Source organism: Pectinophora gossypiella, chromosome 1 (assembly GCF_024362695.1).
Source record: "Pectinophora gossypiella chromosome 1, ilPecGoss1.1, whole genome shotgun sequence".
Taxonomy (NCBI): Eukaryota; Metazoa; Arthropoda; class Insecta; order Lepidoptera; family Gelechiidae; genus Pectinophora; species Pectinophora gossypiella.
Genome location: NC_065404.1, coordinates 2,290,933 through 2,363,021, shown reverse-complemented (window position 1 = coordinate 2,363,021; position 72,089 = coordinate 2,290,933). Strand labels below are relative to the sequence as shown.

The 72,089-nt window shown below is 39.4% G+C and overlaps 2 protein-coding genes across 2 annotated transcripts; one reads left to right on the top strand and one right to left on the bottom strand.

The window, feature by feature from the left end:
* Positions 1–35,084: 35,084 nt before the first annotated feature.
* LOC126366632 (uncharacterized) lies at positions 35,085–39,386 on the top strand. Its single transcript, XM_050009825.1, has 2 exons — positions 35,085–36,008; positions 39,319–39,386. The coding sequence occupies exons 1-2, from the start codon at positions 35,159–35,161 to the stop codon at positions 39,384–39,386; spliced, it is 918 nt and encodes a 305-aa protein (XP_049865782.1). The 5' UTR covers positions 35,085–35,158.
* Positions 39,387–39,694: 308 nt separating this feature from the next.
* LOC126376005 (uncharacterized protein DDB_G0287625-like) lies at positions 39,695–50,947 on the bottom strand. The gene is made up of 5 exons (XM_050023192.1): positions 50,932–50,947; positions 42,261–42,390; positions 41,189–41,454; positions 40,692–40,882; positions 39,695–39,820 (listed from the first exon to the last, which is right to left on the bottom strand). The coding sequence occupies exons 2-5, from the start codon at positions 42,383–42,385 to the stop codon at positions 39,695–39,697; spliced, it is 708 nt and encodes a 235-aa protein (XP_049879149.1). The 5' UTR covers positions 42,386–42,390; positions 50,932–50,947.
* Between the last annotated feature and the right edge of the window lie 21,142 nt (positions 50,948–72,089).

Here is a 72,089-nt window from a genome sequence, read left to right as displayed (position 1 = left end):
AGAAAATATTCTATGTATTTTGAGCTAAAATGAGCTAAGATTATGAAGATTTGTTCTTTAAAGCTTTAAGCGCTAAATGGTATGTCTCATACACTGGCCGACGTCAGGGCCTTTGTATTCTTACCACCTTACAAATAAAACATAAACCAGTGATGAACGTGGGTTTAAGTATTTGACAGACAAGCAAAGTTGAATCTAGTTATCATACAATTCGACTCAACTTTGCTTGGCTGTCAAATAATTAAACCCACGTTCATCCCTGGTTTATTTTTTATTTGTAAGGTGGGTAATCTTGAAGCAAAAAATGTATTATCATAGGGCTACTATGATACAGGGGAAACCCTAGTGCAGCCAACTATTGACCTATGTTAATTTTACTTTCTCTAGTACTTAAGTAAATAAATAAAATGAACCGCAAGGCTTTTGAGGCCGCAAGGGTTTTTCGCTTGTCACCACAAGGTTCATCATAATATCTACCATTATGTTCTACCTCATTATATTCTATTTTAAATGATATTTATAAAAAGCCTGAGTATATAAATCACTTATTTTTGTTTTGTGTCTAATAATACTTTGTCTATAAAAAAATTGATTCAGCGTGAGCACTTCAATTTCTACAACGCGCAGAATTCATTGCAGCACACATGTTTTACTGTTACTGTCCGTGAATTTTATGTCTTGTATCTACATATCCTATGGCTGAAGTAGTAAAATGCAAATAAAATATTTTCAATTCGCAAATTCCAATTGCTTGTCGACTTTACCGAGTTTCAAGTTCGTAATAAGTGACAGAAACAGAGATAGAAGCCTATTCGGAACTTGCTCTGTTTTACATTCCACTCTTCAAGTTACAGTTAAGTTGTTCGATACAAACATTAGACATGTAAAAGCTTTTAATTTGCTCTGTCCCTGGAACGTGCCTTTGTCCCAGTAACTTACTTAGAACTTTATTTCGAGTTACATTGAGTAGGTGAGAATCTTAGCACATATACATGAGAGTACTTACGTGAAGTCACGTCCTTAAACCCTTTCGGTACGAAGCTCTTACAAACATTATTTAAGATGTGGATGGCTGTAGAGGTAGGGGACGACACAAGAAAGTGTAGATGAATTGTTTGAAGAAGGATATGTCAGTGAAAGGTGATAATGATTTTAAGATGTAAATAATTATTTCTGAAGGTTGGTCGCTTGATAACGCCCAATAAACTGTCATGCGCATTTATTTATTTAAATACACATACAGTAATACATATTAACCATTAACAGACAGCTTTATAAAAAGAATAATTTGGAATATATACTTGCCAATTATATGAGTACACAGCATTTACCGTAAATGAAAACAAACTATATTAAATACTCCCCTAAAAAGTAGCATGGAGAATGATACACCGACTAGAGTTCTTAAATAAGTGATGATATAAATTATAAACTAACGGTATTTTTTATAAGTAGATTTGAGTGCGTTTGATCACGATCTAGCTTGATCTTAAGGAACAATGTGGTCTAAGATGGAGCACGCAAACTCAAGTAGGTAGTGCCTATCCTCTTGCCTTGAATATTCCCAAATTGTAGGTATGTATCGGGGAACAATAACGTACGTAGAGAATTCCGTTACGCCGATTTCTTAGAGTTGTCTAAGATGATAAGCAGCATGCAATGTCTTCATTATAGAAAGAGTACATAATAGTTTTAGTTGGTTAACATTCTTATTCCACCAAAAAGCTAGAATGTATGCCTCGTGCGTCATGTTATGAATTTCCTCATTTCAAATTAAGATGAAGCTTTTTATACAGTCGTGTTTTTATATTTTTGCAATTTGCTCTTTTTTGTTATTACAAACGTACATAATTGTATTCTTGTATGTCTACAAAAGAAATAAATATAAAATGAAGCATTTAGGCAACCTTTCAGACTGAGTTGAACAAACAAACAAAGCGGAACAAAACATAATGTTTGGAACAAGAAGCAGTAAACCGATTTGAGTTTCTCGCTTGCAAAATCTTATCACATTCAGTGATAACGTTAGCGAAACCGGTACAAGTGCAACTTGATTTGCTGGCTCTAACGAACAGCTTGGGGGCTTCAACTGCTTCCGTGGGGACGGTGGAAAAGAAGCGGATAGCGGAAAGAAAATTAGTTTTCTTCTTCTGCCTAATAGTTTCCCGCTTTTTTACATAAGTAGATTTTTATCGAGATTTTTTTTTGTAATGCGCTTCTCTCACGCCGTGTCCGTGGCAGCAGTTGAAGCCCCCAATATGTTCGTTAGAGCCGGCAAATCAATTTGCATTTGTACCGGTTTCGCTTTTTTCCCACCGCGTTCGTGATGAGGAGATAGATAAATTGACGCCAAGAAGACGAAGAAGACGAAATATTTTTCTTTTACCTGCCTCATATTCTCAGGCAGAAGATGACTCAATTCTTTTTCATACATACGTAAACTCACGCCTATTTCCCACCATAAGCAGAGACTATGGAATTGCATTTGCTTCGATCCTGACACACTTCTCTTGCTTCCTCCACATTCATCAATCGTTTCTTACCCGCACGCCGCGCTGGTTCAGAGTAGATCGTACTAAACCTTTTCTAAGGACATCTCCAATTCGGTCAATGTATGTTGTTGTTTTCTTTTTAATAATATTGAATATCCATATTAGGACGAATAATAATTTGAAAAGTGGCTGAAGGTTATTCGATGCGGATACGACCGTAACTGTATATAATAATATATATGTGTCATAATATACGATTCCAATTATTTATTTTATTAAGCTACTGGTTGCATAGATGTAGTTATTCCATCTAAGAGTAAGTTAAGACCCATTTCTGGGTGTTATTATTATTGCGTATGGCAGACAAAAAAAAAAATATCCTGCGTGGATTTATATATCATATATATTATTATATTTATTTCTGGGTGTATTGAATTTATTTAAAAGTGGTTGACATACCTTTCAAACTAAATCTCAAACATAATAGTTCGAGAGGCGTCAAAATCATCATCATTAATTTAAGAGCCACGCTCTTGACGGTGTAGCATTCTCCATTCTCTATATTCGGTTGGTAACATTGTTACACTTTAAATCGTCAATATTTACATAAAAATATATTATTTATTGAACGTCTTATCCGCTAAAACTACTGCAGGTTCTCGCAACCTGTATAGCCGAGGAAAAGTAGAAGCAAGAGTCGCGGCACAGGACCGTTTCCTCTCTTTATAACATATCCGCTTTCTTAAACTCTATACCAGCAGGTCTATTTCGTATAATTAAATATTAGAAACGAAACAAGACGTCCTCTTTGTCGCAGTTTGCCTGCCATATTGTTGCTGCAGAACTTGCTTTTCATTTAGCGAGCATTTAACACTGTATGCAAAATTTCCTTTGTATTTGACAAGAAAGAAAGGAAAATTGAGATTAAAAAATCTACAGCTGTAGACATATTTAGAAAGTCAGCGTAGTAGCAAGGCTAGGTCACATTGTTACTTATCATCAGATGTGATTAAAAAAAAACACTTTAGTGGAATCAAAGCGGACGTAGAGATATCCTGTCCAGTAGGGCTAACATGCGCAAAATTGTCACGGTAATTTTATCGATTGTGACGGTATAATTATGCCCAAATAAGTCATGTCGTTCTGCCAAAATACGAATAAAATTACGTGACACGCATGTTAGGGAAAAAAACAAACGATTTCGGCAAAATTATTATTATTTTATTTATTATTATTGTGGCGTTAATGTAAAATTAAAAAAATGTATGTGCTTATTATGATAAATTGCATAGAAACGTGATCCGCGCCGCGCACCCGATCCATCCTGGCATGGTCGCCATGTGGAAAGGTGTGTTGTTGGAGTAATTGAAAACACGTGTGGTCTTATTAACGTCTCGTTTATTACTAGAGCCAAGTACATACTAAATCGGTATCTTACTCTATAACTATAACTAAGTTACACCACTACAATTGAATCGATCGATAATTTCATCACATTAGCTCTGCTGGTCGGGTTATCTGAACGGATTGGATCTAAGCTGCGAGTTTGATATTAACACATGTACGCAGGCGTCAAAATCATCATCACTAATTTAAGAGCCACGCTCTTGACGGTGTAGAATTCTCCATGCTACTTCTTAGGTAAAAATAGGGCAGTGGTTTCCCTCTTGCCTTCCGCCCCAAATAAAAAACCGCGCCAAAATACTGGGGTAGAAAATTCTGAATGTCATCAAAACGAGAAGAAGAAGAAAGTGGATGGAGCGTCAAATTTCTTGCTTCGTATTCCTTACGATTTCGTCAAATCTGCACACCTTGACCCAACATTCCATAGTGATTCAAAATTCCATCATTCCGCAACTGACCTTAGGTGAGGACAAAAGATGCTGATTAAGACAATTGGTAGAACATATTGATCTTTTCAAATCATTTGCTTACGAGTGCAGGTTTTCGCATGATAAAGCATAGATACCGATGTGTGATCATACCATATAACGCCAGGCCATTGGATAACAAAAACCTCAGGTCTGTTGGTATAAGTTACAGGAGAACCATTCCTCTTGCCACCATACTAACATAGCATCACGTTCTATCCCCAAAGGGGTAGGCAGACACGTATATTCATCATCATCATCATCAGCCCATTAACGTCCCCACTGCTGGGGCACTGGCCTTCCCTATGGATGGATAGGGAGATCGGGCCTTAAACCATCACGCGGGCCCAGTGCGGATTGATGGTTATTAACGACTGCTAATGCAGCCGGGACCAACGGCTTAACGTGCCTTCCGAAGCACGGAGGAGCTCGAGATGAAAACTTTTTTTTTGTGGTCACCCATCCTATGACCGGAGGAGCTCGGTGGCGCAGCGGTTAACGCGCTCGGTCTGCGATTGTTGAAGTAAAGCAACTTTCGCAAAAGCCGGTCATAGGATGGGTGACACGTATATTATGTACTCCTTATTAGATTTTGAACGAATGATTTTTTTTTATAATACGTCTCATTACCATTAATAAAAAAACTATACATAGTCACTTACCATGAGAACTAAATGATTATTTTAATTTGTCCCGTTGAACAGGCAGAGAGATGGTGGTATTATAAAAAAAAGAACTTAACTATAATTGCACAAAAAGAAAGAATAAGATTAGACACCAGTTAGTAACATTATTTACAAGTGTGGAGAAAGGCCGGAAGGTAGTAACAAAATTATTATTTGTACATCAATGCTGGTAGGTTTACATTTGCATCTCCAAGTGTCTAATATAGTGAGAAACGAAATAATGATACACCTATTAAAATATTCTCGCGATCACCACTTTATTGTACCATAAGTAGGGACGAGTTACACAGACGATAATTCAGTGTTCCGAACGATTAAACGGAGTCAAATGTAGTGAGAAAGGGTTAATGAAGTATCCTTGTGATATCCTGGGGTGTGATGATTGAGCAGTACATAGGTACTGATTCTATATGTAAAGATCTATTCGTAACTCTCGCTTCCACTACCACCAGACAACGGCAAATAATAAGATATTTAAGTAGTTATTCAAATAAGATTTCACATAATTATTACATATTTTGTAAAAGAAATGACACAATAATAAAATAATAATAACGAAAAATAATAATAGTAATTCATAGATATAAACTCATTTATTGCGTGATAACACCGGCCCACTGAGTTTCTTTCAGGCTGTCCAAGGTTACCTGGAAGAAATCCCAATTAGGGATAAGCTCGCCTATGCTTTATCTAACGATAAAATATGTAAATTTCCTTTGTATTTTAAAGCAATAAAGAGTATGCATACATACACCAATACAAAAAGTTAAAAGAAACAAGTGTTATCTGAAACAATTATAATTCGTTTAATTAGTTTTCATTTTGCAATAAATAATGTATAAATCTCAAATGAATTCCAATATATTCTCATTATCATCTCCAGATCCCTAGTTTTAATTGAATTTCGGATTTCGATGCTTTCATTCAATTTTCATTCCATTGTGCGTCGATCATTCAAAATGGCTGATTAATTATTAAAATTAATTTTAAACGCAACAAAAAGCTTAAACTGTCACATTCATAATCCGTAAGCGACGAGTTTACACGTATCACGCCAATTAAAACAAAACAATGGCAACACTGTTCGTGCAATCTAGGGTTGCTAGAGTTGAAGTGGAAAAGGTAAATATTTTTTCGGATTTGAACGAGGTGTTTTCTTTTAATATCTTCAGTGAAAAGATTTATAACATATTTCAAGAGTATTTATAAGCACTTAATTAAAATACATAATACCGGGTTCCTATCGCGTTAAAATCTGGGATATGAGACTGCCGATATTTCAACATTGTTGCAAGTGCCATGATGACGGGAAGACTCCGGATGGCTCATGCAACAGTGTTGAAATATCGGGAGTCTCATATCCTTGATTTTAACGCGGTAAGAACCCGGTAATATGTGTTTTAATTATGATAATAACCGTGTAACCTCAAACAATGTCATAAGTACTTATTCATAGCATAAAATGATAGTAAGTATCTCTTCCTATTTAACTATGTATTATGATCCCTAACACGTTTTGTATGATTAGGAATAAAAGAAAACCAGGAAAGAAGATATATACGTAATTAAAATAGAAAAGAAAAGAAGATAAGAAGAAAAATCCAATAAAAAATTACCTTCCCGGAAGATTTGGAAGTCAGTATTATTTAATCTTATTAATATGATAAATGCCAAGCGATATAGGTATCGGTCTAGTTACATGACGCCACATAGGTATGTGGCGTTAGCTTAATGTCATGTTAGCTTATCATATATATTCTAAGATAGATCTATCAGACTATATCAGCCTAAATTGATATCCAATTTTGGACGCAGGCCTCTTCCATATTTTTCCACTTCCGACGATCTTGGGCTATCGACATCCAGTCATATGCTGCGTGCCGTGCGATGTGTTCTAATTTCTAAGATAGATAGAATGGTCGTAATTGTACGTAGACAGATTAAGCTCACTTCCATCTCGAATCGGATAATCGAGTATTGACGAAGTATGTTCTCGATCTCATCTCTAGTTCGTTCATTCAGCAAAGCCGACGGCTGACGATCCATTCATCCGATTAGCGCGTCCAATAAACAACGAGCGAGCGCCGATATTAATTTGCGTTCGCCCAGACGTCACGAACGTTCCAAGTTTGAATTTTGAAATTATACTTAAAACGAATTTCTATTCTTGGGAACGTCAAATTAAGTAGGTACTTTTTTGTTTCTTGCCAGCTTTAGTTTTATTATTGGTACTAACGCGTTTTTAATCGACTACTGTTACCTACATTGTTGAAAATGACATTAATTTTCATTCATTTGAAATAAAAATATTTGTCATCTCAGTTAGCAACGCGCTGTCAGAACCAAATAGCTCCTGTCTCCGCCAATTTTTTGAACATTTCTCCACAAATTCTCAGACATTGTAGTAGCAATTAAACTGTATAGTAACAAAATAGAGAATGCTTAAGTTATGTTTTAGTCCACGTATTGGACAATATTCGCTAAAAAATATACCTAGTACGAAACTTTTCCAATCTTTCCAACCAAATGTTTCAACCCCTGCATTGCTAGTCGGTTCCCTTGCCCCTACCATTGGCAATTTCCTCTTTTCTGCACCACTGTTGGTAACTTCTGCGTTTTTTTTAAAGTTGGTCTATTCACGTGATTGTTGGATTTATCTTACTTTTGTTACAAATTTTATGAAAACATACGTATGTTTTTGGTCTGACGTCACACATTTACAAAATTGGAGATTTTCGTTCTTAAGTATTTTGTGACAATATTTATACATTACAGTGTCACTCTCAGCAATGTCAATGTCAACTCCGCCTACCTCTTCCGGGATACAGGCGTGATGCGATGTTATGGTAAAATTTCATCGCATTTTTTGGTTACGCGATGCGATGTTATTAAGCTGTCATCTATCTTGTGTATGTTTTAAAATGTTTTGTGTATGTGGGAGGAGCTTGATGGCGCAGCGGTTAACGCGCTCGGTCTGCGATTTTTGAAGTTAAGCAACTTTCGCAAAGGCCGGTCATAGGATGGGTGACCACAAAAAAAATTTTCATCTCGAACTCCTCCGTGCTTCGGAAGGCACGTTAAGCCGTTGGTCCCGGCTGCATTAGCAGTCGTTAATAACCACCAATCCGCACTGGGCCCGCGTGGTGGTTTAAGGCCCGATCTCCCTATCCATCCATAGGGAAGGCCCGTGCCCCTGCAGTGGGGACGCTAATGAGCTGGTGATGATGATGTATGTAACGGGTGAGCAAATAAAGGATATTTGATTTGATTTTTGATACGAGTTAAGTAAGTACAACTAATATCGTGGTCAACCAGAGAACCATCAAATTTTGTACAGTCATGAGCAATATCATGTATCACTTTAGAACCCTGTCGCACTATCATATTTGATATTTAATTAATCATATTTGACAAATTAACTTACGGTTTAATTTGTCAAAAAAGTTAATGTGACATGCTTTCAAAGTGTCATACATAGTTGTACTCGTGACCGTACAGGTGAAATAGCATCTAGTAGCTTTGCGATATAGTCTTTATTTATTTAGTTATATTGCTACCTAGACCAACCAATCTGAGACCAACCCCTTTATTTCTATGACCATACGACCTATAACTCAAGATCAGAAGACATAAAACCTAAAGCCAGCTTTTCTCTGTTAGAAAAAAAAACAATGACAAAGAAGTCGAGATGAAAGTCTAACATCATTAAAGTACCTCCCAACGATAAGAACAAGGTTTTCAAACGGAAATAACGTCGCCTCTGGATTGTAACGCAATGGAGATTCATTTGTCCTTGATTGTCCTGCCTTCGGAACATCGAAGAGATTTTACAACGAAGTGCATCTAAGCTGAACCTTCTTCTTCTATCGTGTGGGTTGCGAGGTGGATTACCAACCTCTTTTAAAAACCTATTTTAAAAACAGTTTTTCATTTTGTTTTTCATTGTGAGGTGGATTACCAACCTCACAACCCACACGAAATCGTAAGCTCAATGAAAATCTGTAATAATAATTTATAATCTTCTATCGTGTGGGATGTGAGCTGAATTACCAACCTCATCAATCCTGGTGTCAGGGTTATTATTGAGCCGCCAAAGGCCCCTGACATGGCTCATGTAACGACTACTTACTTACATCAGTAAGTAGTAACCGGGGCCAATGGCTTAACGTGCCTTCCGAAGCATGGATCATCTTACTTTTTGGGCAATCAAGTGATCCGCCTAATAATAATTTATTAAAATAAAGTATATAATTTAAAATAATTTAAAAGCACATAAAAAAACAAGAATTTTGCGACGGATCCCACTTGATATTAGATTAATTCAGAAGCAAGGTCTGAATCATTGGTATTCGTTACGATGATACTAACAGCCTGCATTTACTACTCATCTATCGAGATACCAGAAACAATAGATTTCGGGTCTGCATGACAACCGCGCCGCGCGCGGCACGAATTATAATTGAGCGCTTCGACCAATAAACGATACGAATGCTATCTACGTAGATGGACGTCAAACGGCTATTGGTCGGAGGCCTCGATATATTTCACGCCGCGCGCGGCTCGGTTACCGTGCAGAGCCTACCGGTTGATATTAAGTGGTTTTCAGGATATTTTGTGGCAATAGGCTTGTTCCCTATTACATGGGACTGAAAAATTGCTGGCTGTTGTTGTTAAGATCTAAGTTCCGACAAACGAGGGGTTAAAAACGGTACCTAATAAGAAAAAAGTAACAACTTTGCTTTTAACTTTTTTTCAATCTCGACACTGTCTAGAAGTAATTGCTTTTCCTTCTCCTGTTGATTGAAGGTAGGTCTATGCCCAGCAGTAGATATTATATACTGTTTTATGTTATCCTGTGATGGTATTTTATAAGGTTAATATTTATATAAGTAATATATTTATCGCGTGTAAAAGGCTTATCAGGAAAATTTACCCTACGAACAGGATTTAGGTACAAATTTCGTGGCTCGAGGCTATATCGTAATTTTTGTTATCTGGGGAGCACCTGCAAAGTACCCTTTATTTTAAGGTTCTACGGAATTTTATCCTTAAAAAGTAGGTATTTTCCTGGTTGCTGGACTCATGTCGCGGTTTAAGGACGTTGGCACGCCTAAATATTACTTCAGGTGCGTTAAGTAAAGTTGATAAAAGAATATTTATCGTTTCTTGAAAAAGATATCTATGAAACCAAACCATTTTATTTTAATTAAAAATCTACTTTGCCAACTTTTAAATAAAATTGCGTAACTAAAAAAATTTTATTGCATAAAATACATAACAATATAGAAATAGAATGAGTACAACAGGCCTTATTGCTAAGTAGCAACCTCTTCCTGGCAACCTTTATGTACTTATAGGAGATATTTAATAGGAGTTATTTAATCTAGCGTTATGTAACGTTAAAAACGAAAATGAAAGTAAAGTTTGAGTTTAGTTTTGAAGAATTTTTCACACTAAATATGTTTATAGTTAGTTTTGTTTATTATTGTATTATTATCAAAGTTAAGGCAACCAGCCGACAATATAAACATAATCCATCATAGAGCAATGAATAATCGCAGACGCGACAACAACAGTATACGGAAGCCCAGATAAAAAGTGACGGGCGTCATACAAATTTTGGGTCGCGCAACTCATTTATCACCGCGTTACAACCTGGAAAGGGTTAAAAATCGGACGACATAAATCTGGTGTTATCTGCCTAAATGACCCCAGGTATGGGTTAAACGATTTCGCTTTGTTATAGGTTATGTTGTTTTTCATTGTCAACGTTGTCAATCTGCTGGGAGGTTTTGACGTCGTATGTCAGCCCATCAATTATCCATTATAATATAGATAAGGAAAAGTAGTATAAGAAGAAACGACGTGTATCTATCGCTTTTAGTTGGCTTTTTTTATATGTCTTATTCGCTTCCGCATTTGGCACGACCGGATAAATGGATTCGAAAAGGTCCTTTTGTTTAACATGTGCCTGCATAAATTGTATTCTAATTTATTTTTATTTTTATCTCTTATCGTCAGAATATTTCAGATAAACTCAAATATTGCTTACTCGTGTGTTAAATTTATGAATTATTTGGTTACGAAATAATTATGGACTCGATTAAAACACGCTCTTTTTAAGTAATATGTAAAATAGCTGTTACCTAATTGTTATTATGTATTTTTGTATGGCGAAACCTATAAATAAATAACTAGTGACGTCCGTTAAATAAATTATGCATGCACAATGTTCCGGATGATCTTAACATCCCCGAAAGTAACTGACCAGTCACGAATTAATTTATTTTACGGCCACTTCTTGAATAGTGTAAGTAGACTTAAGTCCAAATGGAAACGGAAAATAAATATTGATGAATTTTCATCTTTTTTGCATTATTCATCTTAATAACAATGTCCCCTAATAAGTACACGATTATGGTAGCAAGTAACACGATTTGACGCTTTTCTGAAAACTATATATATATCGTGGGAATGTAGTTCAAAGGCACACAATTGAAGTACAGTAAGGAAGAAAACCAGTCAGGTACTTAAACAGTTTTGTATTATTTTTAAGTGACTGAAAAATTTGAGTCACCAAATGTAGTAAGTGAATGGTAGTGCTGGTCAGTAGTGCAGCGATATTGACCCTGTAGCTCAGGGGAGTTAAAATAGCCACATTGAAGTAATTCATCTAAGAAAGCAATATTGCTATTTGAGATTTGTTGCGTTGTACAGTGCGCACTTACTTTTATATGCGTAAATGTCAAATTGCAATATTGCTTTCTTAGATGAATTGTTTCAGATACAAATTAATGACATATTAAAACTTCCAGGTGTACATTCCAGGTGTACTTTCGTGTACATTACCTACAATAGTTACCACGCCGCAGTGGAGTAGCGTCTATACTACATACTCTCTCCGGCTGGGTGTTCGAAGGGAGGCTTGTACCCAGCAGTGGGACGTAAGCAAGGGAACATTATACTTAATCATTTACTATTTTAAATTTGATTTAAGTTGGTAATGGTCCCGATTCCTGCAGACACCTCTTAATTTTATTTTAAGTTATAGCCGTCATTTTCATATGTGGCGAAAAGGAAAGGGACGGATGATTGACAACTTTCAATTTTCAAAATGAATGAATAAATCGGGCGAATAAAATAGAATAAATATGACCAAACTTCTCAGAATGATTCGGATCACTTATAGTAAGATCAGTACCAATTTTTTACCTTGCAGACTTTTAGTTCTACACAAGGAAGATGACGACGATAGCAGAGGTACTGGCTAGTATAACTGCGGTGCAAACTGCACTGCAGGTCATCAACTCCCTCTCACCAACCGCATATATGTTCCAACCGCAAGCTACCATCTCAAGTGAGTACATAGGTAGCTAGACTATAGAGGCAGTTGATTATGAATAATGTCTGTATACGCTCCTGGCGACACGATTAGCCATAGAGGCGGTCAATCAGCTCGCGACAACAGACGTCCACGACGTCTTTCATTCAGCGCTTATCACTCTCGGCCCACTAAGGTCGATTAATTCTTGCAAATAAATCCACGCAGAGGACATCCTGAGTCTAGGTTCTAGCTCAGCCTTGTTGTTTTAAACTTTGAACCGAGTGGGAGTCTTCAGCGCTCTCCATTTGCCTGGCCAAATATTGAATGCCATATACGACAAAGTCACAATAAGTCACGTGAAAAAAACAGGTTATTTATAATATTCTCGCATTAACAGACTCTCTACAGAAAGTCTGCGACTTTCTTCTGTCCTAGGTCTTTGAAAAGATTCGTCAAAATTCGGTGTCATGCAAGTGGTGAACGTAATAATAAAACCTTGTGTTGTTTTCTTTTACAGATTTAACTTCTTTCGATTACGTAATTATTTATTTATTTATTTATTTATTTATTTCAAAAATTAAGTACAAACAGTGATTAAACTAACTAGCATCGTTAAACCATGGTTTGTGTCGATGCTAGGTATCTACGATGTCCGTCTTACATTATACATAGATAAGTAGGTAACAAAAACTTGTGGGTAAGCAAAAGGTAAACAAACATTTTGTGCAGTTCGTGTCTCGGCTACGCATCGCAGAGCGCAAGCAAGTGATATGATAACTACAGTTATAATTTTACCTATAAAACTTATGCCTACTGGCCGATGTGCATAGCAACACGGCAGTGGTGATGGTTGCGCTCACTGCTAAGCCGGACCCTCCCGCCTTCACCTCCGCCGCGTACTCAGAACCGATATACAGGGAGGCACAGATAATGTTAACTAGATATGTACCTACTTATTTTAAATTATGTGGATATTTTAATTTTATTATTATTTATTTATTATTATTTAACCTGAAAAAACTATATTTTTATTTATTCTAGTAATATTGTTTACATTTTGTAGCAATTATGTAATTTATTTATTTATCTTTTTGTATTTTGTTGGTATAATATGTATTATTTATATAAGTTATTGTTTTGATACTCTAGTTGTTTTAACAGTTCATTTTTTAATGTATTAGATAAGTTGTTTTTGTTTATTTTTAATTTAGCATGATTAGGTAGTTTATTTATTAGGTCTGGTAAGATATATTCGGATGTTCTTCTGCCATAATAATTGTTATAACGGGGCTTAGTTAGTATTTTATTTGTGACTTGTCTTGTTATCTTAGTATGTGTTGTTGGATGCTGTATTTCTGTTCTAAAGTACTGTTCGGTAAGCATATTCAATTTAAATTTGTCATGAACTGGTAAAATTTTATTGTACATAAAGATCTCATTATAGCTTTTTAATTGATTTTTGATGTTATGTGGTGTAATTAATTTTAGGATTCTTACCTGTAGCCTATATATTTGGTCAAGGTAAGATTTAAAAGTCCGTCCGTAGCTGCTGAGGCCATATGATATGATGCTTTCAGCCAAAGCTTTGTACATAGTCAGCATTAGTGTGTAGGGTATTCTATTTTTGATTATGTAGAATTTTGCCAGTATTGCCCGTAACTTACTACATACCTTATTAATGTGATTACTCCAATTAAATCTATTATCGATTACAAGGCCAAGATATGTCTGTTCAGGTACTTTTTGTAATGTTCTACATTGACATAATGTTTTATTAGAGGAACTGAGGTGTAGGCAATCATGGCTGTGAACTTTGATTTCCACTTTGCCTACGGTTTTATTGTAGCTTGAGTGTATGTGCATTAATTTAGTCTTCTCAGCATTAAGAACCAGACCGGCGTCATGAGACCATTGACAAACCCTATCAAAGTCTTCTTGTAATTTATGCATTGCAACATTGAGATTTGAATCAGCTGATACCATACATGTATCGTCTGCATATTGGTAAACTCCGCAGCTATGTACAATATTATTTATGTCATTGACATATGCCAGATAGTGCAACGGTCCTAGCACCGAGCCCTGGGCTGTACCCTCTGTAACATTGACGGCATCGCTGATCGAGTCACCTATCTTAACCTTATAAGATCTGTTTGCAAGATAACTTTTGCACCACTCCAATAGTTGGCCTCTAACTCCACTGTCCTCTAATTTATCTAGAAGTGTATCGTGTCTCAATGTATCGAACGCTTTACTGTAATCTATAAATATAAGTAATATGTGTCTTTTGTTATTAAGGTGGTTATTAATTTCATCAGAGAAGCGAGATAATAACAACGTGGTACTCTTTTTGGGTTGGAATCCATATTGCTTCGCTGACAGGATTTCGTGTGATCTGTAATATTGGTGTATTTGATTACAAAAATACTTTTCTACGATTTTATCTATGGCTGGAAGCATGGTTATTGGGCGATATTTAGAGTAATCTTTGTGATCACCTGCTTTAAAGATAGGTCTAACCATTCCCACTTTTAGATCATTTGGATATTGTCCAGTCATCAAGCTTGTATTTATCAAGTCCGTTATAGCGGTTGTTATTTTATCTGCTATCATTTTTATGTCTCTGGGTCGAATACCATCTATCCCTGGAGCTTTATTGCAATTCATTGACTGAATGATTTTTTGCACTTGATGATGCGTAGCCCTTTTACAAAGCATAGATTTGTCTGCTGGCTTTCTATACAACGATTCATCTAACAGTTTGCTGTCGCAGTTGGGAATAATATTTTTAACATTATTTTGAAATTCAGTCGCAAAGTTATCGGCTATATGTTTCTCATTGCCACAATTTTGAAAGGCCTTCAAAATAACGCTATCGATGGAATTCGCAATTTTACCCGAGATTTTATTTAAAAGTTTCCATAGTTTCTTTGGATCGGATTTACAATTATTAATTTCATTTTTATAATACTCATTTCTATTTTTATTTACTAATTTATAAGTTTTATTTCTTTATTGATGGAATTGTTGGGGCGGGAACAGCTGGAAGCGTTCTAGCTGCACGTCTGACAGAAAACGATACTTATAATGTTCTTCTAATAGAAGCTGGTAGCAATATACCACTTGAATCTACTGTAAGTTAATTTATTAAAAAAATATGTAAAAATAATCTGCTATGACCACAAGCTTTAGCTTTTTAGTAATAATTTGAAATATTATCATTAGCGTTATTTGAATAGATATTTGACAGGTCCGGTTTTTTTACAAAAGCCACTGCCTGTCTGACTTTCCAACCTGCGAAGGGAAAAACAACCCAGTACAGGTTGGGCATAATTTTTTTCGAATTTGTTTTCTTGTTCATATTTGGTTCATAAATGATTACTGAATAGAAATTAACGAGTTCAGCGGTAAAGGAAAATCTTTTTGTGCATTTATTACATGTAAAAAATCGAAATCATTGGTTTAGGCCTGTGCTGGGATTCGACAGTCACAGTGAAAGTTAAGCGTTTTTCCAAATGGGGTTTAATCATATTTTCAGATGCCAGGGATGGTGATATACGTCCCGCGATCAGACGCTGACTGGAAGTTTCAATCAGTGGTGGATAATGTAACTGCAAGTTACCACATTAACCAAACCCATACTTTACCTGCTGGCAAAATGATGAGTGGTAGCGGAGGAATTACCTTCATGTTTCACTCCCGAGGTAGCAAATATGATTTCGACTCCTGGGCCACACAGCTAAATGATAGCACTTGGAACTACGAATCGGTTTTGCCCTACTTCATTAAAAGTGAAACTGTTGACGATGAAGAAATCTTGGCTTCAGACACCGGGTCCATCCATGGAACAAACGGACCACAGGGTATAAGTAGGCAGCTGAATGAAGCAGTAGATAATTACTTGGCGGCATTTGAAGAAATGGGTAACAACATAGTAGATGACGTTGACGGCGACGTTAATGTTGGCTACCTACAGCCATTTTTTGAAATATATAATGGTACACGTTCCAGCACTGCTGTCTCGTATTTAGCTCCGGTTAAAGCCCGTAGCAACTTATACATTCTTAAAAGTACACTCGCCACTAAAATTTTATTTGACGATAATAATCAAGCGATTGGAGTCCAAGTACTTTCATCATCTGGTGACACCAATGTATACTATGCGTCGAGGGAAGTTATTATATCTGCAGGAACTTTTAAATCGCCTCAATTGCTGATGTTGTCTGGTATTGGACCGAAATCGCATCTCGAATCGTTGGACATAGATGTTATTGCTGACTTGCCGGTTGGACAGAACGTGCAAGACCTTTATGGCGTCATGTTAGCATATAAAATGCAGGAATCCGATGCAACTGCCGCAGCACAACCCCCCTCGGCGTTCCCGCTACCATTAGTAGTTGGGCTCGCATCTTTGAATGATACCCAAACATATCCAGACTACTTGACTGAAAATTTTGTTATCCCGCACGACAATGCCGCTGGTGCTGTCTTGTGTTCTCATATTCTAGGTTTTGTTGACGACATCTGTCAAAGCATACTGGACGCTGGAGTAGGTAGGGATGTATTGTTTAGTTTAGTTGTAAATCTAAATCCAGCGTCCCGTGGTGAAATTTTATTGCAAAGCACAGATCCTACCGATGATCCTTTAATCGACATGGGGTATTTGAACGATAATACTGACTTGGAGCTTTTGACGAACTACGTGATGGAATATCGTAAGGTTATCAATTCAACATATTTCCAGAGCGTTGGGGCTGAGTGGGTGAAGTTTAACATACCAGAATGTGATAGTTACGATGTAGAGAGCGAAGAGTACTGGACATGTTACTCGCAGCGCATGCTTGCATCTGTGTTGAAGTATACATCATCATGTTCAATGGGATCGGTGATAGATAGCAGATTCCGAGTAAAGAACGTGAGTGGTCTGCGAGTAATAGATGCCAGTGCAATGGTGAAGATTTTACGTGCTTACCCCAACAATAATGTTAAAATGATGGCCGAAAAGGGTGCTGAGTTTATAATTCAAGATGCAGTCTAATTTTTTTTATAAGGTATTTGTTTTCTGTTAATGAGGGACTTTCCAGGCTACGCTCTCCAAAAATATACAGATGGCGCTGTACAGATTTGCCTTCGTGTAACTTTCGAATTTCATGGATAACACACATAAGTATGCATCTTAAATTTTATCTTTGTTTTTTGGGTATAAATGATGACCCTTGTCGTAACACATCTTTCAAACAATCTCTCTCTTCTCTTTATTTAAGAGCTGCGCTCTTGTCGGTGGAGCAATCGCCTTCATTAATCCATAGATAGGGCGTGTAGAACGATGGTTGCCCCCAATCGCCTTCCGTTCCGCAGCACACCGACCAATTTCTCAATCGGTGATATTTCAAACATTATTATTCTGAAAAAGAAATAAAGAAGCAATATTGGTAGTAACATCACTGATCCAAATATCAAGCAACAATTATTTTTATACAAGCTTCTGCCATCACGTTAAATCTGTACAACGCCCTTGAGAAGGTAACTTGGAAAGTCCCATTTACTTTTAAAATGTTGTGTGCTTGTTGATATATTTTTCTGTTATTATTTTCGTTATTTTTTGTAACATATATTAGGTTAGTTATACATGATGTAGGAGAAGGTCTCGAAGGAGATTGCAATCAGTTGTTGACCACTGCCACGATAAAGCTGGGGACAGGGAAGAGAAGAAAAGAAGAGACGCAATTGCTCTGTAAGGACGCTTACAGGCGAATGACGATGGTGTCGACGACGACGTCGACCGTCGCCGCGGCGCGGCATGCCTACGACGCCGTCGGTCGTCGGCGCGGCAACTTGGCGACGTTGTCGGCCGTCACCGAGGCAACTGGGCGACGTCGTCGACCGTCGCCGCGGCATGTCGTCAGCCGTCAACACCATCGTCTCTGGTCTGTAAGCGCACTAAAGGGACATCGACCGCTATTAGTACTAATTATACTACTATGTTGACTAGTCTGTTAAGTATTAGATACTTCCTAACTTAGTTCTACTTATGAATTTCAGTAGTTATTACAATAAAAATACAATTTCATGAAAACTGTTTTTTGTTTTTATCTTTTTTCAAATTTAAATTTTGTTGGAGTTAAAATATTCAATGTTACCAAAATACCTAGTTTAAATAAAATTCATAATTTATTATGCGCGATCCTTTTAACTGTTAAAAAAAAAGGTTATAGGTAGTATAACCTGTAGGTATATCTATAGTTTTACGCTTGTTTCTGTTCCTAATTCAAAAATTCCCAAGTGACTCACCATTTTATGTCTGTTGTAAAATGTTGTAGGCATTGCGTGCAATGACGTCACTCAAAACTAGGGGTAGCAAAAATATGCGTTTGCCCCAGGGAACGATAAATAGGGCAACTTTATGTGCAACTAATCGATCGAACTATTAGAAGTATTTGAAAAAGTATTGTTAGGGGACATTGTTGAAGCAGTTTGCTTCAACTTGTAAGGATATGAAAGGAACTTTGTTTACGACAAAATGGGTTTTAAAATTAAGGGGGATACAATCAGATTGATATTGTTCTATCTAGCACAGTTTTGTTACTTTATTCTTGTCAAACTGTGTCATTGATAATTTTACTCAATTTTTAAGATACTTCATGAATATATTTATTTATTATATAAAAAAAATTATACTAACCGGCTCGATTATTGACGAAAAAGACGTGAGTTTTTCGGACGCTACCATTGTTTTCTTTCTACCATTTATTTTCTTATGAAGTTCCGATTCATTCGATCCTGACATACTTAGCTTCAGACGCGCGCATCGGCTCAAATTAGATCGTACTAAATCTTATAATAAGGACATCCCCAATTAGATCAACATACGTCCTTCTAGGTATTCCTCTGCCGGACTTACAACGTAAGCAAACTTTTAAAACAACAGAATAATCAAGAAATTAATCATTTCTGCTAGGGAATGGAATTCTTTGCCGTCTTCTGTATTTTCGAATGCATATAACCCGAACTCGCTCCATCTTAGGCCTCGTCAATGCCTTCGGGCAAGTCTGGGGCCAAGAGCAAACCCATCAAAGGTAAAAAGAAATATATTTTTATTACAGTTGCAACCTCTCTCTCTCTATTTAAGAGCTGCGCTCTTGTCGGTGGAGTAACCGCCATTCCTCTCTTCTTCCCGCCAAAACCTTCACCTCCCGATACGACACGACCTGCACCTTCTCTTTTATTTGTTTCATAAATGTGTGTGTGTTGTGTGTAATGTGTGTGTTGTTGTTGTGTAATGTTACAGTTGCAACCGTGTGGTATAATTCATCACATGCAACAACTTAATAATTAACAACTTATTGGCAATTTATATGCTCATTTCTAACAGATTAAATACTTTTATTTTGATACGAATTGCATAGGTAATCAAAATATTCAACGCTTTTCTATGTAGCATCCGCTACTAATTTTTAAGTGCAGTGAATTAATAATGCCTACCAACACAAAGAAATCCATCTTCCTTTTCAAATCGGATGCCCCCAGTTCTTGTAATAATATTAAGAGGTGCTTGCATACCAAGATGGTTTTATTCCAAAAAACATTTTCCGAATGCATTTTTAATTCGGAGACGCACCATCCATTTGCCTAAATCGAACACGTCATCAATTAAATTACTTGCTCCTGCTCCCCTATTGAGACGTGGGGTTGGTACAATTTACCCACGCGCCCTCTTTCGTCTGGAATTTCGCGCTTATTTCGTCAGGAAAAAGTTTCGCCTGTGGAAACTGTTAATTTTGTACGGACTAGGGCCGTTGGGTAGGGTCGTTTCCATTTCGTGCATTTTATAGGTATTATTAGGCGATATTATTGTTTCTTTTTCTGATAAGTAGTTTTTTATTTATTTAATACATTACATTAAAAACAAAAACACTGGGCACAGGATTTCTTCTTCTATCGCGTGGGTTGTGATGTGGATTACCAACCTCATCAACTCTGGTGTTAGGGTTATTATTGAGCCGCCAAAGGTCCCTGACCCTGACTACGTACTTTCACCAGTAAGTAGTAACCGGGACCAACGGCTTAGCGCGCTATCCAAAGCACGGATCATCTTACTTTCGGATAATCAGGTGATCAACCTGTAATGTCCTAAGCAAAGTAAGTAATTTTTGTGGTATGTCCCCAGGACCTCCGGATCGTGAGCCCAACGCTCAACCACTGGACCACGGAGGTCGTTTAGGCACAGGCAATCCGTTATCACTTGAAAAAGCAGATATTCGTACCAATTATGAATAAATCGTTTCGTAACATCAGTAGTCGTCGCGATAGCCTTGACATCACCGAGTTGATTTAATGGTACTTACGTAGAAAAGTAGAACAAATGACCACCTAAAAATATTGTCACGACAAATTCACGAAAAGAGATAGTCCTAGACACAAGCTCCCCCGAATTTCTTACCATAGCATCCCGGCTATAAATGTGGTCCCTCGAGACAGCTCGCTGCAACCGCCTGCAGCGCCGTCTGTGTTTGTTTCCACGGCTCCTCAATAATGAACATGCTCTCATTCTCCTATACACGCTTCCATTTATTGGATAAATATTCTTCATTACGCTGCACCGAAATTGGGTGTTCGAAATTGGGTGTTGGGATTCTTGAAGTTTTCCTGTTCTGAATTTTGAGTGCAAGGTATTGCAAGGTAATAAAATTTCTATTCAAAATTGTACATTAAGAAGATTAAAATCATCTTTTTTGGGGTCATGTATACATTTTTAAAATAAAAAAATACGAGATAATATTTTGAATTTATCAGAAAATAAGCCAAACTAGGGATCACAAAGTGATTTTTGTGATATGTCCCCACCGGGATTTGAACCCGGGACCTCCAGATCGTGAGCTAAACGCTCAAATCACTGGATCACGGAGGCAAAAAAATAACATTGCACGTGAGGGGTTAATTTTCAGTTACACAGTGAACGTGTTAACTAAGAACTGAATTAGCCAAAACAGATACCTTAACAGATCAAGTACTTAGGTCTTGGTGTGATCAAGGGTATTTTGCCCCAACATTGTATTCTGCATTCAGTCGTATAATAATCAGTCAAAAGTAAGCAACTTCTGCAAGCATCACTTTTAATGTGTTTTGTTGCGTCTTCCGTCGCAGTAATGACCACGCTCTTGTACCCAGCAGTGTTTTATTAGATTAGGATGGAACAGATTGGGGTGGTCATTTGACTGATAAAAATGTTCACTGATTGGGCAAATATTTAGTCGTCTGCCATGTTCTTTTCTGACGTTTTAAATGTATTTTCCTTTACCAATTTCTTCCATAATTATTCACTGAATTTGGAAATGCATGTCAATTTTATCTGAAAATACTCTATTTCCAGCCAGCACATAAGCAACGCAAATGTAGACGTTACATATGCCATGTCAGGAGCCGTTGGCGGCTCAATAGGCGGCTTGATACCAGTGGTAATGAGCTCGGTCTTTGACGTAATGTAATGGACAAATATATTTTAAAGAAACATCCGACATAAACAGCCTATATACGTGGGACGTATATACCCTGAGCCTGAGTCCAGCAGTATTGGAGCAGCGTGGTGGAGTATGCTCAGCAGCCCACTGCTGGGCACAGGCCTCCCCTCAATCAACCGGAGGGGGTATGGAGCATACTCCACCACGCTGCTCCAATGTGGGTCGGTGGAGGTGTTTTACGGCTAATTACCAGGACCAACGGCTTAACGTGCCCTCCGAAGCACGGAATCATCTTACTTTTTCGGACAATCAGGTGATTCAAGCCTGAAAAGTCCTTACCAAACAAAGGACAGTCTCACAAAGTGATTTCGACAATGTCCCCATTGGGAATCAAACCCGGACCTCCAGATCATGAGCCTAACGCTCTAACCACTAGACCACGGAGGATGTTATGCTCCGGTTCCTCTCCAGTTAATTGAGGGAAAGCCTGAGTCCAGCAGTATTCTATATACTGTTATATATATTATATTATATAAAAAAGGGTGTCGATATTCTATAGGTATTCATTATCATCTCCCTAGCATTGTCCCGTTTCTCACAAGGTCCGCTTATCTAACCTAAAAAGCGACTTCCTGCCTGACCTTCCAACCCGCGAAGGGAAAATCAGCCCAGTACAGGTTAGGTCACATACCTGCGAAAATGCATTTCTCGGTAATGTGGGTTTCCTCACAATGTTTTCTTTCACCGGTGAGCACGTGATAATGATTTATGATCCAATCATGAATTCGGAAACAAATTAGACAATCATTGAATCATAGAATCATTGGTTTAGATTCAAACCTGCGACCTCAAAGTGAGAGGCAAGCGTTCTGCCAACTGAGCTACCACGGGTCACGGCTCACTGCTCGGCTTGGCTATATTCTATAGGTATTGTCTATCTAAATAAAATACATTTTAAATGACAACCAACACCGACAGCTTTGTTTCTCCACTCCAATAAAGATAAAAGAAAAGGACTAATCCCTTAAACAAAGACAGCTGGACATAACTGTAAATCACTTTCGATATCCAATGACAAATTGGCGAGCAGCTGTCAATTCCCAGGCGATTTGGATCCGATGGGTGAATTATATCACCACCCAGCTAGGATTAACCCCCTCGGATGGCTACTTGGATATAAGTGGAGATCAATCTTTTATTGAGCTCCGTTGACTCTGATGGAGCTATTTTACGGTCAGTGAGCTTACCTTCTTTGCAAAGATTCTGGTTGAAATTTCCAGGTGGACAATAGTTTTTTTATGCTGCCACAGAACTCCGTTCATTACCATGTTGCTCCATTATGGATTGATGAAGGTGTTTGGGCTGCTCGTAACTACCTAACCCAGCCAGATATCTGCTGCCTTATAATTTGAAAACAATGCGACAGAATAAAGTATATACAGCATTTCATGAGGTCTATGACCCGAGAATATACATACTTATCTAAAGTCGGTCCCCTCGACAGTTCATTTGACTGACTCGAATCACCTGCTATCACTTGCACTGGACGCGTCGGCTCCCCTTATTGGAAAGCCTTGCAGATTTTTTATAAGTACCCCATTATATTATTGGACATCAATCTGCTATCCCTTCGAGTGATTGAGGGACGCTTGTGCTGTGTAGTGGAACGCATACAAGCTGATATATTTTTTTAAACTAGTGATGTACCTAGGCGAATTTCGGGTATATCATTTTTCAGGGGTGCTAATTAGTATTCAATATTTCAGATAGATGGCGCCAGCAGCGTCAGCATAATGACGATGTAGATCGAAATTTTCGCATGATCAAAGTTAAGACCTGGGGGGTTAAAATGGCCATATCAATGCAAATCATCTAAGAAAGCAATATTGCTATTTGACATTTGTTTGCATTGTGCACTTACTTTTATATGCGCAAATGTTAAATTGCAATATTGCTTTCTTAGATGAATTGCTTCGATGTGGCCATTTTAACCCCCCTGGTGGTGTAATGGGTTTCACGCCCGTCCCAGTTTGACAAGAGCTATGGCTTCAAGTCCCCGAAAAAGTCAGGTTTTTTCGATTTAAGTTTCTCTTCAGCAGTTACTTAATAATATGAACAGCAGAAGAGCATATAAAGTAGCTTCTCCAAGCAACGTGGCCATACACGCACATATATACTTATATTATTTGCATAGTAATTATATAAAAATTTAACGAAGTAATACCGGCGTGCGTGTATGAAGCGATTGATGAATGTAGAGGAAGCGAGAGAAGTGTATCAGGAACGAAGCAAGTGGAATTCTATAGTCTCTGCTTACCCCTGTGGGAAATAGGCGTCAGTTTATGTATGTATGTATTTATGTATGAACGAAGTAATACAGGTATACGAAGAGGAACAGGTACCGTATTGCCCGAGGGAAGACGAAGATAGGATAAATTGGGTAAAATTGTTCGCAACCCCAAATTATGAGGATTTTGACTGTTGATAAATGGATCAGAAGAGGTCGGTAATAATCTGTGCCCTTTGGAATTTGAAACCATTAATTTATATCAAAATATTTCGAGTTACTTTTTGATGCGCGGAGTATTCTAAGAATTGTTTTGGAGTTATGATCACAGATCTAATTATGTAAGTAGGTAGGTATATACATTTTGTTGTTATGTACCTTACCTATTTATCTAGTGTTGTGTCTTAAATAATACATTGCATTTAGGACAACTTACTGTTATTATTATTATTTTATATGATTTGGGTTTGTTTTTCTTTTCTTGTTAATTATTTTTGATATTGGTGTTAATTTTGTTTTTTTTTTCGTGAATTGACTTACGTATGGTTTATGTCTTTTGTCTGTGTCTGTGGTGTCCGGGAGTAATAAATACTTCTTTCTTTCTTTAATAAAATTCCTTCTTTAACTTGTAACCCTCCTGTTATCAATATTCAATCAATCCGCACGGAATGACTCGTTTCAGAATAAGTTAAGCATATAACTAATTTATGGAGTCCTTCGGCGTCTGTTTTACACGAGGCCTACAGTTTGGAACTTTTGACACCCTCGTTAGTGTTTAGGTATTGTCATAGTAGGTAGTTCTAATATTATAATTATTATGTACTTATACTTGGGTAATTGGAAAGGTATTTTCGGTAAGTATGTACCATTCTTTTCATACCTTGTATGCTGAACGTGTATTAAGATAAAATATAATATAAAGTAGCTTTCCTTCCAAATTCAAAATCAATTTAAAAATATCTTTTTTCAGTATGCTACATATTTACGCTTTCCGGACTTGTCAAATCTTTGGGTTAGGTAAGCGGACCCTGTGAAAAACGGCATAATGCCAGGGAGGTGATGAATATATCTACGCTTTGAATCGTCATTTTTTACATAACGAACGTCTCATCCGCTTAAACTTACTACAGCTTCTCACTCCTGTAGGTATAGCCGAGGAAAAGAAGCTGCAAGAAAAACTGTACAGAGCTCTAGATGTTCTTTAAAAAAAACATAAAATATTGTTATACAATTTGGTAATCGGTATAAATACAACATAACCTGCCTACTTCGTATAATTAGGACTCAAACAACTTACCTGTTAAGTGATGTTTGATTCCAATTATTTATGCGAGGGTGTCAACCGAAGACGATTACATATTTCCTTGCAGCAGTACATGAGCATGTACCACCTTCATCACTTTAGAGTATAAGCCTAGAGAGAAAACTATGATCTCCCGTCTCACTCCCACCTCGCCCATGCGTGTCGATCATTATTTAAGAGTTCGTATAATCAGTATACATGATTAAAGTACAGCTAAGTAACATTATAATTTCACCATTGCAGGCGTTTAATCTCAACAATCCCCCGTCTTATTCCAATTTTGTTGCATAAATCTTTAATTGTTTCCACTATATTACCAGAATATTCGTGCAGTAATAAATATAGAGTAGCAGTAGTGTAACTCCGTAGAATGGGGCTTAATTCATGTTTAGTTTTCTGTTCATTTATTTTGTATCGCAATTTGAATAAACGACAGAGTTTTCGGTTCATTTTGATGCCTTATCGCTTTTTTCACTGATCCTAAACTTGATCGCTTTAGTGGCATTGCCACGATGTCATGATAACATGAATAGGAAGAGCAGTTTAATTATACTTACTCGTAAATGCTCATCGGGAATATTTACACCTTAACACCTTGCGAAATGACGTAAATTCTAAAATGTTACATTGACCTTCAATAAGTTTATCCATGATGATTACGTTGAATAAATGATTCTGATTTCTGATTTTTACCGAACCAGAGTATACACATTTCAGGCCATAATCCGCAGACGCGTCACTTCCTTTTTTGGTGTAATAAAGTATTTCTTAGTAGTATTTTTTAGTGCGCAGCTTGCGTGGCAGTAGTAGCATACATACATACAAACATAAACTCACGCCTATTTCCCACCGGGGTAAGCAGAGCCTATAGAATTCCATTTGCTTCGATCCTGACACACTTCTCTTGCTTCCTCCACATTCATCAATCGCTTCATATACGCACGCCGGTTCAGAGTAGATCGTATTAAACCTTTTCTAAGGACATCCCCAGTTTGGTCAATGTAAGTCCTTCTAGGTCTTCCTCTGCCAACCCTACTTTCGCTTTATATACCGCTTTGGCAATTCTATTATCCCAAACAAGTAAACCCCAAAGAATATTGAAGATAGTAGCACAGAATTAGTATTAAGTATAAGGTAGTATTTTTCTTAGTAACATGATTTATCTTCTTCTTGACATGCTTCTCCAGTACTGCCAAAATATGTGCCTGCCCCTTTCCATACGGAATAGCTTTTCGAACACAACACATCATCTTCTTCTTCTATCGTATGGGTTGTGAGGTGGAGTACCAACCTCATCCATCCTTGTATCATGGTTACTGTTGAGCCGCCAAAGGCCCCTGACATGGCTCATGCAACGACTACTTAGTTACATTAGGAAGTAGTCACCAGGACCAACGGCTCGACGTGCCTTCCGGAGCACGGATCATCTTACTTTTGGACAATCAGGTGATCAGCCTGTAATGTCCAAACCAAACTAGGGACCATAAAGTAATTTTTGTGATATGTCCCCACCGGCAATCGAACTCAGGACCTCCGGATCGTGAGCCCAACGCGCAACGCTCAACAATAATTTTATATTAAACTTTAATCTGAAAGAAAGTTTTTGAATTTGAATTAAATGTGGATCACAATTCGTAGAGTTCAAAAGTAATTAGTACTTACTCCTAAACTACCACTGTGTCCGCACATATGACGTGTCAATTTCCATAAACATTACCTACAATGTAGGCGCACTGCAAGTATACGCCACATTCATAGCGTGCCCTCAAGGTGGCTATTAAGGAGAAGCGTACACAACATTTGAAATAGTTCCCCTTACAGTATGCACAAAACTTCTTCATCGCACTCTGCATTCGAATTACCTCGGGGAATATGTAGACACGGTTTGAAGACCAACGAATTACTGGAAGTGGATTTAGGAGTGTAATGTTTTAGTTACTATAATTGCTGTAGTAACTAGTAACTCCGTGGAGTAAACTTTTACTAAACCACGGATCATCATCTTTCTAGCATTATCCCGTTTTTCACAGGGTCCGCTTACCTAACATAAAGATTTGACAGGTTCGGTTTTTTACAGAAGCGACTGCCTGCCTGACCTTCCATCCCGCGAAGGAAAAATCATATACATCCGAATGCATTTCTCTGGAATGTGGGTTTCCTCACGATGTTTTCCTTCACCGCTGAGCACGTGGAAACAAAGTTGTGAGCACAAGACAAGCGTTATACCAACTGGGCTGCCATTGGTTTATTGGAAATGATCTGTGTGAATAATTAAGAAACAAAATTCTAATGGTAGACCTACACAGAAGGTGACGATGAATTTATAAATGTTGAAGTCCGTGTAATCAATGAAGTCACTAAGGAACTAGGGAGTGACAATTTCTTTTTGTAAAGATAACGTAAATAAATATTAATATTATATAAAAATGAATCGAACACTTCTATCTAATTTGCCTTATGTCTGGGCAATCCCACCAACCCTCACTCATTAAAACCAATAAAAACGCCTAATTAATTTTACTCCTTCAATTACAAAACAAACGGAACTTCCAGTCATTCATTATCTTTGGTAAACAATAGTAAAAGGAACACAAAGGCGCTCATGTAAGCCTGGTATTATCTAATTTCGTTTTGTTCCAAACTAAAGGAATTTTTGAAGCGTTTCGGAAGTATTGTAAACCTAGTTTGAAGTATTTGCGGTAAGTTTTACATTTCACCACGGGTTACCGTGGGGTTACCATATACAGTAAATATTCATAATATTAAGAGTGTAAATCGCTCATCAGGGGTTTTTGCTAGTTTTGAATTTTGAAGAGCAAAATATTTGAATAATGTAATTGCTATTATTTTTTGGCAGGCGCATTAATGCTGCCTTGCCTTAATTATTGTTGATAAGTAGGTAAGGTACCTATGGGATAAAATAAATATGCTGATTTTAATTATATATTTATTATTATGAAGCTAGTTAAGATTAACTAAGTAGTCGGGATATGAATAAGAAATTAATTTCATAATTATAATATTATACATCTATATTATATTACGAACGGCATATCTTTATTAAAATCTACCTACCTATCTACTTATAAAACAACATAACATAACATAACATCGCGCCCATAACCCCGAACCCCGGGTATATATAATATACCCACTCCTGGGTGTATTACTATTAATCGGGCACAAATCCTGGAAACCACGTGATAACAATTACCTATACATAATATATTACATATAAAAGGTATACAGGGTGTTAGTGACATCGTAACGAATACTTTGAGGGATGATTGAGACCATGATTCTGAGTTGATATCAAGTGGAATTTTCCGTCGCAGAAGTATGGAACTGAAAATAACTTAAAAAAACACAAAAAAATATGAATTTTCCGACTGAAAATTCCACTTGATATCAACTCAGAATCATGGTCTGAATCATCCCCCTCAGTATTCGTTACGGTGTCACTAACACCCATACTTACTTGTATGGCTACCGTATGTACTTGTGCGGGGTGTAAGTGGCATCGTAACGAATACTGAGAGGGATGATTCAGCTGATTATTCTGAGTTCATCAAGTGGAATTTTCCATCGCAAAAGTATACAATTGAAAATAATTTAAAAAAACTAAAAAAAAACATGAATTTTGCGACGGAAAATTCCACTTGATATTAACTCAGAATCATGGTCTGAATCATCTCCCTGAGTATTCGTTACGATGTCACTAACACCCTGTATATTACATTTTTACGGTGTTCTTTTATATACCTAGTTACCAATATACCAGATTTTTCAACCCTGTTTGTTTGAAAGCAGTGACATTAATTTCACTTGCCGCCCAAAAAGGTCCTTTTAACGATTTTTAGGGTCATTTAACTAAACACTTCGGAGTGAAAGGGTGCAGTCTGATCAAGTGTAAGAGTGTAATGTTTTTATTTGGCCCATTTGGACCCCAGGGGTCCCACAGTGTCGTATGCATTCAATTTAGTAACAACGGCTTTTTGTAGATTTTTTTGCAGTTGCCGAAATTGAGGGGTGTCAAAATAAATTAAGAAGAATTAATTTGAATAAAATATGACATTTATTAAAATACGCTTTGATTAGACCTTAATTACATCTTCTTCTCTCGTGTGGGTATTGATTATTAATACTAATAATTTAATTAAATTGATTATTTTCAAGATTTTTTATCGGTCTGTATATTACAAACTAATTATTTTTTATGGCACTGTAACCTGGAACCTAACAGGGCAGCAGTAACTGTCAGTACCATTCAGAGGCGGAGGATAGGAGTCCTAGTATAGCTTTGTAATAGACTACTCTGGGCGCCATCCCACTCGCATCAGACAGAGTACTGCGGGGCGGCAGGCAAGAGGGAAACCACTGCCTTATTTTTCCCTAAAAAGCGGTATGGAGAATGCTACACCGACAAGAGCGTGGCTCTTAAATTAGTAATGATATTACCAAGCAGTCTTGATCAATTTCCTAGCAATAACGTTATTATATTTATTTAGTTCTTTAGAAATTAAGTCTTGCCATTATAATTATACCTAATATTAGCCATTGGTGTGTAAAAATCTATTATTCCAGAAGGATCTTCTTTCGCACCCAAGAAACATAACTACAGAAACTAATAACTTAAAAAAAATCTTTTAGAGCAAGTAGACGAGTACTGCATTCGTAACATTTTTAATTTTATCCCCTATTTCTTTACCCCTGGGAGCAGAGAGCAAAGGGTCTGGATTCGCTTTATGTTTGCCCTCGACTTCATTGCCCGCCATTTTTAAGTAATTGCTCGACGGCGTTCTTTTTAGAATATTTTAAGATTTTAAATTTAGAAAACTTTCGCCCGTATTCTAAAATGTTAACTCGACTCTTTCTCACTCGACTCGGCATCAGCTGAGCATTTCGGTGTTTAAGTTGACATTTACACGTCCTCTTGAGGACGTTACTCACTGGAATCAAGCATATTATCATCTCTCTCTGTCGTAGCGTATTCTGCAGGAGTCGGGAAAGGTGCGACTGAACATCTTAGAATACGTCTGTAAATTCTAGGTTATGTAGGCCACGTACTTAGCGTTAATATATTGCTCTTCAATTTGATGGATGTGATTGAAAACGAAGCAATATACATTAAAGTAAAAATTTATAAGGGTCTATCATACTAGCCGGGGTTAGGTGGCAAATCGCCCACTTAATATCTGTCGGGCGAGTTAGCACTTTTTATATTTTTTTGTAGTCTACTCTCCTTTTTATGAGACTGGCCCGGTTTACTCTGAACAAAGAAAGAATGGGTAGATAATTATTCTTATATGTCGTAAAAAAAGGTGCTGTGCTGACTAAATAACCCGGAAATATCTGAAAACTTGTAGCTTGTAGTGTCATTTACAAGATCGTAAGTTTATGTATGTACGAATAAATGAAGGCTAAAAGTAAGGAAAATATGGAATCTAAACCACAGAGTCGACCATTACAGACCTAGACGTGGAACTCTACGATTATTCGCTAATAAAATTTTATGTAAATAGACAATGTGAGTGCAGTCGCGTGCGCAGTCTACACGACATAAAACTGTCTGACGTTGAAGGGTGAGTTCACACGAGGACGGTCGGCAAAATAATATTCACTTTTTCTGTAATTGATATTGATAATATTAATCACCAGCCGTGCTTTGAGAATACTACTTTTACAGGGTACATATTAGTTTCACTGTCAAGAACACGGATCAAAAAACTATTGGGAAACATTCTCGCAATGACTTCTACATACGTAGGTCCGAACTGAGACCTAAGTATAACCAGCCTTAGCATTTGAGTGACGATCAGCCCTCTACGTGGTAGGATGACAATAAAACAGACAGCCCGCGGGACCTGCCATTACTGGTGGGATCACTCAGCTGCCACCACAAGCATGAACCAGTGGTCTGGTGTAGACCTTAAACTACCCCAAATTAACTGAATAGATGTACTGAAATTAAGATGACGACGCGAACGCGACCTTCCAGTCGCCCGTGCATCAGGCGTTACCCGATTTGGCTAGCCAGTCTGGGTCTGTCTCCTATTATCGACAAGAGAATAACGACTTTTTTTGACGTAACTTTAGATAGTTTTGTCGCGGATGGCATTAATTACTTGGCCGGACAAATGGGGAGCGCTGAGGGGTCACACCCAGTACAAAATTTAAGACAACAGGCCTGAGGGTGCCCAGTCGCTACTACAGTACGGTTTGGTAGAAGCTATGGGATTACTACCTATCTTCCACACCACATAAAAACGTTTTAGACATTTGATTTGATAATTCTTATTCAATTCTCCTGCCAACCGTACGAGGCTTCAAAGCCAACACTGCAGGCAATTTATTTTTGCATTATACGAACACGATGGCGTATTACCATCGACAAGAGATTATTTATTGCCGCTGATATGTCGCCGGCAACTGCGCTTATGTGCTGTTCTGTGGTGAATGGCACTGGTTGTAGTGCACTTGGTGTTTGAGAATCTATTAAGGATATTGTGGATAGAAATCGTCATTCGAAATGGGGCTTTAGGCTGAAAGATTCCGGGTTTGAATACAGAATATAGTTTTTTTCCGAATTGATGAAAAGCTGATTTCCAAACAGTTTTTTCCATGACTGTACTTTATAAAAAAAACTTCATGACGTCAAGCTTCGTGAAGTAAAGAGAATCGCTGTAGCGGGAATCGTCGTTCGGGGAGTCGCTGTCAACGCCACAATTCGTATATTTATGCGACGTTATGCGGTTAACCTCAGACAATGTAAAAATAAAACTATTTTCAGTTTGTAATCAAACCCATAATTAAAATACATACTTACCGTGTGACCTTAACGCAGTAAGGACCCGGTGTCAATATAAAGTCTTTTTATTTTTTATTCTGGTACAAGGTTGGAATATTTATTTAGTAGATAAAAATACATAGATAAACAAGTATATTCCATTCAACTACAATAGTAACAACACGCATATTATTAAAAACAAAATATAAAATAAGAATAAAAAGCTATAAATAAAAAATGTCCTCCAGCTCAGCACATCGAAGCAGAGTCCCCAGAATACTGGCCACGTTGCCTCTCTGCACCGCCAAACTGATCATTGGGCAAAATGAGGTCTTTGGCGGCTCAATAGTAACCCTGACACTAGGGTTGATGAGGTTGGTACTCCACCTCGCAATCCACACGATAGAAGATCTTTCTTTTTTCAGATAATCAGAGATTTCTATTTATATTTTGTGTGTAAGTTAAATTGAACTTTGCATGTTATCAAGTTTTACATCACTCATCAAACAGAAATGTCGGGAAAGGAAATACCAGCTAGTGTTTGTGGCACAAGCAATTACAAATTCTGTGAAATGGCTAGATACGGCAAGAAACTGCACGATTGTGTACGGATACGTGCTGTTTCGTACGACTTCCAGCATCAAAGACAGCTAGAGCCTGGGTGTCAAATGCCAGCGTTCCGGGTTACGTACCCACGAATTCACAAATTTGTTCGCGTACGGGATAAACCTGTCGCAGTCGTGCGGTTCTTGCTATAACCTATAGCTTTAGTACTCTTATTTTAGGTTCTTCTATGCGGTGGCTGAAAATCACGGAGACAGAATGGAAGTAACAATAGTTTTTTATGTCTGACAATAATGGATGAGGGAAATCTATGGGAACACAGGGCGTCGGCTTAACATAATTTCAAATTTAACGAATAATTTCGCATGGACAGGAGGAGGACTCGGTGGTCTAATGGTTAACACGCTCGTCCCGGTTTGACAAGAGCTACAGGTTCAAGTCCCGTCCGAGTCAGAAAAAAAAACGATTTAAATTTATCTCTATGGGAACACTTTCTTTCTAAATCCAATAGAGACACTTAAAACATATTATACGTCTTTCGTGAGTTAAGTGAAATAAAAAAAAATCTATTTCTAAAATGTTGTCCATTACAAGCGATTGAAAGGAATACGTTTTTTTTTTAATTCATGCTAGGAAAATATTTCCTTCCCAAGTTGTTCGCTGATACAAACCCGATTACTAACTTCAATAATATTTACCAACCCAATAAACGCGACCAACCCTCTCGATTTCAATATAATTGTTTCCGTTCATCGCGCCCCTTTCTGTTTCTAATCAGTGTTTGTCTGTTTGTGTAACTTATAATGTATTTTTAACACGCAAACTTACGATATTTTCATGTCAAATTAAGGTTTATAATATAGTAATTGTGTGTAAATAAAATTACTTGTATATTTATTCTGTCCATACGCATATATACCACCGGCCAACAAGGAAAGTAGTTTACTTACTTGTCTTTTTTTTAATTATTCACTCAGTTGTTTCAGCATCGGAGCCAGAATCATTTATTTATCGTAATTATCATAGATAAACAAAATACAAATATATGCTTTATTTGACCAAAATAAAAAGAAATAATTACAAAAGACTCTTAATTAGGTACATGGCAAACTTACTTACTGTACTTTTTTTTACTGTACATAAACTTGTTGAAGTGCAATTTAATATTTTTGAATATACGTCATTTCGCAAGGTGTTATGGCTGAGGAGAAGAAATGACAAGAAACTGCAACAGCAACATATCTTTTAAATCAATCTAGGTATACATTACAAGTTATTTAATATCTACAGAACATTTAATACCAGGCAGTTCATAACGCATGACGCATTTTCAAAAGAGGTGTTTAGTTACGACCTCTCCTTAGCACCCTGAATATCTAGTATCCCAAACCAAAATATAATTTCTAGTGAGAGAGCCAGAACGTAAACGAGCAGTCAGAAACTATGCAGTATGCCATCATCATCATAAGCGTCGTACGTCTACTTTGATGCAAACAGTGTTGGCACTTTCGTTCGTGGCTGTATATGGGGATGTGGGAGATCTTCTTTCAAGGGCTGAAGAAACACATGATGATATTTCAAGAATTAATTTATTCCGCATATGCTTCCTGCTTTTAACGAAAAAAAAAACCTACTATTAGGGGGTCAGAATCCTTATTTCTCTCCCCTGAAACCATAATAGACAATAAATCCGTACATTAGCCTATACAGACAACTAATGGTTCGAGCAACAGGGAGAAACTTTTAAATTAGCGGCGAGCGGGGGCTATCGCTTGGAAAATTGACGTACCGACGCCCCTAACTTAGAAGCTAAGGTAAAACAAAACTTGAGGCAAAAGTTGTTCAATTGAGGAAATAGAATAAGCGTTGCGGGATATTTTAGACACTTTGTGGATGCATCCTGGTAGTCCTAGGTACTACAATGTCCTATCATAATTACCCTTCTGTTCTTTTCTACGTGGGTTCAGTACAACATGTATTTATCCCTCTTCTATTCATTCCTGTCAGTTGTCATCTCGGTACCATTCACACACAATCCATTCACATTCTCTTGGGTTTCCTATTCTTATCTCCATCTACATTTATACTCACAATTCTCCCCGTGATATGCCTTCATATCATAATCAGCCGTACGACGCCCAGGCATAGGCCTCCTTATAGTAGAAACAAAAAGAATAGTTAGTGACCTATTATTGATAGCTATACTACGTTTGGTCTGGTGGATGTTGGCTTGTTGGTGTGTATTTGTACGTGCGCATCACTCGGTTCGCTGACTTGAGCAGTAATAAACGGCGATTCGTAAAGAACGGTTGTTTCATTAGTCAAATACTTAACAGTGGCGCGAGGTGCATAAAATACCCACAAAGAATTATTATTAACTTACAAAATGACTACGCTAATAGGGAATTTAAGTGTGTTTGATCATAATTCACAGCAATGGGAAATATTTTACGGACGGCTAGGGCAATATCTCAAGTTAAATGCCGATATTAAGCCGGAAAAAAAGTGTGCTTTGTTATTGACACATCTATCGGATGACACATACCGTCTGGCAAGAAACTTGGTGCATCCTAAGGAGCTTGACAATATTTCTTATGAATCGCTGGTGGAAGTACTCAATAAACATTTTCAACCGAAGCGTTGTAGTTTTGCCGATCGAGCAAAATTTTACGACGCAGGCAGGGCGGCAGGCGAAAGTATTGAGGAGTGGGCAGCACGCCTCAGAGGTCTCGCCGTTGATTGCGATTTCGGTACGACCTTGGAGACCTTGCTAAGGGACAGATTTGTGCTCGGAATGAGAGCGGGACCTGAACGAGACAGGCTTTTCGAGCAAGACGCGACCACGCTCACGTTCGCGCGAGCAGTGGAGATTGCGCAGCAGGCAGCATGTGCGAGACAATCGCGTGAAATTCTCGTTAAGCAGGAACCGGTGTTTCATGTGCACGATAGACGTAGTGGCGGCAGCGGCAGCGGCAATGGTAACAGCGTCGGCGCTAGTGGTGCTTTAACGGAAAAACGTCGTTGTGAAGATTGCGGTCTAAAAAGTCACAATGAAACGCAGTGCAAATATAAAGGCTACCGTTGTCGTAATTGTGGTCAAAAGGGCCATTTAGTGAAAATGTGCGGAAAAAATAAAACAGTGCGCGTTCATTGCTTAGCTGAAGGGGGATCTTCGCCGCCGACGGTGCCAGCTCTGCCGTCAGGCGCGGCAGCCGACGGTAACGACTGCGAGAAATGTAAGGAATGCGCGTTGTTTAATCTTAGGTATGTAAACAAAGACCCTATTTTATTGTCAGTGTCAATAAATAACCATAAGTTGCAAATGGAATTGGACTCTGGCTCAGGATGTACTGTTATTTCTTATAAATTATATTGCGATCATTTCAAGAATGAAAAGCTAACGCTTAGTGACACGAAAATGTGTTTTTATAATGGTCACAAAATCACGCCCTTGGGTTTTTTTGAAGCAGATATAACTTACGATAAGTTTTCACAAAAAATTAAAATTTACGTCATTGAAAATGGAGGGCCACCCCTGTTAGGGCGTGATTTCATGGCAAAATTTAATATATATTTCTCTTCAACATTACATAATGTTAGTTTGTCTCAGTGTCCGACTGAAGTACAACAATTATTACACGAATATTCCGAATTATTTAAAAACGAATTAGGGTCATTTAACAAATTTGAAGTAGAATTAAAATTAAAAGATAATTCAGAGCCAAAATTTTTTAAACCGCGGACAGTTCCGTTTGCAATTAAAAGCAAGGTAGAAGAAGAAATTGACCGGTTGGTGGGGTTAGGTATACTAAAACCAGTAAATTTTTCTAAGTACGGAACTCCGATAGTACCCGTTTTAAAAGGAAACGGAAAGGTGCGTATTGCAGGTGATTTTTCAGTAACGCTTAACAAAGATTTATGTATAGATAAATACCCTTTACCTCGTATAGAGGAGGTTTTTGCAAAGCTGGGCGGAGGGCAGCATTTTACAAAATTAGATTTAAGTAATGCATACAATCAATTTAAATTGTCAGAAGCTTCTCAGGATTTCACAACCATAAGTACTAGTAAAGGCCTTTTTAAGTATACAAGATTAGTTTATGGTCTAGCATGCGCACCTGCAATATTTCAGCGTGCTATGGAATCGTTATTGACAGGCATTGATGGCGTCAGCTGTTGGCTAGATGATGTGTGTATAACGGGCCCCACGAAGGAAGTGCACATGAGTAGGCTACGGCAAGTTATGCAAAGGTTTTGTGACGCAGGATTGCGGTTACAGGAAGAAAAATGTGTATTTTTTCAAACTAGTGTCACATATTTAGGATATGTTATCGATAGAAGGGGTTTAAGGACTTGTCCAAGTAAGGTTAAAGCCATATTAGATGTACCTGCACCCAAAAACGTTAATGAAGTGAAGAGGTTTCTTGGCGTTGTAAATTATTATCGTAATTTCGTGCCACAGGCGTCAATTTTGTTACACCCTGTATATGAGTTGTTACGAAACGGTGCACAGTGGGAGTGGGGAGAACGTCAGCAGTCTGCTTTCGAACGCGTTAAACAGGAATTGGCGTCAGACCGTGTTTTGGCACATTTCAATTTGTCAGAATCCGCAAAATTAATATTAACCGTGGATGCAGGGCCAGAGGGTCTAGGAGCTGTCCTAGAACAACAAGGGTTGGATGGCATAGAACGGCCCATAGCTTTTGCCTCCCGGACATTGACTACTAGTGAGAAAAACTATAGTCAAATACAGAAGGAGGCCACCGCCATAGTATTTGGAGTAAAACATTTTCATCAATTTTTATATGGCCGACAAGTACCATTTGTTCTTAAAACTGACCACAGACCTTTGTTGTCTATTTTTGGAAATAAGGGAGGTATATCACAAATGACAGCATCACGACTCCAAAGGTACGCGATTATATTATCAGCATACAACTATAGCGTACAATATATTAATGGGACAAGTAATTTAGTAGCGGATTATTTTTCGCGCGCACCTCTAGACAATAACTATGCACAGGAAAATAAAAACAATAATAAGGATATGGCGGGTTTTTCGTTTTTAAATATTATGGATCATGACGCTGTGCCAATAGTTTTCGAGGATATAAAGTCGTTAACCTGTACGGATAATGTATTACAAACCGTAATGAAGTATATGAAGTATGGTTGGCCGCGGAAAATCACCTGTGATACTATAGCGCCTTATTTTAAATGTAAAACGGATTTAGAAGTAGATTCAGGGTGTCTTTTTCGAGGGCATAGGATTGTTATTCCTTTAAAATGCAGGGAGCAATTATTATCGGAATTGCATTCCAGCCATTTTGGAATAGTTAAGACAAAAAGCATAGCCCGTACTAGGATGTGGTGGCCGGGCATTGACCGTGACATAGAACAATGGATAGGCTCGTGCGCGGTGTGCGCAGCTGATCGTAGTGCCCCCCCGCGCGCTCTGCCTTCTCCATGGCCGCGGCCTAATGCGCCCTGGCAAAGGCTGCATATTGATTATTTATCAATAAATCAGCGAGTATTTCTGGTAGTAATTGATGCATTTAGTAAATGGCTGGAATGCATAGATATGAATAGTTGTGGTACTTCATGTCGAGCGCTGATACAACAGTTAAAATATTTGTTTTCTAGGTATGGTTTGCCTCAAGTGGTTGTATCTGACAATGATGTTAAAATAAATTGTATAGAATTCAAAACTTTTTGTTCTGTTAATGGAATTAATTACGTCACAACACCGATATACCATCCATGCAGTAATGGACAGGCTGAGAATTCGGTCAAAACCTGTAAGAAAATGTTACGGTCAATTTTAAACGAAAATGTACCACAAAACAAAATTAATGACGCATTATTGGGATATTTATTTACTTACCGAAATACTGTGCATTGTTCAACAGGCCAAACACCTGCACGACTGATGTTGGGTCGCGATTTCAGATCAAAATTAGATTTAATAAAACCAAACAAAAACAAAATAGAAAGAAACAAAACAAGCGCAGTATTACAAAAAAGTAGACAGTTTGAAATAAATGATTATGTATGGTTGACTTGGTACACCGGTAGAAAACAAACATGGACACTTGGTACTATTATTAAGAAAATCGGTCAAAGAATGTTTGAACTGTATGTAAATGACTATGATGTAAAATGTAAAAGACATTTAGATCAAATTATGAGATATAATGGTAATGTTAATGTAACAGGATCCCAAAGTACCAGTGAAAATATTGTAACAACAGAGACTCCGCAGTCACCACAGCCGACCACGTCGTCAACATCTGATACTATTCCGCAAAGTGAATTTAATGTTAGTTTGGAGCAAGAGGATGAAGAGTGGGTAGAGGCGGAGGATACTGCGAAGTCTTCAGGCGTTGAAGAGGGGCGCTGTGTAGTAGAATCTGAAGTTGTTCCGGAACCAGTCGGTTGCCAAAGTTCTGTGCACAGTCGCTATAATTTAAGGCCTCGTAAAAATACTAATTATAAAAAATATTTCTAAGACTACTTGTAAAACTTGTTTAAATGTATTGTTGCCAGGTTCCCAAATTAATGGGGGAGAATTGGTGTGTATTTGTACGTGCGCATCACTCGGTTCGCTGACTTGAGCAGTAATAAACGGCGATTCGTAAAGAACGGTTGTTTCATTAGTCAAATACTTAACACTTGTACAGTATGATACAATAATTAGTAGCAAAACTTGAGAAAGTATTGAATAAATAAACCGAAAAGTTCCTATTTGACTACGGAATCTTTAAAACTCAGCCGAAGAACTTCAGCAGAATAAATCAATCGTAGATGAAACGACAAAATGCAGGCGAAGAGTAACAATAGCAATAATAAATAGTACAAAGAAATGGTGTTCATTAACTTATTTATTTATTAAAACGAAAACAACACTAACATAAACAAACAATCAAACGGCTTGTACAAAACCTAACTTCTGGTAAAGTATCAATTCCCATCGCTTCAATTTCGCGATCGGCGCATCCTTGTCCACTTTCTTACTTTTTTTGTATTTCCGGAAGAAATCTCCATCGACCTTCAAACAAAAACTATGTTTTAAATAAGTAAATAACGGCCTCCGTGGTCCAGTGGTTGTGCGTTGCGCTCACAATCAGGAGGTCCCGGGTTCGAATCCCGGTGGGGACATATCACAAAAATCACTTTGTGATCCCTAGTTTGGTTAGGACATTACAGGCTGATCACCTGATTGTCCAAAATGTAAGATGATCCGTGCTTCGGAAGGCACGTTAAGCCGTTGGTCTCGGTTACTACTTACTGATGTAAGTAAGTAGTCGTTACGTGAGCTACGTCAGGGGCCTTTGGCGGCTCAATAATAACCCTGACACCAGGGTTGGTGAGGTTGGTAATTCACCTCACAAGAAGAAGAATAAGTAAATAATTCCCTTTGTAACCCTGTCAAGTAGGCAGAACCACGATTCGTTTGAAAAATATTTCTTGTCGTCATCATCTCTTTACGTTATCCCGTTTTTCACAGGATCCGCTTATCTAATCTAAAGATTTGACATGTCCGGTTTCTATAGAAGCGAATCTGGTCTGACTTTCTACCTCGCCAAGGGAATACCAGCCCAATACCGGTTAGGTCACATAATTACATACCTCCGAAACGGATTTTTCGAGTATGTGTGTTTGATCACGATGTTTTCCTTCATCGCTGAGCATTTGATATATGATTCAAACATGAATTCTAAAATCATTGGTTAAGGCCCGTGCTGGGATTCGCACCAGAGCCTAGCGTTCTTCCAACTAAAAACAAAACTTCCTGGTGTTTTTCAAAGATGAATAATTTTGTCAAATATGCAAAATGCTAATTTCGCGACGCATTGTTTTGTGCGAAGTACAAACTGTCCACGCTTTGTTGCACATCCATGCGTGTCATACATACATACCTTAACCCGTTGATCACAGTTGTCGCGTGAACCAGCCACTTCGCCAGCAGCCGGCTCGGTGCACGCTTGTGACCGAGGGTAGAAGAACCAGTGCTTGGAACCCAACCCATCACTCTTCAACAACTCCTGCACACGGTCCTGCCGCTTCTTCGTCGCTAGGAACTTTGCTGTGGCCTTTTTGTGCTTGCTTGCTGAATAAAAAAAAATGGCAATAAATGTATCAAGACTTAGCGCCTTAGTTAAAATCAGAACGGTCGAAAATGACGTCGAAAATATTCGAAAGCCAACATGTCTATATACGACACCTAGTGTTTTTAACACGTTCACTGTGTAACTGAAAATCTGATATCAACCCCTCACGTGCAATGTTATTTTCGATAAATATATTGGAATTTTACAAATTTATTTTGCAATGTGGTTCATACACAGTGAATGTCTTAAATTCAGTAGAGATACAGTAAAAAGTATTAGTCACACAAGATTAGAAGTTTACTTACGCGTTAAGTACATCACACGAAATGCGTCCAAAAGTCCTGGCTCCTTGTACGTCAGTTCTCGTCGGCGACTGACGGAGCGGCTGCGACTGCGACTACGGCTACGTGAGCGACTGCGGCTGCGCGTGCGACTATGGCTGACCGAGCGACTGTGGCTCTGGCTGCGACTACGCGACCGCGAGCGCGACCGAGATTTGGATTTTGATTGCGATCTTGACCGGGATTTGGACCGTGTTCGAGTTTTGGTCTCACTATCAAGAGACCGAGATCTCTTACCGCGTTTATGGTCGCGGTATTTAGAGCCGCTTGCCCTAAAATATAAAGGAGAAACATATGAGAAAAATCAAACTTGGATACTATTTACCTCTATTTTGCAGGATCACTCAAAGAAGAAATCAAGAAAAGGACTGAAGGAATACCTTTTATTCAAGAGCCAAATACCTACAAGGAAGATATCGCAAATAAAGTGGCCATTTAATGTTGAAACTGAGAAAAAAAGTAAATGAAACTTCAACTACTTTCCCTGCCGAAATTTGGCCACCTACCATTGCCAATAGTATGTGTAGGGTCTAGACCATTCCCAAGGCTCGCCGCAGAACGCGCCGTGGAAGCCTGGAGGCCAGCCACTGGACATATATGGCACCGACCTGCGCAGAATACAGAGAAACCTGGATACTGCGCAGTCTTACAGCGAGGGTGTCCACGCACTAGTAGACCAAAAGTAGCTTACAAATTGCAATCTCACAATTTGTGAACTGTAAGTGCAGTGGTAGTAATTGATTGCCAAAATAAGAAGAACATATAGAAGAACATATTATTCTGATTGTTAAATAATGAAGGTCATAAATATAATGACCTTAACTGATTAAAAGACTCATGATTGAAATACTGACTCAGTGTATATTAGTCAGTCAAACGTAATGCGCGAACACCAAGCTTGTAATAAAACAGTCTAATAATCTGTTTAATATGCTTTCGTGACAAGAAAGAAGATCATTGCCGAAAATGGGAATAGAAAACTAAAATGCAAGACTAAAGAATAAACGATTTTAAGTAATATCAAGTAAGGACCAACCTCTTAGAGATATCTTCGGTCACTGGTAAACCATAATAGTCCCCAAACCCGTCACCATGGTCGGGGTATGCCCCTTCAGGCATAGGGGGGTATGCCGGCGGGTAAGGATAACCATACCCTTCCATCAACCCTTCATGTAAACAACAAAGAAAAATACTATAAAATAAACTGTTATTTTGGGTTTTTTAATATTTTGTGCGGACGTTGTCACTGTCAAATTTTGTATTCATTTTTCATCTGACAGAAGAATATGTCTGCACTTGTGAATGGTTCGGGCTAAATAGGTTTTAAACTTAAGTTTTACATGTAGTGTCAGTACAGTGTCTGATTTATACAGGTCCTTGGATTTTTATAATTATAATTTGAGATGGTATGTTATATAAACATAACGAGTTAATAAACTTTCTGTTGTTGCGTGCGTCTATAATTGGCAGGCATAGCGGAACTTTTCCTATGTGTGTTTTATTTTGTGTGTTTGTGTATGTATTGCTGTCCATACACCATAATAATTAAATAAATTAACATATTTAATATTTTGTGATTAATGATGACGAAAATCTCAGATTTAGATTACCGTACTAATCGGAAGCGCCCAAGTTCCTACATTCATAAACTAACACTTATTTTTCCCGGGATAAGCAGAGAATATGGAATTCTATTTTCGAGTTCTCTTGCTTCGTGTACATTCATCAATTGCCACGCAAGTTCATTAATAAATATATATCTATCTATAAGCAAAATTACATCTTATTTGGCATTTATGTAAATAAACATGAGTGGTGTCTCTAATCTAAATCTAAATTAAGAAAAGAGACTTTGTAATTTAAGTTTTTCGGTTATTTTCTACAAAAAAGGTATATGAAGATCATTAAAACTCAATTTATCACTTGCAGAGTACCTACTATCATGGTTATCTGATCTTCAATCTGAAAAAAATACAATTCGAAATTCTTTAAAACCAGTATCTGTAGCAATACTTCGACTAAGTCATTAACCCGTTATCATTTTAATATCCACAATAAATTACAAACTGTCAAAATTATCAAAACGATTTAAGTTTCTTTAGAATTGTAAGGTATTGTCTTTTTTCTGCAGGCTTGTACCACACCCCGGACACTTCATACAAACAACCCCGTTTTACACAGACACCACCATATTGTACGCGCGCAGCTGTGTGAGTCACGTCTGAGACCATACGATTCAAGTCTAAACTATGTTCGAAGGGGGGTGAGGTAAACCTAGCTCAGATGCTATGGGGAGCGTAGAGTTGCCGTTCTGATACGTAGTATTATTTTTTATTCTATGCTTGTATTTAAAATAAAATTAAGTACTTGTAATTATTTCTCAGTTCAGTTTCTCAGGTCAGAAAAATCCGCAGAGAATCTCCGTGTTGCTCAGAGAGCAATGGAAAGAGCTATGCTCGGCATTTCCTTGCGTGATCGGAAGATAAATACTTGGGTTCGATCTAAAACCAAGGTAAGGTAGGTTAGATGTGGTAAAAGTAATTGCCGAACGCAAGTGGAGATGGGCGGGAGACATTGCTCGAACGAGCAAAGAAACATGGACCCGGACATTGTTAGAGTGGCGCCCACGAGCATTCACAAGACCGAGAGGAAGACCACCAATGAGATGGAAGGACGACATCGTGCGGCACGCAGCATATGACTGGATGTCGATAGCCCAAGATCGTCGGAAGTGGAAAAACATGGAAGAGGCCTACGTCCAAAATTGAATATGAATTTAGGCTGATATAGATGTAATTATGAACATTATACAACAATCTCATTATTTCCTTGTGCTGCCGCGTGAGTGCGAGTGAGACAAAGTCCGAGCTCTCTCCCCCTTACTCCTAGCGGCTCACGGCCATGTAAGACTAAATTAAGACCCACAAGGGGTAAGGTCGGTGCCCAATACGAATTGGTGCGGGACGGAGAGTTACCTCAGACGACGCACTGTGGAATATTTGGGTGTGTTTCGGATCAAAAATCTGTAACTCCGTCAATTTTAAAGATAGAGCGATGTAATTTTGCACTAATATAAAGGAATATATAAAAATTCATATAAGTAATGTTTGGTGAATTGAAATTACGCGTAATTTTTTTTATTAAATAAAGAAAACTGACAATCGTTTAAAATGCTATATATTTATTGAAATTTATATTTTTAGTTATATTATCTTATCTGTATTTCTTAACACTAATTACTCAATTAACATAACTTATCATATTAATGATAAAATAAAATAAAAAATGGTACCTATAGCTATACATTATGCTAAACATAGAAATGAATCAAAATTTTCTTAATATTATTAATTTAACTAGCTATGTATGTATAGGGTTTCTTGTTAGGTTCATTCCCATTTACACCTGGTGAGCTTCAGGATCTAAAATCAGTTCATTATTAACCTTAAGAAGGTGTAAAGTATCTTCATCTAGCTCTTTTACGCTTTTTTTATATGTTTTTCTTATGCTAGATATATATGGATCTGAAGTATAAAGTAATGTATGGAACACATCTTCGTTTGTAGCTGTTCGAGAACATTTCCGAGCATGGTGTAGTCGAAATTTCTTATAATCCTTATTACGAGATTCCTGTGCATCTTCGGAAAGTTGGCCAATTGGTAATACTGCAAAATGGTTTATAATACTCTCTCCGTGAATTAAAATTTTGTGGACAGATGATGGCATTAATACCAACCATACTTGCTCACGTATAATCTTGCCGTTTCTAGAGTATAATTACCAAATTTCTTGCCGTCTACCACTATACCAGATGATAAAGCTTGCAACACTATGTATAAGTCTTTTAATTAAATCAATGTCAACCCCTGTGATATCAGCAGAACAGGAAGAATGGAAACATATTTTGTTACCTCCCTTTATATATTGTTTCAGAATGTGTGAATTAATTCAGATATCTATTTTCTCACGGAAAATGACACCAAAATGATAAAAACTTAACAATATAAAATAATCAATTGATAAACTATACCACAAAGTATTGTTAAATCAAGTCAACCACGAAACCGCAATTGATAGCAATTTCCGTTCCCTGACTAGGATTCGATTTTATCTCATATCTCCAAAGTTCGCAAAAAATCGCAGCTAATTTTTATATATGTTGTTGATAAGTAACTAACCTATCAATTAACATTAAATTCAAAGCACCGGTAAACGCCAGTAAATGTTAAAAGCTTCGACGAAGTTGAAGAAAACCTTTTTTTTCCTCCATTTCTTCTTTAATTTTTTTTACGTATATATTCGTATTAAAAACAATCAATTTAATTTGTTTAAATTTTCCGATAGATAAGCTTTTCAAAAATATATAATATCATATACCTTTCATTTTAAGTTTTAAAACTATCTGACTTTGAAAATCGTCAATGAGGAACTTGATATTTCCCAATTTCATGAACCTTAACTTTACCACATGAAAACAACTACTTTCACCAAATATAATATGAATTGCGCTACAGAATATGAATCTTCGACTTTCGAACTATTATATTACATTGATAGAAGGACCTATTTCAATTAGTGAAAAAATGAATTTTGATACGCGTTTGTTCTACCATATTCCATAGTGCGACGCCCTGAGCCGAGGTTCGCGCCCAACTGGGTACCCTCAGGCCTGTTGTCTTAAACGTTGTACCGGATGAGAGCCTTCAGCGCTCCCCATTTGTCCGGCCAAGTAGTTAATGCCATCTGCGGCAAATCTACAATAAGTCACGTCAGAAAAAAAAGGAGAGTTACCGTTCCATAATGATTTCCGTCATAGTATTACTATCTTTTTTGTATTTTTTATTTCCCATATGTGCAATAAGTATTTGTCATGTTATGTTATTCTTTACCCTATCTGGCCCGCGGAGGTCCGTGTTGGTCTTACCCTATGATACCCTATGATAAAACCAAAACCCTGTCTGCTTACAGATCATCCAGGAAGATAAGCAGCTCAACGAATGCTAATTATTTATTTTCTTTACAATACAATACGTACAATACAAATACACTTTTTTGCACGAAAATAAAAAAGAAATGATTACAAAAAGACTCTTAACTAAGTACATGGCAAATGGCGGCCTTATCGCTTAAAGCGATTTCTTCCAGACAACCATAAGGTGACGTTGAAATGTGAAAATTGAAAGATTGCGGGTAAGTACAAAGTATAAGTACAACTTACCAATAAATACATGCAAATAAATATATGTATAACATGCATACAAATATAAAAAAACCTAACCTATATATACATACCTACTTATATAATATAGTGCATACAAAATATCTAATAATAAGCAAAATTATGAGTAACCACACTGACGTTCATAATAATAACGAAGAAGATACCTCTGGACCAACAAAAGAGCAAACTTTTAAATTGAAATCACAATCGACCGTATGTTTCGTCATTTATAAGAGATTTGTTATGCTCAGTGTAACGGCAACAATCCTATCTCTATTGCCTTTTAATCATCCACAGAAAACCTAGAACCGTCCCAGTATAAATCGAATCTGCATCTCGATTGGAAAAAGAACAATTAACAAAGAAGATAAATTGGGAATCGATGAATGGTTAATGGCTCCCTCCATTAGAGGGTTTTGAGTTTGAGGAACACTTTTTAAAGAAAAATTTTAACTACTTCCCTCTGAAGTTATAGATGGATACAAAGATATTGAATTACTAGAATTTGTGTTTTAATTTCTGGGAGGCCTAAAAAGTTTTGATGATTCATGAAGCCTCGGATGAGACTTAAAGTCTTTTAAGACTCTGTTCGATCTTTTACCCACTAAAATGTTCTATGCAGCATTTTTTTACCTATGGTTACGGTAAGTTTAAGACGTAAGAATTTTCTTTGTTATTTCACTTTTATATGTAGCTTGTAATTGTTATTCTGCTAACTACCTTTATATTTATTTGTAGTTGAAGCTGTCTTCTTCTTGTATCGTGTGGGTTGAGAGGTGGAGTACCAACCCCATTAACCCTGGTGTCAGGGTTACTATTGAGCCGCCAAAGGCCCCTGACATTCCATTTGAGACCATTGTAATAGTTAATAAGTATTTAGCAATTTCTTATAAGTAACAAAAGGTGCATACTCATTTAGTTATAAGAGCGCCCGCCAACAAACTGGTATAAGTTTGGCGAAATTATTTTTTTAAGAAAAATTGTACCTTTTTTAGAATAAATAAATAAATAAAAAAACATGGCTCATGTAACGACTACAGAGTAGTGTTAATACCAAACAATGAAAAATTATTCTAGATAGATAGCGCCGGCGTCGGCTTATTGACGATACATAGATCGGAATAATTTCGCATGGACAGGAGGACTCAGTGGTTAACACGCTTGTCCCGTCTTGACAAGAGCCGTGGGGTCAAACCCCGTCCGGGTCAGATTTTTTTAGATTTAATTTTTCTCTTTGTGAATTCCCTAAGCACGGACGAGTGATATAAAAAACAAAAATCAATGAAACATACCTATATCTAGTAGTTCAGTTCAGTTTCCCCTTGGTATTACAGGTCGTTCCTTCATGGAAAAGAGTACTTATAAAGATTTTCAACAGAAAATTTAAAAGGTAAGCCTATAGGTTAAGCCGTGTAGCCCAGTTGGCAGAACGCTTGCCTCTCACTTTGAGGTCGCAGGTTCGAATCCAACACAGACCTAGATTGATGAGATTGTCGAATTTGTTTTCGAATTCATGTTTGGATCATAAATTATTATACTTACTTACGTATACAACGATGAAGGAAGACATTATGAGGAAACCCACATTCCCGAGAAATGCATTTTAGGAAGTATGTACCTACATGTATGTATGTATGTATGTATGTGTATGTATGTATGTATGTGTATGTACCTATATTAGACTGGTTTTCCCTTCGCGGGTTGGAAGGTAAGACAGGCAGTCGCTTCTGTAAAAAACCGGATCTGTCTAATCTTCAGGAGGTAGGTAAGCGAACCCTGTGAAAAATCGGGATAATGCTATATCGATTCCAGTAAGTTTTTCTAAGAGTTGTGGAAAGAATCACGAAGTTCGCTTTGAACAACGTTCGATTCTCCACTTTCTTTTTAATACGCCGTAACTTTTCACCTCATTTAGATTTTCTATGCTCCACTCATCGTTAATCCGCCCTTTTGTGATTTTCGAACTCCAACAGAATTACAATCCCTAGCTTTTTACTTTTAAGTTATTATATAGTATAAGTACAAATACAAATGTCGACCAAAATATAAGAAAATATTTACAAAAGAGACTTAACTAGGTACATGGCAAATGTCGGCCTTATCGCTTAAGACGATTTCTCAAAAAAAAAATCCAGTGTCGAGGTTGGAGAATACACGTGGATCCGGAGTGAATCAAATGTTGTTGTAGTATCAATGTTTAAAAAAAAGAGTTAGTTGTCGTTATCATAAACATACTTACATATATTTAAATATTAATTCTAACAACAAAACAGGATCGTCTACGATTGACTTACATAGCGAGTTGCTATAGTCATAGTTCGATTAAGAGTTAAGTGCTTAATTCAACTTACAAACAACATTGCAAGCGTGATCCCACATAAAAATCCGGGTCAAGCAAAACTGAAGTAGTTCAAACGTAAATAATGCAGAATTTTCCAACTAGCAGCCAAAGCAGGTAGTTTCAAACTGTAAAAAAAATTGCAAATCGCACTAATTAACTAAAAATACAACCTGTCAGAGGTGGCCTAGTTTTTACACCGTTTTCCCAAATGAAAACAGGCGTAAGTCAAGTTTTCACATTGAAATGTACTCTTTCGTTACGAGAGTAAGGTGAAAATTTTATTAGTGAAACTCTCGTATAATTTTATAAAAAAATAAGTTCATTAAGCACTAAGTAGGTAAGGGAAATGAAAAATGTCAGCATGCCTCGCTTACCACCATGTGGCTTTAGTGTAATTGGTGTGAAATACTATTTTTGCGTAGGTACCTACTTTTTTCAGATCACCCACAATCTCGAGAAAAGGGTTTTGAATGTATGTGACCTAAAGTTCCACGTTACAGTCCCTGTGACTCGCCCCTTCTGTCCTGCATTGCCGTACCGATGGCTCCTATTTCCGCCTCTGCAACCGTTCAGGTTTTGCACCTATGAGTTATAAAATCTTAAATGCAGTTTTCACTTACATAGTTGGCTTGACCATTATAGACAGCGATACGGCACACCACCTATCACGTTGGTCTAACAGAAAGCTTGGTGTGAGTAATTGGTTGATCTTTCGATCGATGTACCTCTGACTACCCCAATTAGAATGTAGTCGTGAGCTTCGTTATTTAAAAAATTCCTGGATCATTCCAAATATTAATCATTTAATTATATTTTTTAACTGTACTCGAGTGCGACCGACATTACAAGATCAACATAATCTCACCTGTTGCTTCTTTTAATTAATTTTAATAATGGCATGATAAAAAGAGGAATTTTGAGGGATTTGCTCCAAGATGGAGGAATTACTTTTTGCGGCCTGTTGCTTGTAAGTAATGATTTATAGCTTGGACCGGAGTAATACGTTTGTTGTTATCCATCATCGTGGTTAGGGTGACAATGATACGTGTACCAAAGTGTTTGCAATCAAACAAAGGGAATATGTATGGGTTTCTGGATTGAAAGGAAACTCACGGAATTCTAGGGAAAGGGGAAAGCGAACTCTACATACGCCGGTCAGCACTTGCACAGAGTTTCGCGGTTCAACTCAGTCACCATCACTTCACGTAATTTTGCACTTAACGCGACACTTGAATACTATACGAAACACCGCACTAATCACTTCTTATTTTCTTCTTAATTCATAACTAACATAACGAATCAATTCTCTTCTTATTACATAACTAATCAATTCATAACTAACTCCGAAAAATACATAATATTGTAAAATATAAACCAGGCAATATCTGATGGATAAGCAGAGACTATGGAATTCCATTTGCTTTGATCTTGCGACGGGCTTTCAGGCGACTGACCTCACAAGATATTGGAACCGCGGTATCAGTCACCCAATAGACATTTAGAATCATTCGACTGGAACCATACTTACATCACATGACAAAAATTTTCTTTCTCGAAATTCGTCAATAGAGGTACATAATAATATACTCCTACAGATATTAGTTGTGACAAAAGTCGTAGATTGCTCCTGTAGACAAAGCCATGATGCACCAGCGACATGGCCTGCAGTTGGTACAATACAATACAAATACAATACAAATACACTTTATTGCACCAAACTAAAAATAAATAATTACAAAAAGTCTCTTAATTAAGTACATGGCAAATGGCGGCCATGGCCATGGGGGTTGGTATTGAAATCCTAAGTTGGATTATTCAGGGTGTGAGTGACTTCGTACCGAATACTCAGGGGGGTGATTCAGACCATGATTCTGAGTTAATATCAAGTGGAATTTTCGTCGGTACATTCATGTTTTTTTAATTATTTTCAATTCTATGCTTTTGCGATGGAAAATTCCACTTGATATTAGTTCAGAATCATGAGCCGAATCATGCCCGTCAGTATTAGTTACGAAGTCACTTACTCCCCGTATAAGTAGATATAGGTAGCCATACAAATACGTATGCGCAACTAATAAAAAATAGAATGATTCAGACCATGATTACGAGTTAAAATCAAGTGGAATTTCCTGTCGGAAAAGTCACGAAAGTTTAAGTGTTTTTTTACTGACGAAAAATTCTTGATATCAACTCAGAATCTATTATGATCTGAATCATCCCTCAAAGTTTTCGTTACGATGTCACTAACACCCGGTATATTGTTGTGTTGAACAGGACAAATCGACAAATCAATTTATTTGCGAGAACATATAGAATACAAAAAGGTGGCAAAATAATTTTACATAATAGAGATGTGAAGCATTCGGCTTGCATGGGCGAAAAAATATTAAAAACATTGTTACATTAGTAAGAAGATATGCTACTGAAAATTAAAAAATAAAATTTCATACTTACCGTTTGCCGCTTAACCACGTAAGCTCGAGCGAGACAAATAGTCCGTGCACGTTCTCTTTTACTCCTTAACGGCTTACGGCCATTGAGACTAAAGTAAAACCCAGAGGGGGTGAGGTAAGTCTCACTCGGCGCCATACAAAATTGTTACGGGGCGGAGAATAAGTAATATTTTCCAAAACCTACAGAAATCTCGTTTCATCGTATTGTGACGTCACCACAGCGGCGTTATATCGTTTATTAATATTAATTACGTCATTACTGCAATGATTAATAGCAAAAGCGATTAGCAATACAATCAAATGTGGCCCTTATTGTTTCGCTTATTTGGCACTTTGTCAGGGTTTTTGTAAGGTTTTTGCTTACCCACACTTGTTATTAGGTTATGTTTCTTGTATAAGTCGGGATATGTTTTTGTTACTACTAGCCTGGACTTATAAGTCCGTGCCCGAGCATCGGGCTGTGAAATCCAAAGGTTCCGAGTTCGATTCTCGTTAGTGACATGTCAAACAAAAATCAGTTTGTGAATCTATTCCGAACAGCCTCCGTGGTCTAGTGGATAAAGTGTTAGGCTCACGATCTGGAGGTCCGAGTTCGATTCCCGATGGCGACATTGTCGAAATCACTTTGTGAGACTGTCCTTTGTTTGGTAAGGACTTACAGGCTTGAATCAACTGATGGTCTGAAAAAATAAGATGATTCCGTGCTTCGGAGGGCACGTTAACCAGTTGATCCCGGCTATTAGCCGTTAAAACAACTCCCGCAATGAAGCAGCGTGGTAGAGTATGTTCCATACCACCTCCGGTTGATTGAGGGGAGGCCTATGCCCAGCAGTGGGACATACGTATATAGGCTGTTTATGTTTTATGTATGAATCTAATCCAACTTAGTTTGGTTATTTATTTACGTACTTCTGCTGAAGTGTCTAGTAATAAGTATATTACTAACTATACTATATTACTATTAATAGCTACTAAGCTGTCTGGTAATAAGTGCCTGAAACACGTTAAAAGAAGAAGATGCGTACATTATTGTGTATCTTGATCTGAATAAGTCTTTATGTATAACTTAACTAACGGCCTCTGTGGTCCAGTGGTTGAGCGTTGGGCTCACGATCCGGAGGTCCTTGGTTCGATTCCCGGTGGGGACATATCACAAAAATTACTTTGTGGTCCCTAGTTTGGTTAGGACATTATAGGCTGATCACCTGATTGTCCGAAAGTAAGACGATCCGTGCTTCGGAAGGCACGTTAAGCCGTTGGTCCCGGTTACTACTTACTGATAAGTACGTAGTCGTTATATGAGTCATGTCAGGGGCCTTTGGCGGCTCAATAGTAACCCTGACACCAGGGTTGATGAGGTTGATAATTCACTTTACAACCCACACGATAGAAGAAGACTTAACTAACAATACTTTTCAATGCTATACCGGTATATTTTTCATTATGTAACTATGACTAAACTATTTTTCAATAACTGTTCGTAGTATTGGCCGCTTGTTTTAAATAGAGCTACGGCTTCAGCCGCGTAGGGTCTTGTCATAACCGTTTGCAACTTGGCTAAAGCTTCAGGGCATGTCAGGTAAGCCGTATGATTTAAAAGAGGTGGGCCAATGGCCAATATTGTTACTCAGTTGGTACCTCAGAATGGGTGATGGGAAACGAGGCAGCTCTCGAAAAAATGGCTTGGCGATCTTGATGTGCCTAGCGACAGATTGGTGGCATTTCGCCAAAAATCGTGAAGAAGAATGAAGGGAAGGCTTTTTGCTTAGCATTGGGATAATGCAGACTAAACTAGAATTAGTTTTTAGGGTGGTATTAATAAACTAATCTCAGCTGAGACTGCCCTTAAGATCATGCTCAAGTTCCTGTCCAACTGTCACTTTGACATGATCTTGAGGGCAGTCTCGAAGCTAAAATTAGTTTATTAATACCACCCTTAGTCAAGTATCTTACACTACATTTCCACTGTTGAAGAAAATATCTACAGTAAAGAAACAAACCACGCAATACAAACTCGAATAAAACACTTTTTCTCGTAAGAAACATTAATTTTGCTCAAGTCCTTACGTTCAGCAACACTCCATTTCATTCCATTGTAGGCCGTAAAAATAATGTTTTTAGTACATTACCAACGACGAATCACTTGGAAACTTCGCCATTGCTTTTTCTTTTTCAGTATAAAAAAAAACTTTTCGATTACACTCACTGGGACCGGATGAAACCGGAATGATCCGGCAAAAACTGGATGGTACTTTAAATCAATTTATTTTTCCTGCTCAAAATTGAATGACGAGTGATTGTTAGTTTGGCGAACAAAATGTTTGGGGATAAAATCCTTTGAGCGTAGTGGGTAGGTTTAGGTGTATTTGTCGACGTCTGAAATTGTTATACATACCTACATATTATTGTAAAGCTCATATATGTATTTTTACGTATTGACGTTTGGCAGCTCTGCAGCACCGGCCAAGTAGTTAATGCCATTTGCGGCAAATGTACAATAAGTCATATAAAAAAAGAAAAACAAAACACACAAATTTATGGAACACACAAAAAAACCATCCCAAATGTTTATATTGGCCAATAACCTGACAGAATTAAGTTGACAGCACACAGGAGATGCCTATTTAATTCGCCCAGGTTATTTATTCATTATAAAATTAATTATTGTCAATCATCTGTCTCTTTCCGTTTCGGTTTTTAACTTAAAATAAAAATAAGAGGTATCTGCAGGAATCGGGGCCATTATCAATATACAGGATGTTGGTAACGAAAACTTTGAATGATGATTCAAGCCATAATTGAATTTTCCGTCGCAAAAGTATGGACCCGAAAATAATTTTAAAAAACACTTAAATTTTCATAAATTTTTCAACAGGAAAATCCACTTGATATCAACTCAGAATCGTGGTCTGAATCATACCCCTCAGTATTTGTTACAATATTACTAACACCCTATCTACTTGTATGCCTACTTGTACAGAGTTAATATCAAGTGGAATTTTCCATTACAAAAGTATAAAATTCATAATCATAACAATAAAAAACAATACAATATATGTATTTTGCGTCGGAAAAATCCACTTGATATTAACTCAGAATCATGGTCTGAATCATTCCCCTGAGTATTCGTTACGATGTCACTAATACCCTGTAAACGGAATGTATAAGTACACGAATACCATTATTTAGGAAAACACATTATTTTCTTGTTCTTTGGCCCTTTAATTGCTGTTCTACAATAATTTCGTCCAAACGTCATAACAAATGGAGCAGGGTATTGCGTGTTGCAGTAAATTACTATTTAGGGATCCGCAAGTCTGCCAACTAATCATGTCGTGTCAAAAATGATGAATTTCGTTATTATTGTTCCTTTGTTTTTTTTTTCTGGAAACTAGGACGGTGACGACGAGAGATCCTTGTTTTGAAAGAAAAATGTTTGTGTTAGTCGCCATACAAATCATGCTTTTAAGTAATATCTATTGCGATGAACAGTCACTAGAAAATTATTTGCAGTCACAGTATATTGAGGATTCAATTTGACTGTAGGAAATATTATCTATTTTCTCAGAGAAGGGTTTTAATTTAATTTCAAAAACTCACCAATAATAATAATTCATTTAAACCCATAAGTAAGTACCTGCTTAAGAATTTATTAGTGCTAATTCCTGCAAACGCCGTCTAATTTTATTTTAAGTTATGACTGTTATTTTCTTATCCGCCGAAAAGGAAAGGGACGGGTAATCGACAGGCATAAAATTTATGGAACATACGTCAATTTTAAGCACAAATCTAAAACAACCGTCTAAACATTTTACATTAGCCAATAACCCGACATAATTATGTTGACAGCACACGTCAAACGGTTTGCATACCAGCGAGATACCTTTTGATTCGCCCGGGTTATTCATTCATTTACTCATTCTTCCTAAAATTAAGAGCTGTCAATCATCCTTCCCTTTCCTTTTCGGTGGATAAGAAAATGACAGGTATAACTTAAAGTAAAATTAAGAGGTGTCGGCAACAAACGGGGCCAATTTCTTCGTAAATATACCTTCAATCCTAATGTAATGCGCCTAAAATCCGTGTTAGCTCAGTTCGGAGAAGACGTGACTTATATCTTAGTGTCACGAGTTCGAATACCAGCTTAGGCTCTAAAAGACAGAATTCGGCTTTAAGACTTTAAATTCATGTTTGGATCGAAGACAATTGATATAACATGGTTTCCAGCCCTGTTAATGGCAAGAATGGTATGCCGGAAAGCAATGGATGAGACTTGTACAGGACCGGAAAGGATGGCGTGAAAGAGAGGAGGCCTATACCAGCATTTGGTGGACACAGGCTGAGTAGATAGATAGATAGATAGATGGAATGGCAAGCTCACCCCCTATCACATGAGGCTTAAACTTAGCTAGCGAGGAGTGAGGTGCACACAAACTACACACACACTACACTACTCTTCTACCTACCCCTTCAGGAATACTTGCATGATGCTATGGTATATCCGATCAAGGAAAATACAGAGTGTTAGTGACATCGTAACGAATGCTAAGGGGGATGATTCAGACCATGATTCTGAATTAATATCAAGTGGAATTTTCCACCGCAAAATAAATTCATGTTTTTTTAGTTTTTTATATTATTTTTAATTTTATACTTTAGAGGTAGAAAATTCCTCTTGATATTAACTCAGAATAATGAGCTGAATCATTCCTCTCCATATTCGTTACGATGTCAGATAGCCATACAAGTAGATATGGGTGTTAGTGACACCGTAACGAATACTGAGGGCGATGATTCAGACCATAATAAATTCTGAGTTGATATCAAGTGGAATTTCCTGTCGAAAAATTCATTATTTTATTGTTTTTTATTTTTTTAAATTATTTTCAATACCATACTTTTGCGACGGAAGATTCCACTTGATATCAACTCAGAATCATGGCCTGAATCATCCCTCAAAGTTTTCGTTACGATGTCATTTACACCCTGTATAATTCTTATTTATAAAGTCAGAAATGTTTGTATTGATCATATCCTAAATCCTTTAGCAAAAAAAAAAACAGTATGTGCACGAAAATCGCACCCTGTATTTGGTAAACAGAATCACAGCTTCATCCCTTGTTGGACACACGCAAAATGCGTATGAAACCAACATATTTTTGCTATTGGAATACATTTTTTCTGTTTGAACGGCTTTGAAATTTATGTGTTTTGAAGTGTAAACGTAAGTTGGTATTTCGGATAAAAGATGTTGGAATTTGTCACAGCGTACGGGACCTCTTGTTAAAATTGTGACACGGGTTGGCGTTACTCCCTCATCATGGTTTACAAAACATATCGGATTCGAATCCTGCTTGTATTGTGAATTTTGAGTAATGATATAAGGGTGTTTCTGAAGCTTACACAGTTGAGACGTTTGTGAAGGTCTAAAAAATATTCATAGAAATGTATTTTGGAATTCACCAACCAGTGGAACTCCGTAATCTCCTCCTATCCCCAACAGAAAATACGCGCGATCTCATGTTTGTAAGGTTTTTTGGAATTCTTCTTCTTATCGTGTGGGTTGTGAGGTGGAATACCAGCCTTGTCAACCCTTGTGTCAGGGTTAGTATTGAGCCGCCAAAGGCCCCTGACATAGCTCATATAACGACTACTTACTTACATCAGTAAGTAGTCACCGGGACCAACGGCTTAACGTGCCTTCCGAAGCACGGATCATCTTACTTTCGGACAATATGGTGATCAGCCTGTAATGTCCTAACCAAACTAGGGGTCACAAAGTGATTTTTGTTGGAATTTAATCGTATCTCTCTATTTATAAATTATATACAAAGACTGTCTTACCAAAAACTACTATTATTCGTAAAATACATGACAAACCTTACATAAGTACATACCGGGTGAGAGCCTTCAGCGCTCCCCATTTGTCCGGCCAAGTAGTTAATGCCATCTGCGGCAAATCTACAATAAGTCACGTCAAAAAAAAAAAAACTTACATAAGTACAAACGATTTACGTACCAACAGATAATTTTCTCACAAAAAATTCATCGTGTATACATTCAACGAAGAAAGTAAGTTCCTCTCCTACTTTTTCCATTCAATATAAATTTCCTTTGAAACAATTTGCTCACCTCATTTCAGATCCAAACAAATTCCATTTCCCGCTCCGGAAATCGTAATTAAAAAGAAATTCTTTATTCAATCCAAACCTGAGGATTTCAAAAGGACGAGATGTTAAAAATAACATTAAAATATAAATAAAACAGCCTCAGCCAACTTACTTTTACGTCTACTTTAATTTCAAACGCGTAAATTTCGTAGAATTAAGGTTGAAAGTTGAATGTGGGGGTGGTTTTGTGAGTGTAAATTAAAATGGTGGTTTTGAGGAAGGAGCAGAAATGTACAAAGGCTCGGTCCATATTCATGCGAGTCCGGATGAAAAAGTTGGTACAATGCACGGCGCGTCATTAGAGAGCAAGTGCTAAGTGGCAAGTTGTGCGGGGGGGGGGATAAGCTCAGGAGGAAAACGATGTCGTTTCACTAAGTGAAAATTTATGTAAATGTACATAAAATCCCTTAATAGGCGAGGCCGAATAGTTGGAATAGGCAGAAACGAAACAGGGTAGTTTCCAACTAGTCAAATCAGTCACTTTTTACTAATTAAAGCACATAATAACGGGTTCTTACCGCGTTTAAATGGGGATATGAGACTCCCGATATTTCAACACTGTCAGTCATCCCGTGATCATGGCACTTGCAACAGTGTCGAAATATCGGGAGTCTCATATCCCCATTTAAACGCGGTAAGAACCCGTTATTATGTGCTTTAATTATGATAATAACCGCGTAAACTTAAAACTTTTTACTAAATCTCAAACCACGACATTGCTATGCAACTTTTATGAAAAATTTGAACTTGTTGTCTTGTAGGCATTTTCTGGGTAAGCTCGTTCCAACGTCGATCTCTTCTTCTCCTCGTGGAAGAACGAAGTCAAGAGCAAACCCATTTTAATAAAAATAGCAACCTGTGACGTCGTAGAAAAACGTAATAAAATGTTGCACTTATTATTACATTTTTCTTTATTAAAATCATAAATAAGTTAAATAGAAATAATAAAATGTTTTTTTTCAGCTTTAGATCCGTCTTTATTTAATAATCAAAATTTAATCATTTATCTTTGCTCTAGAAAGCTATCCAATTCCTGTCCTCCCAACTTCTATCGTGTGGGTTGTGAGGTGAATTACCAACCTCATCAACCGTGGTGTCAGGGTCATTATTGAGCCGACCCTGCCATGGGCCTTTGGCGGCTTAATAGTTACCCTGACGCCAGGGTTGATGAGGTTGGTACTCCACCACACAACCCACACGATAGAAGATTTTGTTATTTATTCAGTCACAAAAAACGGTTAACTTCTTTCTCTCCCTCTTCTGTTATGATAAGAATTTGATGAAAAGACATCTTACTAAAATACCTACTTAAATAAATTAAAATGCACAGATTTTTTGCTCAATAATGAAAGTATCCACCAGCACACTACCTTATTAACCACAGTTGAGCCGTATAATTCGCTAAGTTACAACCCTGTTCGTAAATCATAAAGATCGGCTTTATTAAAATAATTTACTCTGTAAATCATACCCAGCGTTATTTCATATTTATGACCCGATCCTGAATATGAATACCTGCTGAAAATTAATAATACCTGTGAAAGTTGACTTTCTTCGAGAAATAAAGTAACTTCTTCTACTATCGCGTGAGTTGTGAGGTGGATTACCGACCTTAGCAACCAAAGGCCCCTTACATGAGTCATGTAACATCTCCGTACTTAAGTACTTACATAAGTAAGTAGTATTAAAAAGAACGACGAGTTCAGTAGAATTATTGATTATATTTCAATAAGATAACATTGGGGGAGGCCTATGCCCAGCAGTGGGCGTCGTACGGCTGATGATGATGAAGATAAAGGAATCAGCTTACCCAACTTGAAGAATTGAGAGGTCGGGTTTTTTACAGAAGTGACTTCCTCTCTGACTTTCAACCCCGCAAAGAGATAACCAGCCCAATACAGGTTATAAGTCACATATTTCCATACTTCCACCGCTGAAAAATAAATTGAAAAAAAAAAATCTTACTTACATAAATATTCTAAGGTTTACTGCGCTCCATTGGCTGCCACATAAATGCGTTTGATGGCTGACAGTCGGGCGTCAACCCTAGTATTTGTCATGAAAAAGTCGTAAAATACGAAATTAGTTCTCGTAACACTCATTGTAACAAGATTCGTATACATAAAAAGGTCGCTGTCCGGCTGTCTTATAAATCACTTTACATCTCTGCGAAGGCAAACTTTTCAATTACAAGCTTTGAGTGGAGACTGTTCAGGATTAACGAAGGAAAGTTTTGATAGATACGTTTTTTAAACAGCTTCCGTTTAGTGGTTAGAGCGTTGGGGTCACGATCTAGAGGTCCGGGCTCGATTCCTGATGGGAAAGGGAGACTGTCTTTTGTTTGGCAAGCATATTCATTCAAGGCTAAAATCACCTGATTGTCCGAAAAAATAAAGATGACTCCGTGCTTCAGAAGGCACGCTAAGCCGTTGGTCCGGGCTACTAGCCCAAACACCTCTAACTACCCGCAGTGGAGCAGCGTAGTGTTGTATGCGCAATACCGTTTGGGTTACAAAATACCTTCGAAAATTTATCGAATATGTTTTCCTTCACCGCTGAGTACAAAATAGGTAATTAATATTTTAACATCCAAACATGAATTCGAAGACAAGATTGAAAATCGTTGGTTTAGGTTAGGTTAGGTTAGGCCTATGGTCCCGTGTGGAGTTGCTGATCTCCCATCGGGCGCGTCCCCAGGTGGCGGATAGGGCCCCCAGATATGGGGGGTACCGGCTTCGGCCGGCGCGGACCAAAATCAGCGGGGGAAGGTGGTTGCTCTTCGTATCCCTCTGCGACCGCAGAGGGTACTGAAGATGCGACCTGGGGCTCCGGCCCGGCGTTGTCAGGGGCGGCGGGTCCGGCAGCAATGCCGGGCAATGGTTTCGGCCACCGCCGGCCCGACCCGTAACCCAGACGCAATGCTGTCTGGAACGGGGGCCGCCTCCGCACTGAGCGGAGGGGGCTGCGACGAAGACAACCTCTATAAAATAATTACCCAAGCTTAAGGTGTGGCGCCTGCCGATGGGCTGAATGGTCAGAGGTTCTGGCAGCAAGGGTGCCCCGGGGAGGTCACCCCGGTCAAAAAAGACATACAAAAATGGAAAAGCAGATCGGAAATTCATGTCCGCCGGCGGGCACTCCAAGCGAGCGACCCCGCCCCTCTTCGGAGGGCAAGCCCCATACGTATACGGCGGGGGGCAAAGACTGCTTCGTAGGCCAGCAAGATGCTGGCCTTCGTGAACACGACTCGGCAAACGATAATGGACTAGGATTAGGCATAAGAGAATTGAGAAGTGGGAGGAAAATGGACACAGTTCCGAGAAGGATTGACAGAGAGGATAAGGTCAGTCTTACGAGACTGTCGGTCGGGCGGGACGCGCTAATGGTGCTCCCCGGCCCGAGTAGGAAGAATGCCACGAGGGACGGAGAGGACACGGAGGGCTCCGTTGTTTCGATGAGATCGGTGACATCAGCCGGTTCTACAGTCACTCGCGCTACAAAGCGCGTAAGACTGCCAGGGACTGCAGCTAACGGAGGGTCGCCAAAGTCCAAGCGCAAGCCTCGACCTAAATCGAGACGGATGACAATGATCCCTACCTATCCTCAGTGTCAACATCGTCCACGCGATCCAAGGGTACCCTGCCCAGAGTAGAGGACTTGGCGGTGGAAATGAAGGAGCAGCCGGTGGCTGATCTAGGGGCTCGAATATTCGAGTCCATGGAGACAGTCACCAAAGTCGCGGACCACTCGAAGAACTTGAAGGGTAACTTCGTACGTTGTCTGAGGTTGGCGGCGATTACAGCAAAGGCTGCGGCTGGTGAAATGGCGCAAAGAACGTCGTCATTCGGCAGCGAGGGATGGTTAGAGAGGGAGAATGCAAACCTGCGCTCCAAACTCTCAGGGATGGAGGAAAACTCAAGTCCCTGCAGGCCGAGATGGAGTCTCTCCGCCAGCGGGATCGTGCGCCCATAAGGAAAGAGGACAGAAGACAGCCCGCCAAGGGCACCGATGAAATCCTGATGGATCGCATCGGAGCCCTTGTTGAAAACAAACTGGCTGTCTTCAAGGCGGAACTGTTCCCAGGCCGAGCCATCAGGCCGCCCCTGGGCAAGAGGCTGGTGGCCCATGACGCTCCTGCAGCGACACTACCACCGCCTCCACCGCCCAAGCCGAATAGGTGCTTTGATGAGATCCTTATGGACAAAGTTGGAGCACTTATAGAGAAGAAGCTGGCCGACTTTAAAGCTGAGCTGTATCCGGACAGGATTCATAGACCGAAAACAGCTCCTGTCGCTCCGGCAGTGGTGCCTGCATCAGCGGCGCCAAAAAAGAAGAAAAAGGCCAAGAAGAAGAAGAAAAAAGGTCCTAACCTGATGCCGCCGCCAGCGCCAAAGGGTGCTCCGGCCGTGGCGGCGGCAGTAGCGGGTCCTTCGGGTCAGCAGACTCACTCTTGGGCCCAGGTGACGGCTAAAAAGTCCGCCTCGCGTCCATCTGCGATGGCAACAGCGGCTAAGCCAAAACTGGCGACGACCAAAAAGTCAGCCCAACAGGCGGGAGGTACAAAGGCCAAACCAGTTCGGCCGCCTAAGACTGCCGTCGTGACCGTGACGGTCCCTGAGGGGGCTGTTACTACTTACGCTGCAGTAATGGGTGCGGCAAAACAGCGAGTGAACCTCGCTGATTGCGGAATTGCCGACCTCCGTCAGAGAAGGGCTGCATCTGGCGGGTTAATCTTGGAGGTTCCCGGTCCCGATAGTTCCAAGAAGGCGGACGATCTTGCTGCGCGCATGCGTAGCGCCCTCGCGGACCTGGAAGTGCGCATAATGCGCCCGATCAAAACCGGAGAGATCAGGGTAACAGATTTTGACGAATCAGTAACCCAGACTGACATCGCTTCTGCGATCGCGGACCAGGGGGGCTGTTCGCAGGAGGAGGTCAGTCGGAGAAATCCGCCTTTCCGCACGGAGGATGGGTACTGCATGGGTCAGGTGCCCGCTCGCCGCAATCCGCAAGCTTGCAGTAACGGCGAGACTGAAGGTGGGGTGGGCTTCGGCGCGCGTCCAGGTGCTAACGGCTAGACCGTTACAGTGCTACAAATGCCTGGAGATGGGACACGTAAAATCTCAGTGTCCCAACGCCGAAGACCGAAGCAACTGTTGCTACACATGCGGCCAAACTGGCCACAAAACAGGCGGGTGTCAGGCGCGCGAACCCAAGTGTCCGGTCTGTGCGGACCTTGGCCGCCCATCTGATCACCGATTGGGTAGCAAGCGGTGCTCCCCTCCTAAGAGGAGAAAAGGCAGGCAGCAGATCCCTCAACCAACACAGGACGCAGCGCCAAGTTCGCGCCAGGGCGAAAGCCAGCCGGAGGCTATGGAGGCCCAAGATTCCCTCCCCTAAGAATTCTACAGTGCAATCTGAACCACTGCCGCGCAGCTCAAGATCTGCTGCTACAGACGCTCGCGGAGTGGTCGATTGCGCTGACAGTGGTCGGTGAACCCTACCGCGTCCCGGACCATCCTCGATGGTTCCCAGGCGATGGTGGTTCTGTGGCGATTTACTGGGGTGGAGGACGAAACGACGCTCCCTGTTCCATGCTCTGCAGTGGCCAGGGATTCGTCGCAGTCGAATGGGGGCATCTGGCAGTAGTCGATTGCTACATCTCCCCCAATTGTGGTCTCGATAATTTTGAATTGTATCTGGACTCGGTGGCAAACTGCATCCGCAGATGTCGCCCTCGCCCGATACTTGTGCGGGGTGACTTCAATGCCCACGCCAGACAGTGGGGTTGTAATCGGGACGCACCAAGGGGTGAGACCTTGCAGGAGTGGGCGGACGGGCTAGACCTGCGTTTATTAAACCAGGGGTCCGTGAGCACCTGTGTGCGGTGGCAGGGGGAGTCGGTCGTCGACTTGTCATGGGCAACTCCCGCTGCAGCGCGCCTTGTGTCCGGTTGGCGAGTGGCGGAAGAGTTGGTCACTCTCTCCGACCACAGACATATCATCATCGATGTCTCAATCCGCCAACCGGAACACTCCCAGAGTGAAGAAGGTCCAATACGCCGTTGGTCCCTGAAGCTACTAGACCAGGACCTCCTAGTGGCGGCTGCCAACGTCGCCTTGTGGCCGTAGGGAAGAATTCCCGCCGACCCTGAGCAGGAAGCATCCTGGTTTCGGAGCGCGATGACGTCCATATGCGACGCATCGATGCCCCTAGTGAAGGCCCTGATTCGAAAGAAGGTGTACTGGTGGTCAGAGGAATGCGCGCGCTTGCGAGTGGCATGCCTCCGAGCCCGACGCCAGTACACCCGAACACGAAGAAGACGTCGAGCCACGCCGGAAGAGCTAGCCGATGCCTACGCGGCATACAGAGAAGCGACAAAGGCTTTCCAAGGCGCAGTCTCTGACGCGAAGGCACGGGCTTGGCAAGAGCTCTTGGAGGACTTGAACAGGGACCCGTGGGGCCGCTCGTACAAAATTGTACTGGACAAGCTCCGATCTTGGGTTCCCCCGTTGACGGAGACAATGGACCCTGTTCTGCTGTGCACAGTGATCGATACACTGTTCCCCAGGGCCCAGGACAGCACCCCTGTCGCCCCGACTCTCGCGGAACCAATACCTTGGTCCGCACAGTTCGAGGTGTCGCAGGACGAGCTCGACCGAGCCGCAAAGCGTCTTAGAGCCAAAAACACCGCCCCAGGCCCCGACGGAATACCGGGCCGGGCCTGGGTGCTGGCCCTAACCGTTTTAGGAGACAGACTGAGGCAACTTTACACCTCCTGCCTCCGTCAGAGCCTTTTCCCCTCCGGGTGGAAAGACTCTAGTCTAGTTCTCCTGAGGAAGGAAGGCAGGGCTGTAGATTCCCCCTCTGCATATCGACCCATATGCCTGCTTGACGAGGTCGGCAAACTATTCGAACGAATAGTGGCCGACCGAATCATTGAACATCTGGTGCTGGAAGGTCCCAACCTATCGGAGTTCCAATACGGCTTTCGACGGGGTCGATCGACAGTGGATGCGATTCTTCGCGTCCACTCTCTGTCGGACGAAGCCGTAAGCGAGGGCGGGGTGTCGTTGGCGATAAGTCTAGATATCGTCAACGCTTTCAACTCCCTGCCCTGGCAGGCGATTAGGGAGGCTCTGGTGTACCACCAAGTTCCTCTCTATCTCCGAGAGTTAGTTGGTGCCTATCTACGGGACAGGCACATTTCGTATATGGGTCGAGATGCAGAGGTCCATCGGAGACCGGTCTCCTGCGGAGTCCCGCAGGGGTCCGTCCTGGGTCCCCTGCTCTGGAATCTCGCTTATGACCCAGTCCTACGGGTCGATCTCCCCGTTGGTGTGCATGTCGTCTGCTATGCAGACGATACGCTTGTATTGGCCAATGGGGCCAGTTTCGAGGAGACGGCTCGGCTTGCTGAGTTGGGGGTGGCGTGTGTCACTCGAAGAATACACGGTCTTGGCCTCCAGGTAGCGCCGCACAAGACCGAGGCGCTGTGGTTCCACAACCTCTCGCGGGGTAAGGAACCACCAGACACGTCGATTCGCGTCGGCGATGTCCATGTAAGGGTTGGAAGGCATTTAAAATACCTTGGCCTCATCCTGGATGGCCGGTGGGACTTCGGTGAGCATCACATCCGCCTGAACACCAGGGTCGAGAAGTTGCTCGGTGGGCCGAGAGAGGGAGTACGGCGTCTATACGCCGGAGTAGTGCGATCGATGGCACTCTATGGTGCGCCTGTCTGGGCTCCAAGCCTGACGAGCCACCAGCGGCACAAACTGAATAGTTTGCAGCGGAGAGTGTCCATCCGGATAGTGAGGGGATATCGCACCATATCCTACGAGGCCGCCATGCTCCTGGCTCGATGTCCGCCTCTAGACATCTTGGCGGACATGGATGCGCGAACATATCACCTCGTTCGCAGCATTCGCCAGAGAGGAGAGCCACAACGCGCTGTTGAGAGGCTCAAAGAACGGGAGCACTTAAGGGCGCTCGAAGAGTGGAGAGTGCGACTCGAAGGGCCACGACCCTCACGACAGCGAGTCGTCGGGGCAATTCTTCCATCTTTTGCCCCATGGATGGAGAAGCACTGGAACGGCACGTACCGGCTAACACAAGTGCTAACCGGACACGGCTGTTTCGGTCACTACCTGCACCGGATCGGACGTGAAACATCGGCGCAGTGTCACCACTGCGGCGACGACATGGATGACGCCCAGCACACGCTGGAGGAGTGTCCCGCGTGGAGCTCAGAAAGATGCACCCTGGTCGCAACGATCGGGCCCGACCTTTCTCCCTCAGCCATAGTTGCGGCTATGCTGACGGACGAACGGCACTGGAAGGCCATGGTCTCATTTTGCGAGTCGGTGATGACCCAGAAAGAGGCCGCGGAGCGGGACCGGGAGAGGTTGGATCCTGCCCGGAGAAGGAGACGTTGGCGACGTACGGTGGCGGCGGTAGCCGCAACTGTCTAGCCGAGTCCGCCCTGTAGTTCCGGGCGCAAGAATAGGGCTACGGTACCCCCTGCCTGTCGTAAGAGGCGACTGAAAGGGGACACTGGGGATCGTGAGTGATAAGGGCGGGGGCCCGAACCACTCAACACACGATCTCCGGGATGAACGGCAATGCGATATGGCCTCGCATCGCCGTAAAACTGGGATGGCGTAGGGGTGGGGATCTACCCCGGGACGCGCTTTAGTGAAAGCAAGTGCGAGGGGAGCACCGGTGCGTTCGACAGAGATCCCGGAGCTCCCCGACATGCACCGCAGAGGGCCATCGGAGGGGTTTTAGTCGGTAGGAGTCCGACATAACCTCGTCGCTCCCCCGGGTGGCGAGGTATCCATGAGGATTTCCCCTTCGTTACCAAAAAAAAAAAAAAAAGGTTAGTCCTATGGTAGATTTGAATCTGCGATCTTAGAATGAGAGTCAGGCGTTCTTGCAACTAGGCTACCATGGCTTGAAAGATTGTTCAAAGGGTACAAGTCCCGTCCGAGTCAGAATTTATCTGATTTATTTCTGTCTTTATAAATTTCTACGAGTATATAGGTATATGCACGAGTGAATGCTATAAGAGAAAAAAGGAAAGTCCTTTAGAAGTATTACTTTTTTTAGAACCCGATGCCACGTCTATCTTTCGTAACTTGACCAAAACAACACTGGGCTCGTACCAATCTCAAGAAACAGAGCTACGCCTTAATAGAAATTTGAATAAAATCAATTTATTTTAGCGTCTCTCGCGTTTATCGCCTTAATAGATTGCTCACAAAAAACTCCTTTTACACTCCGTATTGTTGCGAAGTTACAAAGTGACTCGCAGTTAGCTTAGTTTAAATTGAGTTAAATTACTACGTTATGTAAGTAGTCACATAATCATCCACAAACTTGAACTAACAAAATTTTTGTCAAAAACAAAAACAGTTTCATTATTTTGACAATATAATCAAAAATGACGACATTATGATTTACGCACAATTACAAGTGTACATGCATAAACTACATACATAGATATTCGTAATCGCCACAAGTAGTCAAAGACAATGTTGATACGACGTGCTAAGATGCATGTGATGAACCTTACAGCACTCCCCGGACAAGCACTACACATTAACGCCGATTGGAATGTCCCTCATTGCGTACAATAGAGCTAATGTCTCGGGCATATCGCAAATGAAAAACTTCCCTTCTTTTATAAAAAAACACATCTACAATGACGTCATCAAACTGGGAAACAAGTGGGCAACACAATAATATATCAACTGTCAACAGAGCCTACTCCCAATGAAATTACACACGAAATAAATTACAGCAGATGCTGCAGTGAACTCGACTTCCCAGGACGCGGTTAGGGGGCGAACATAATGTTATATCAGCTGGAATATTACTAGTTTCGTAAACTAAGGGCGTGTTTTATAAATTACTGATAAGTAAACCGTTTTATAATCCAAGCTATCAGTAGGATGAGTGTCTGCATTACTATCTGCTAGATAAATTATCGTTATTATTAGCTCATAATTAGCCGTGTATAGAGCCGTGGTAGCCCGGTTGGTAGAACGCTTGCCTCTCACTATGAGGTCGCAGGTTCGAATCCAGCACAGACGTACCAATGATTGTCGAATTTATTTTCAAATTCATTTTTGGATCTTAAGTGATTATCACGTGACCACATTCCCGAGAAATGCATTTTCGGAGGTATGTGACCTAACCTGTATTGGGCTGGTTTCACTGGTTACAAGGTCAGACAAGCAGTCGCTTCTGTAAAAAATCGGACCTGTCAACTCTTCAGGTTAGGTAAGCTGACTCTGTGAAAAATGGGATAATGTTAGGGGGATGATTAATTCATAATTATACTTCCAATTGGATTAGTCAGAAGTCCATCCATCGTAAATGAACTGAGTACCCAGGCCTCACCGAGGTTTCTTAAACCAGTTATAGGGTGTCAGAGCAGTACTCCTAAATCGATTTTTTTACGATTTGCCCGCAATGTTTACTCTGAGTTTAACAATAGGTACTACATACATACGTAATACATACATAGTAGTATACATTTAATAGTACGAGTAGATGAACATTATTCTGTTTCATAGTATTGTATAACATTGATATGTTTCTTTTATTATAATTGTCATTTTGTGTAAGTTTGAATCTGTTGTGATATTGTTATAAGGTATTATAAGGAGAATTGCCAAGCTGAAGTGGCAGTGGGCAGGACCGATGGCCGCTGGGGCGGAAAGGTTCTCGATTGGCGACCACGTGTCGGAAGATGCTCAGTGGGTAGGCCCGCTACAAGGTGGACCGACGATCTGGTGAAGGTCGCGGAAAGCCGCCGGATGTGGGCAGCGCAGGACCAATCGTCGTGGAGATCCTTGGGGGAGGCCTGTGCCCAGCAGAGGGCGTCGTACGGCTGATAATGATGATGATGATTATAATAATGTGGCGTCCTTTTATGATAAATGAATTATTTTTTCCTTTTAGTTTCAATAAAAGACCTGCTCTAATACGAAATATGCGCGTGTACAAAGGACCTAAATAGCTTCGGCCATTTCCACTGAGCCGTATCCAATAGTTGAGCCCCAATAGAGTTTGGACCGCTATTTATTTACACAAACGATTATCCAAATTGCGTTAACAACATCTGGTAGTTTTCGCAAGCCGTCACTCTTAATACAAAGACTGTTTGAAGTTAGACGGTACGTCTGTAGTTATATTCCTATTCCTAATCATTTTGTTGGCTGGTTGGTTGTTGACATAAATATCGGTAAAAAGTTTTGGTATAATGAATTCAATTAAGATTATTCCGTGCTTCGGAGGGCACGTTAAGCCGTTGGTCCCGGCTATTAGCCGTAAAAAACACCTCCACCAACCCGCATTGGAGCAGCGTGGTGGAGTATGCTCCATGTTGATTGAGGGCAGGCCTGTGCCAAGCAGAGGGACGTATATAGGCTGTTTATGTAATGTTATAATCAATTCATTAAAACTTGCATATGTATTTAGACTATTACTAAACCGGGCCTGAGTCATTAGCTTTAGATAAAGTAATTGTAGAACTTTACTAAAAAAATAAGAGAGTATTAAGTAATTGACAAAAGTAAATAAACTATACAACTTGTGGCTGACCTTGCAAACTGACGTATCTGCGATATTTTGCTAAAATAATTTGTGTCTTATTGACAACAGCAAAAGTTGCAAATCGGATTCGCTAAAAATTTCAGATAAATACGTCAGTTCGCGACGTCAGTGATGAACTATTTAAATCCATAGTGTACTCAATGTAACACTTCTGTGTTAAAACTTAGAAGCGCAATTATTATTTTTCTTTTCTGTGAATACTTGACTTTCGTGTATAGTTAATATCATCTGTGGCTATAATCAAGGTCGCGCCAAAGACTACGTAACGTTCCAACGTAATTCTTAAATGACAAGCATTAAAGTTGAAGGGAACTATTTTATACCGAGCTTACTGCTCTATTTTATCACAATTAGACCAAATGAGAACGTACGGAGAAACTGACTTGTGTTCAGATGTCCGTGGTTTAGTTTTAATGGTCAGTAAAAACTTTTCAGACGTCTGTGTACTTGGATTCACAGAATTTATAGCCCAACGGTGGCCTTACTATTTAGTTGCGCTGATAAATTAATTAAAATCACAAAGATTGACGTCTTGCAAGCACTTATTTCAAACCTTTTATAGTATAATACCGTAAAACGAAGTTACTTTGCGAACATGGGTGAAACGTGACACGACGCAGTTGACGATTTCCCTCATTCATCACTTATCACTACAGGCCCATTGGGGTCATATTGCAAGTCAAAAATTTGTCAATTCTTGGTCAATGGTTCCAAATATAATCATCTTAGACGTAGCCCCTCAGCTCAAAAGTTGAAGTTTGCGCGCAAATGGACTCCTTCAGATCTGTTGTCTTAATTTTTTGTTCCCCATTTGTCCAGCTAAGTAGTTAATGCCATATGAGGCAAATCTGCATTACGTCACGCCAAAAAAAGTTATAAAGTAGGTAAGTACTTTGTTATATCGAATCGAAGTAATTTCTTTTCAATTGTGCCAAAATCATCAACTTAAGAGGTTTCGAGAAATTTATTAAGTAATTTATTTATCTATTGATTGTGCACAAGAAGAAATGTTAGACAAATAGATTGTATTTTATGTACAAGAAAGGCTAAACGATTTAGCTAAATTCTCGCAAACTTTTTATCGCGTAGGTAATGTATGTATACATAACATACATAAACTGCCTACATACGTCCCACTGCTGGGCACAGGCCTCCCCTCAATCAACCGGAGGGGGTATGGAGCGTAATCCACCACGCTGCTAATGTATGTATAAAATAATTAAAGGGCATATCGATGATAATGATGATATCCTCCCAGATGTATCCTTCGACGGCGACACCCTCAGCTAGTGTTAACCTGGGCTCTTGCATGGATGCGAGCGTGACTAGCAAAACCAAATTTGGTTTTGAAAGTCTTGATGCCGTTGGAGATGTCCTTAGAAAAGGTTCAGTACGATCTACTCTGAACTGGCGTGCGTGTTTGAAACGATAGATGAATGTGGAGGAAGCAAGAGAAGTGTGTCAGGATCGAAGCAAATGGAATTCCATAGTCTCTGCTTACCCCAGTGGGGAATAGGCGTGAGTATTGAACAAGAAGCACAGTAAAGAGTCCCACTTGAGTTATAAGTGTAGTGATAGGAGGGCTTGGGTCGAGGGAGTAGACGGAGCTTTTCGGATCTGGCGTTTGGCGTTAAGACCTTCAAGACGTGCTCGTTCAAAGTTTTCTAATCTAGATTCGCAAAAAACAGCGCGTCCGTACCATACATACTTAATCTTTGCCATACTAGTAGCCTACCAAATTGTCGCCGTATTAGAAATGCAATTTGGTTATTGTTGAAGAAATATGCGCCCCCTTCGGTAACCCTCGACAATTTAAAAGTTATGGCCGTGAGGGGAACCGTTATTGCATCTTGGGTCATAATACTGCATTGTATAAGTGCTTACATTGCTAATGGAACAATAGGTGGTTTCATGGCGATCAAAGTGGCATTAAACCGTCCATTTCTGTGCTACTACAGTATTCTGTTTATATCGGACGGTAGAGATGGGCTTGTAAAATTTAATCCAATCAGAAACGTTGTAGATGACGAGAGATTACGTGATAGAAAGACCAAAGAACTTGATTGGTTAAAGATTTAAATTACAACTGTTATAGTTCTAGCTTCCTAGCTAGGTACAATCAAAGAGCAAAAGTGCAGTCACTGAGCGTAGCGAATTATTTGTAAACAGTGGTGGAATTATGAACCATTAGTTGTCATAATTATAAAAATTGTTTTTGTAGGTGTTTTGGTCTATTACAGAAACGACATGTAAGCAGGACGTCTTAAGTGCAACCAGTTAATTTATTACTTTGCAAGAAACTGATCGGACTTTCGCAGCTTATCGTACGTAAACCTTCAACAAAAATATGCAACACTTTGCAGAGGTACAAAACTTTTTTCTTTGGTTAATTGTTACCTAGCTTTCCATGTGATTAAAGCGTTGGGCTCATGATCTAGAGTTCCAGAATCGAAACCTGATGGAGAGAGATAGTGTCAGAATCACTTTGCGAGACTGTCGTTTGTTTGGCTAGTAAGTACATTGCAGACTGAATCACCGGATTATCTGAAAGATTCCTTTCTTTGGAAGGCACGTTAAGCCGTTGGTCCCAGACTACTAACCCAAACACTTCCTCCAATCCACACTGACGCTGTCTCGAACTGTAATACATCATATCGATTTTATTTTTACTCGAGTGAATAATCGATTTGTAGGTTATATATGTCATAACAACACTGGCCAGAAAAAAGTTGAGGCTTTTGGCGGGCTGTCATTACGAAAAAACTAAATAATTTTCAGAGAACAAATGAAGGTGCATTAGAACAGAGAACAGAAATCAGTGAACATTCAGATTATTCAGGAACAGATCAGAGCAGAAATAACAGTGTATTTTCAGATATAACAATCAACAACAGTTTTACCAGACTTCCTGCCGATGCGCAGGAAGAATATTCAGTTAAGTCTTATCATCATCATCAGCCGTACGACGCCCACTGCTGGGCATAGGCCTCCCCCAAGTTAAGTCTAATAATACTTATATATTTTCCTAATTACTTAGATATCAGTTATGCTATAG

Bases quoted from the DNA above. Each gene is read 5' to 3' on its own strand.
- LOC126366632 (XM_050009825.1), top strand. From the start codon at position 35,159: ATGACTACGCTAATAGGGAATTTAAGTGTGTTTGATCATAATTCACAG. The intron at 36,009-39,318 runs GTAAGGAATGCG...TATTGTTGCCAG, and splicing joins CGGTAACGACTGCGAGAAAT to GTTCCCAAATTAATGGGGGA.
- LOC126376005 (XM_050023192.1), bottom strand. From the start codon at position 42,385: ATGGAAGGGTATGGTTATCCTTACCCGCCGGCATACCCCCCTATGCCT. The intron at 41,455-42,260 runs GTTGGTCCTTAC...ACGCGGTAAGAG, and splicing joins ACCGAAGATATCTCTAAGAG to ATCTCGGTCTCTTGATAGTG. The intron at 40,883-41,188 runs GTAAGTAAACTT...TTTTTTATTCAG, and splicing joins TCGTGTGATGTACTTAACGC to CAAGCAAGCACAAAAAGGCC.